Source organism: Biomphalaria glabrata, chromosome 12 (genome assembly GCF_947242115.1).
Source record: "Biomphalaria glabrata chromosome 12, xgBioGlab47.1, whole genome shotgun sequence".
NCBI classification, from domain to species: Eukaryota; Metazoa; Mollusca; class Gastropoda; family Planorbidae; genus Biomphalaria; species Biomphalaria glabrata.
The window spans coordinates 13,358-85,446 of record NC_074722.1 but is presented as its reverse complement, the minus strand read 5'-3'; the positions used below and the strand labels follow the sequence as shown (position 1 = coordinate 85,446).

The 72,089-nt window shown below is 35.4% G+C and overlaps 1 protein-coding gene, 1 long non-coding RNA gene and 1 pseudogene across 2 annotated transcripts; 1 reads left to right on the top strand and 2 right to left on the bottom strand.

The window, feature by feature from the left end:
* The first annotated feature begins 21,137 nt into the window (after positions 1-21,137).
* LOC129922097 (glutamate-rich protein 6B-like) lies at positions 21,138-31,646 on the top strand. Its single transcript, XM_056006670.1, has 7 exons — positions 21,138-21,185; positions 21,750-21,890; positions 24,414-24,499; positions 24,705-24,857; positions 26,905-27,133; positions 28,857-28,933; positions 30,357-31,646. The coding sequence occupies exons 1-7, from the start codon at positions 21,138-21,140 to the stop codon at positions 30,568-30,570; spliced, it is 948 nt and encodes a 315-aa protein (XP_055862645.1). The 3' UTR covers positions 30,571-31,646.
* A 952-nt stretch (positions 31,647-32,598) lies between these two features.
* Positions 32,599-52,345, bottom strand: LOC129922057 (protoporphyrinogen oxidase-like; annotated as a pseudogene).
* Positions 52,346-59,940: 7,595 nt separating this feature from the next.
* LOC106072813 (uncharacterized) lies at positions 59,941-61,021 on the bottom strand. The gene is made up of 2 exons (XR_008774078.1): positions 60,950-61,021; positions 59,941-60,004 (listed from the first exon to the last, which is right to left on the bottom strand). It is a non-coding gene; the product is annotated as an uncharacterized LOC106072813 (long non-coding RNA).
* Positions 61,022-72,089: the final 11,068 nt, after the last annotated feature.

Here is a 72,089-nt window from a genome sequence, read left to right as displayed (position 1 = left end):
TTTCCTTGCGTTATTATTAATTTAGAATGATGCTTTGTGTGTTTTCTTTGAAGAAAAAAAATAATAAAAAAAAAATAAAAAAATAAAAAGAAGCCCAATAAAGAGGCCAAGAGCCCAAAAAAAAGAGGCAACGCCCAAAAAAGAGGCATAGAAAAGAGGCAAAAGCCCAAGGATTCCTAGGATGTACTAAGCTAGACAACTGAAGTCAAAAGCTAAAAAGCTGAGGTTTCCTAAAAAAAAAAAAAAAAAAAAAAAAAAAAGTTCTAGATATCTGTTCACTTTAAGACATAACATTTTTTTAAAAATGTATATGAACAATAAAAAACAATACATTGGACTTTCTATTGTTTTTTTCTCAAAGAATATATATATATATTTAGACAAAATTATCATTATTTACTTACGATTTCATTGTACAGATTTTTTATTTTTTGTTTTCGACAAAAAAATTTTGTATATGTTTATGCTTACAGAGAGATTTGAACCTCGTACCTTTGGCTCCAAAAGCCACCATTTAACGGACAAAGCCACACGTCCTATATGAAAATTTAAAATTTGAGCCTAAATAAATTACTTTCAAATAAATTTTCTTTTTGAATGATAAATCTTAATCTTCTTTTTCGGCTATACTTCATAAACATTTTTTTTAAATCTGTAACTTTAAATAACTAAAACGTTATAGATTATTCTAAAAGAATAAGCAAAACAAAAAAAAAAAGGTTTTATGTGTCATATTTTCTTACGGTTGACCTTTAAATTTGTTAGTCTAGTTATACTTATACATATTAAAAATAGAAAAACCTTTTTTCCAACAGTTATCTACCTTTGAAGGTTGACCTTTCGTACATTATTTTCGTAACAGAGTGACATAGAGAACTCTATTGACATTTTCTAAAGAAAATTTTTGCATTTTTTATAATAAAAAAATATTTCTTTTAGTTTTAGAATTAAATAGGCATAATAATTAGATAAATATTTTACAATTGTATATTATAAAAAATCTAAAACATCCATTATCTTCTAATTATTTTTGAAACCTACAATTAAAAGTTATTAAAACTTGTACGTTTTTATAAACAACCAAATATACGTTTTATACGTTGTTTATATATCTTGAAGAACCTAATGTCCATTAAATTGCTACACAATACTACATAAAGAGTAACCAGTCAACCGTTTGGCTCCCGACACTGAAATCCTGGTTTGATATCTCGACAAAGATATTACAATTTCATAATTGTCCTTAGCTATTCTAAGTCCATCCAAAAGTTGAAGGGCCAATCATACTTGAAATATACAATTTTCAATACGTTCAAAATACAATATCTCAGATACACTTGTATTTATTACGATCTAACTTCTTGTTCCACAAAGAGATATATATAGTTCGTCCATCGTGGTTCGAGGATGACCACTTTGTCATCCAGGGGGCTGAGGGCTTTGCACTGGGGTTTTATGCCTCCTCATGTGGCTGGTGAGACCTATGTGAGCCCGGAATGTTCGGCCGCACACTTTGCAGGTTATTCCAGCTGGAGCTAGTGTCGTTTGATTTGCTTTTCTTCTCTGGCGTTTTTCTTCTGCCAGCGTTATTCTTTTTTCCTCAGCAACCTGTGAGCCAGTTTTCACAGCGCGACGCCATGATGCTCTGTCATGTGCCTCTGTCTCCCAGGTGGCTGGGTCTATGCTAAACGCCTTCAGAGAAGCTTTGAGGGTGTCCCTGAAGCGCTATCTTTGACAAACCTGAGAGCGCTTTCCTTCGCTTAGTTGGCCATACAAGAGTCGTTTAGGGATGCGGTGGTCTTCCATTCTGCAGAGATATTGAAGGACAAACATACTTACTCTTTCTCAAACACATAAAAAGAAAATTAAGAAAATAAGTTTACATCACGTGCAGACTTATCACATTCATAACCTCAAAGTACATAAAACATGGATATAACTCATACCAAAGTTAAAACAAATAAACAATGCATTTTATTATTCCATACAACGTTCAACGTTAGTTTAGACTATGAAGAAATTAAGTTTGAATGTATTGGTGTGTGTGTTTGTATAAGTAATAACTATTAAAAATGTGCATGTGTATGTATTTAATACATCATTTATTTGCTTTAAAATTATAATTACTAAAAATCACCTATAAATTATTTATTATTTTTCTTTTCAACAAGAGAGACAATTAGGACTGGAAGATGCAAGCTGGCAATTTCTTTTGGTTACATCCCTTTGACCAAATTAATACATTTTCAAGACAACCCAAACAGGACAGGATTTCATGAAAATGGACCAAATGGACTACTAAATTGTTAAAAAAAATAAAACAGAAACAGAAATTTAAAAAAAAAAACACTATTACAATAAATAATAATAAAAATAAATTTAATCTTAAAATGCCAAAATGAAATAATTTTTTAAACTCTTCATACACATTTTTACTTTGAGCTCTGTACTTTAATAGAAACCAAATTGCTTCATTATATGTACATTTTTATAAATCTAGCAGACCCCAGAAAACTCCGAAGGATATAGGATGGAGGTCGTTTGTCTTAGGTTTTAAAAAAAAAAATGTTGCAAAAATAATATAAATAAAAATGAATGCTAATAACTTATAAGTCTATAAAAAAAAATTAAAATATAGTTTGGCATCACTTTTTTTAAAGAACACTTTCAAAATATTTTGTGAATGTTTCTTTCACCAATTTCTGGACATTTGCTGTCATCGTTTTATGGACCTTTACTGTCACCTTTTTCTGGACCTTTGCTGTCATAATTTTTTTGAACCTCTTCTGTCATCATTTTCTGGACCCCTTGCTGTCACCATTTTATGGATCTTCGATGCAGCCTACTCCGCGATCATACTGTAAATCCTGGAAAATGACTTTGATAAAAATGTATTGTTTTTTTTTATGAAATTTTCCTTGCGTTATTATTAATTTAGAATGATGCTTTGTGTGTTTTCTTTGAAGAAAAAAAATAATAAAAAAAAAAATAAAAAAATAAAAAGAAGCCCAATAAAGAGGCCAAGAGCCCAAAAAAAAGAGGCAACGCCCAAAAAAGAGGCATAGAAAAGAGGCAAAAGCCCAAGGATTCCTAGGATGTACTAAGCTAGACAACTGAAGTCAAAAGCTAAAAAGCTGAGGTTTCCTAAAAAAAAAAAAAAAAAAAAAAAATTTCTAGATATCTGTTCAATTTAAGACATAAAATTTTTTTGAAAATGTATATGAACAATAAAAAACAATACATTGGACTTTCTATTGTTTTTTTTTCTCAAAGAATATATATATATATTTAGACAAAATTATCATTATTTACTTACGATTTCATTGTACAGATTTTTTATTTTTGTTTTCGACAAAAAAAATGTGTATATGTTTATGCTTACAGAGAGATTTGAACCTCGTACCTTTGGCTCCAAAAGCCACCATTTAACGGACAAAGCCACACGTCCTATATGAAAATTTAAAATTTGAGTCTAAATAAATTACTTTCAAATAAATTTTCTTTTTGAATGATAAATCTTAATCTTCTTTTTCGGCTATACTTCATAAACATTTTTTTTTAAATCTGTAACTTTAAATAACTAAAACGTTATAGATTATTCTAAAAGAATAAGCAAAACAAAAAAAAAGGTTTTATGTGTCATATTTTCTTACGGTTGACCTTTAAATTTGTTAGTCTAGTTATACTTATACATATTAAAAATAGATAAACCTTTTTTCCAACAGTTATCTACCTTTGAAGGTTGACCTTTCCGTACATTATTTTCGTAACAGAGTGACATAGAGAACTCTATTGACATTTTCTAAAGAAAATTTTTGCATTTTTTATAATAAAAAAATATTTCTTTTAGTTTTAGAATTAAATAGGCATAATAATTAGATAAATATTTTACAATTGTATATTATAAAAAATCTAAAACATCCATTATCTTTTAATTATTTTTGAAACCTCCATTTAAAAGTTATTAATTATTTTGATATCGAATCAGGGGGAAAACGTCTTTTTATTCAGAGATATAATTGTAAGTGTGGAGTTTTTCCCTTCAGAACAGGTCTGTTGTTGTTATTTTTTTTTTCTAAAGGATTTTTTTTTGTATTTTCCTTGTTTACAGCTTCATTTCTCACTTCTTGGTACAAAGTCATTGGTTATAAGGTTGTTTTTCGTTGAAAGATGTGAGTCCCATTGAAGTTTACCTGTTACGTGAACGGCAGTTTGGGTACGAGTATGTTGATGATAATCGAAGATACATACGGAATTATTGATTTCCCCCCTCTCTTTGTCCTCTTTCTTATGCCCCCTCTCTCTTTCTCTGTCTCTCTCTATATCTCTTTAATTCAGCTCTACGCATCAAGAGTTATGGTATAGGTCCCCTTTTCACAGCTAAGAAGACTTGTTGATAAAGTCAATACAGGGACGTAGCTAGTAATTTTTCCATCGTTTGCGGGCCCCGGGGGGGGGGGGGGGCTTGACCTCTTTGGGGACCTGCTTGATGCGTAATATTGTAATTTTTTATGTTAAAAAAAACCCACTCATTTTGCCCCCCCCCTTTTCAAGGGGGGATTTTCCAATTTTCCCCCTCCTCCCCCACCCTAGCTACGCCACTGGGTCAATCTACCCTAATCTATTGTGTATTAAAATGGTGTTTAACACTTTATAGTATGAATGAGCACGACATGTTATATACAATTACAGCAGCACTATGGTACCAAGATTATTGAGAAAAGAAGCTAAAGAAAATATGAGAAAAAAATAATAAGCCCCCCCCCCTTTTTTTCATTCGCATTTGGGGGCACCGTGAGTCAAAGTCTGGACAGAATGGTGCAGAGACGATATAAGATAGAAATATCTCTTTAATATGGAAAACAAATAGACGGCACAGCACGTAACGTGACAGTATACAGACTCATCAAACTGTATCCCACATGCATTTAGTTACGATTTGAATAACAGACAGATCGGTTAATGTGACGTCACTTCCTGGGGCTATAACTCTATGCAAAAACAGCATTCATGTTACTATTCAGGGCCGGCCTTATGTAATTGGAGGCCCTAGGCAAAGTGAATATGGTGGTCCCCAAATGAAATATAAAAACAAATGAATTATAAACCGCACTGTATCTATATCTACATTAAGAAATAAGCTAAATTCATATAGCACCCATTGCACGAATTTGCTTCATTGACGATTCATGATCACCAGACTAGAAATAACGTTTCGACATATCACCAAAAGGAAGAAACATTGGTCTTCTAACATCTGTAGTCTAACAAGTAGATCTAAACATTTGTGGATAAACCTTGAACCATAGTAGTGACTTAGATCTAGGCTTGTAGACGTAGACCTCTGCTATGTTTGAACTTTGATCCATGTTTCCCAATTTTTTCTGTAAAAAAAATATTTCTTTGAATCCTGTGCGAGGCCCCCACTAATCGGAGGCCCCAGGCAGCTGTCTAGTTTACCTATGCCTAAGGCCAGCCTACTATGGCAGCCAATGTTGTTATTGATACAGTACACATAATTCGAAACATACAAACAAATTATTGTGTTGACATTGAAAAAAAAAAAGTTTGGCACCACAAAACTTAATTAGACACAATTTAAAGTTGCAATTAAAAGTAAAATAATTAATAATACATGTACCACTAGGACATAGCAGGATACTATAGACTCTCCTTTCTAAACACATACAAAGAATTATTCAATTATCTATAACTACCACAGTCAAGAAATCAATAACATAAATGTACGCAGACTAGCTCGATAAAAGACAGGTCTTAACTCTTTCTCTCCGTAATTATTTACCACATTCTGGTGGAATCAACGTTGGTATCGTCAGTTAGGAGAGAAAGAGTTAAAATTGATTGCATACTACTGTGTCATCACACTATAAGTGTATAGAAGAAATTTCTATAAATCAAGTAAGAACATAAAACTAAAATGTTATTTAACCTTGGTTAGGCTGATAATAGAATGCATCCTCTGTTTGGGACCCCTCAACTCAAGAAAACAGAAACTGGAACAGACACAAAATAGAGCATTGAGATTCATAACAAACGAATATTCACATTTGACTAGAGTAACACCTTTTAGTAAAATCACTAAATTTAGAAAGCCTTCAGGAGAGAAGACTCAAAATTAAAGTAGCAATTATGCATAAAGCACTGAACCATAATCTTCAAATAGATAAACAAAATTTAATAAAATACTCTAAAAGACACAAAGATAGAGCCAAACTAATGGTTCCGTATGCTAAGACGCATTTTTACAAATGCTCCTTCTTCCCTAGTGCTATAAGAGCATAGAATGGGTTGCCTGAGCCAGCCAGAAGACTGTAAAAATGTCAATGGGGCGCGGTGACTGAGTGGTTAAGCCGAACATGGGGTGCTGGGTTCGAATCTCGGTGAAGACTGGGTTTTGAATTTCGGGATTTTAGGGCGGCCCTAAGTCCACCCAACTCTAATGGGTACCTTACTTTAGTTGGGAAGGTAAAGGCGGTTGGTCTTTGTGCTGGCCACATGACACCCTTCTCATTAACCGAATTGACATAGAAACAGATGAATACTAGTGTTACATTTTTTTTCTAAAACTCTGAAGACTCTCACATATTGGCCTGCTCCATTTTTTAGCATAAAGATTTTCCTTCAGTAAATATGATAGATTTGAGGTCACTAAGCTGCAGACTCTATACACTGAGCCTTCTCTCTCCCCCTTTCACACACACACACACGCACATCAGCTCATAGATGCGCTTATTATATCACACACAATAGCTGTCAAGAAATATGCTATTTTGAAATATTTTATATAATCTCCAATGTTGATGTGGCTTAGTTTCTTTAGCCCCAAGTGCATTAAATGCTTATCTTGAACATTGGTCAAGGTCAAGGTCAATATGACGACTAGGTTAATTGTTATTCTTAGTTTATTCCGAACACACATGACAAACTTGTTAAGGTTTTTGAGATAATTGTATATTGTTCATGATCATTTACACTGTTCATTGTAATATACACGCTGGAATTTATCTAAGAAGATAAGATAAGATAACTTTTATTGATCCAATCTAATGGAAATTCGGTTTGACTACAATTGACAACCGCGGTGTAACTACTGTACAATAACAATATAGATGCACGATATAGATGCACATACGAACAACATTCCCACACGAAAAACACATACACACTCATAACCAGCGCTTTATAAATAGACTTCTATGTACTTCTCGATGACGACAGAATGTTTATTTTTAATGTTGGTCATCCAGGGTCTATTATTACTGACTGTTTTAATTTTCTTCTTTGGTACAATCATGTTTTCACAGAACTGGATGTACGAATTAACAGTTGTGGTAAGTTCATCTGTCTGGGCAGTTGTTTACAGACATGTCTCAATCTGTTTGCTCCAGGCAACTTTATAGCGTCGTCAGACCATGACTGGATGGACTGTACTTCGGGTTTTGTTGTTTTTAAAACCGGTTTGTACGTGGGTGTAAGATGGATTTATTTTACACCATAGTCGCAGATATAGGAGCATAAGCGAGTGGTCAAAACAAGATCAGTTTTGATGTTCATTTCAAACAACTAAGATCCAAAATTGTTCGTAGTTAACCCTTAAAATGCGCGTGATATATTAGCCTCAAAACATCAGAATTATAATTCCATTTGGTATGCACTCATTGTAAAACAGCTCAGCACTTTAAGGGTTAATGATTCACAGGTGTACTTGTAATTATTGATTTTTTTTTTTTGTAACCGTAAACTCCATGTTCTCACAACAGTTAATTTAACATCGTTCTGAAAAGGTGCAAAACTTGACGACCATTAAGTTGTCTATTGTCCTCTGTTGTAGACACATTGTACGTACACGAACGAAGTCCTTGATACTGGGATTCTTTCGAAAGGAAACTGTCTTTAGTTTCTATGGAAGCTCAAAGGTGCCAACATTAATGTTTTTGTAGGTGCGTTTACCATCCGACACGCATGAATTCTTATTGTAGCAGATTTTATGTACAACAAAGTGTACTTAGAACCGAGCTAATCAACGCAGAAGATGTTCCTGTACATCACTCAGTCACTTTTTTTTACTATGACCGCTTTTTAGAAAAATCACTCAGTCACTTTTTTTTACTATGACCGCTTTTTAGAAAAATCACTCAGTCACTTTTTTTTACTATGACCGCTTTTTAGAAAAATCACTCAGTCACTTTTTTTTACTATGACCGCTTTTTAGAAAAATCACTCAGTCACTTTTTTTTACTATGACCGCTTTTTAGAAAAATCACTCAGTCACTTTTTTTTACTATGACCGCTTTTTAGAAAAATCACTCAGTCACTTTTTTTTACTATGACCGCTTTTTAGAAAAATCACTAGTAGAGAAACCTCCACAAGTTGACTTAGATGCATCAGTTTCCATTTTAACTTATCATCAAACCAAGATTGAGGCTAAAAAGCATAGCAGTGAGATCATGAGAAATAGTGAGGACTAGATATAATCTAAGTTAATTATGCTTTCTAATTTCTAGTATGTCTGATCTGATCAGTTGACACCGAGAGGTCCTGGAGTTCTGTCAGAATCACCACAGACTGAAAAGATACAATATAGATAAAATATAGTATCTGTGAGTAATTATTTTTGTTTAAATAGTGTCCAAGTGCGAATAAAACTCAAAGTGCCTCTCAGCCTTGACTATAAATCTCACACAAAGGAAAATTAAAAAAAAAAATAAATTCATCAACATGTAACGCCTCCATTGAATCAAATCCTTACTTGACAAATCATACAAATAATAATAAACGTTATAATTTACAAGCAAATAAATAATATTGACACCTTCAGAGTCAGAAATATGATACTAGGATTAGCATATCAACAACTAAAGGATAACTAACCGAGAATATAAGTAATCACACACAAATACTTACACACTAATACAGGCATGACCGTACACACATACTAAACATACATATATACACACAATTATCTTATGACCCAAAGGGCCACCAAGCAAGGTGACGAAGACTTCTGAGGGCAGTCTGTCAAAATAGGTAACTACCCAAGAACACTTAGAAATACATCCTAATAGAAGCACAACATTTACTATATTACACAAAGATAAAGGCACATTCCTCTTCCCATATGCTAGGACAAATTTGTGCAAATACTCCTTCTTCCCTAGTGCTATTAGAGCATGGAATGGGTTGCCTGAGCTAGCCAGGAAAACTAGTGACTTGGCAGAATTTAAGTCATTGGTTAATATGCATGACTAAATGCATGACGCGTAGGACGTAGTCATCTTCTTTTTTGAAGTAACGTCTGTATTATATAAGATAAGATAAAATGTAAATAAATCCATTAAGTCAAATACATTTTCAATTAGAAAACCACTACTGTAATACTAAAATATACATACATATATATCCCACAAATTATCATCCAGCATACATATATTTGCATAAATGTTTTTACATATTTCGGATGTTCCTTCAGAGTTGAAGATAGTTTACTTCCTAGTCCAAACCTCCCGCAGGACGACTGGGGATGGGAGCGGGCAGGGTTTGAACCCTCGACCGTCGATAAATCCGAACGACAGTCCAGCGCGCAAACGGCACGACCAGGCAGCCCTCCTACACACATATACATATACCCACAAGCACACATATATATTCACCAATATACAAACCCACAAAATTCCCCTTGACCAGTAGCTAATATATGAAGCAATAGCTTGTGCAGGGAGGTCTATCCACCTCACCACCACCCATGATAATGTGTGGTCAAAATAAATTCTCCTTTTCTTCACCCCCCTCCTTTTTTTTACAAGAAAAAAAACCCTCTAAGCTAATTTGTTTATCTAATCTTATCTTATATAATACAGACGTTTCTTCAAAAAGAAGATGATTACGTCCTACGCGTCATGCATTCAGTCATGCATATTAACCAATCACCTAAATTCTGTCAAGTCACTGGTTTTCCTGGCTGACTCAGGCAACCCATTCCATGCTCTAATAGCACTACAGATCTACATAGTAACGGAAAACAAAGGCTCTATGGCCATATTAAAAGGCCTTCTCGGCTTGCAAGGGCGTTCCTTCATGGAAAAGTACCATGAAAAAAAAAGAAAAGGCAGACAGAGAAAGCGATTAAAGACAACATAAAAAATGGACGGGCCTGCCATTGAAAGAGGTTCTATTCAAGGCAAAAGATAGAGAGGAATGGAGAGAGACGGTTGAAAAATCATGTGTGGTGCCCCAACGGTCCAACAGACTAAGGAATAGGTGAAGGTGAAGATGATATAGTATCCGAGATGATTCTATTGTCACGATGACAGTATTTAGTTTATAGATGTTCTACTTCTGCGTTGCAATGTCAAGGTTGTAGCACACCAATGGCGGATTATAATAATAATTTTATTTATAGAGCGCTGTTAACAAACAAAATGTAGGCTCAAGGCGCTGTAATAACATTACACACACAGTGGGTCAATGTGTGTTAAATAAGAATTAGTACATAGAGAAAGCTACGCAACTTGTGTAAACAAATTAGTTAGCTAAACGAATTATGCTACTCATTACAATTCCTCTTCTCAGCTGGCAACTTCTTCATTGAAACTGGAACCTGCATGGACACGGATCTCGAAAACGTCTCTAACGATTTTCATAGATTTGACAGTTGATGTTGGCCTGTATAAGAATAACTAGCTTATTAGTACCATTAGGAAAACTCTCGTCTATAATTTTCCAAAATATTGTCTTCTAAAATAAATTTGGTCTAGACAATCTTTTTCGTCAACGGACATATACGCCAGCGAGTCTCCCCCGCATGTAGGTAGTGAAGGAACTCAACTAAATTGAAAAAGTTAAACTAAAACTAACTTTCAACTAAAATACTGTAGTTAAACAAAACAAACCAAAAAATCAGTTCAACTTAAACAACTGTTCATAAATGTTTTGGAGATGGGGGTTGGATCTAGACCAGGGGTTATTGTCTATTCTTCGATTGCTGTCTGTGTTCGATGGGGTGGGGGGGGGGGGGGTCGCGGCTAAGTGGGGTATTGTAAAAAAGGGGTCACCGAGCATAAAAGGTTGAGAACCGCTGATCTAGACCTAGTTAATCTATCCCACACTATGTTAGGTACAAATCGATCTAATTCTTTTAACCTTGTAGAAATCTTTCTCCAGAATAAAATCAGTAATAAGGAAAATGTTTCTTATGTAAATGTTATTGCACAATAAATTTAAATTAAAAAAAAAAACACCTGATAAGTAAGTGTGTATTTTTGTCTTGAATTAAAACCTTTATATAAGAAGGGTAGTGCCTACTTTTAAAAAAAACATTATATTGATTTATTATATAATGGAAAACCTCACAGTAAAATTTAAAATCTCATAAAATAGCTAGATCGACTATTTCTTATTTAGATCTAGTAACCAAAGAAATTAAAACGAAATTGCTGTAGTTTTCAGAAACATTTGACATTTCTAATTACTTTAGTCTAAAGATAAATCTACATATATGCTTGACTACCCATGTCCATGTGTTATTTTGATGTCTGACCTTATCTTGTCGTATCTTATATAATACAGACGTTGCTTCAAAAAAGATGATTACGTCCTACGCGTCATGATTACTGGACATACAACAAACACTATTGCATAAAGTGCAAAGGAAATACGCAGAGTAGTCTTGTCAACATTGACTACACACTACAGTACACTAGGACCACATGTGTACGTTTATCTGACCAGGTTGTTAAAATCAGCCGGACACACAGTCTATTTACTTTGTGGACAGAGAAGGGTGTGGATTAATTTTTTTCTCCCTTGAGTTGGTTTTCTTAATGCTCTAAGATCTATATAGGCCCAACAGTAGATTATTTAGACCTAGATCTCATTAAAGATCTACAGACTAGAATCTTATCTTATCTTATATAATACAGACGTTACTTCAAAAAAGAAGATGATTACGTCCTACGCGTCATACATTTAGTCATGCATATTAACCAATGACTTAAATTCTGCCAAGTCACTGGATTTCCTGGCTAGCTCAGGCAACCCATTCCATGCTCTAATAGCACTAGGGAAGAAGGAGTATTTGTACAAATTTGTCCTAGCATATGGGACGAGGAATGTGCTTTTATCTTTGTGTCTTTCAGAGTATTTTATTAAATTTTGTTTTAGTATTTGAAGATTATGGTTCAGTATTTTATGTATAGTTGCTACTTTACTTTTGAGTCTTCTGTCCTGAAGGCTTTCTAAATTTAGTGATTTTACTAAAGGTGTTACTCTGGTTAAGTGTGAATATCCGTTTGTTATGAATCTCACTGTTCTATTTTGTGTCTGTTCCAGTTTCTTAATGTTATCTTGAGTTGAGGGGTCCCAAACGGAGGAAGCATATTCTATTATTGGCCTAACCAAGGTTAAATAACATTTTATCTATTATCTATTATAGGCTTCGGCATCATCTAAGGTTTAAGCTATACAGAAAGTTAATGTTCCTGCAGTTAATAAATTATCGCTGAAATGAATTGATTAAAACCAGTAAATATTGATCTAACACGATTATCATATTCCCAATATAAACCAACAGGTACTGAACACCACTAATTAGCTCTATAATAAGTCTTGTCTTAGATTCCGAAGATTAGTGAGGAGTGCAGTATTTCCTGTGGCTGCGCAGCCCCAGCTGTGACCTTCATATTTTGCCACATCCAAGGCAAGCATAACCATTGTCCGCAGGTGGTCGATTTAGATTTTCTTTTCGCCGTCTGCGAAATATAGAAAACCGCCATTTATTACATTGCATAGAAGCTTTTGGCAAAAAATAAAATGTTTTAACAAGATTTTATAATGCTGGTACGTTGAAGCGTATTGACTCCATAACGTCTGCCAGCATCTTAATTTACCGGTCCATCATTTTTTTTTTTTTGATAATCAAAGTTGTTGATATCACGTGACCAGAAAACAGTGATTTAGGTTTTAGAGGTACCGCTTGTGGAAACGTTTTTAAAATTTTAACTGAACTTTATAGTTTGTAACTTTAAAAACATTCCATAAAATAAGAATGTAACTAAACTTTTTTTTTCCAATTAAACTTCGGCCTTAATTTTTTTGTTTTTTTAGCTAAAAACTAAAAGCTTCTAAACTTTTTAGTTAACTCTTGCCCGTCACTACATGCGTCTAGGCCTTATATTTATTTTTTTTTTTAAATTGCTTTTTATATTTGCTGGGTTTAACGATTGCTTGTTCGTTTTGTTTTCCCTGATTGTTTAGTTGTTTGTTTCTAAGTTGGTGGCTGTTTTTGTTTGTCTGTTTTTGTTTGTCTGTTTTTGTTTGTCTGTTTTTGTTTGTCTGTTTTTGTTTGTCTGTTTTTGTTTGGCTGTATTTGTTTGTCTATTTTGTTTGTCTGTTTTTGTTTGTCTGTTTTTGTTTGGCTGTTTTTGTTTGTCTGTTTTTGTTTGTCTGTTTTTGTTTGTCTGTTTTTGTTTGTCTGTTTTTGTTTGGCTGTATTTGTTTGTCTATTTTGTTTGGCTGTTTTTGTTTGTCTGTTTTTGTTTGTCTGTTTTTGTTTGTCTGTTTTTGTTTGTCTGTTTTTGTTTGTCTGTTTTTGTTTGTCTGTTTTTGTTTGTCTGTTTTTGTTTGGCTGTATTTGTTTGTCTGTTTTTGTTTGGCTGTTTTTGTTTGTCTGTTTTTGTTTGTCTGTTTTTGTTTGTCTGTTTTTGTTTGTCTGTTTTTGTTTGTCTGTTTTTGTTTGTCTGTTTTTGTTTGTCTGTTTTTGTTTGGCTGTATTTGTTTGGCTGTATTTGTTTGTCTATTTTGTTTGTCTGTTTTTGTTTGTCTGTTTTTGTTTGTCTGTTTTTGTTTGGCTGTTTTTGTTTGGCTGTATTTGTTTGTCTATTTTGTTTGTCTGTTTTTGTTTGGCTGTATTTGTTTGTCTGTTTTTGTTTGGCTGTATTTGTTTGTCTATTTTGTTTGTCTGTTTTTGTTTGGCTGTATTTGTTTGTCTATTTTGTTTGTCTGTTTTTGTTTGGCTGTATTTGTTTGTCTGTTTGCCATTTAACGATCGAATGTTTACGTAGAGGAATTCTCGTTTTACCTCCCCCCCCCTCCCAGCCCCAAACTCTTTTCTTTTTGCATTCAAATGTTGCAGCAGGAGAAGATAACCCTTGATGCTCTTTGCAGACAACTGTGACACGTGTGTGTGCGTGTTTATGTAAGCTTGGATGTGTGTATGTCTTACGTGAGAATGAGAGAAAGAGAGAGAAAGAGAGTGGAGAGAGAGGAGAGGGTAAGAAAGAGATGGAGAGAGGCGAGAGAGAGGATTACAGATATACAGAGAAAAGAAATGTGGGAGTATGGAGAAATATAGAGGGAGAGAGAAAGACTTTGATGTTTGTAACAGTGTTATGGTTTTATTTTTGCTGCTCTAGAATTTTATTTGTATTTGTGTACATCTGAAAACTGGACGTCTGCATCTAAATGAAACAAGTAGCTTCCCCTGATTACTATAAATAGTTTTGAAAAAAAAAAAAAAAAAAAAAAGATAAACTGTTTTTACAAATAATTTTTACATGTAGATTGTTTCTTTCGTTAAAATATTATTTTTTTTATCTACTGCAATTTTTGTGACGTTTATAGATTTCAATGAAAGCCTGGCCAGCAAGTGGGAGCAGACGAGGAAAGGCACCATGGAGGATGAAAGAGATTGGAGGAAGTCTCGCATCTTACAGTCGGGTAGCGAATTGAAAAACCGGAAGCTATGCGGAGACGCGCGTTTACGGACCATGGGAACGTCATGACAACGAGACACTTGCCTCGCTTTGAGTGCTTGGAAGCCTCGATCTGGATGAGTCTTGAGTTTTAACGAGGCATGTCTGGCTTAAAGTGAAGGCTTTGAAACACGGGATGGGAGGGGAGAGAGAGAGAGAGAGAAGGACAGAAAGAGTAAGAGAAAGAAGGAAAGACAGAGAGAGAGAGAGAGAGAGAGAAACTGAATGGAATCAGCTCACGCTATTTCGTTGTATCATTTGTATTCCATATAGCTTTTTGTGTTTTATGCATTCCGCGTGTCAAGTGTAGTTGCTGTGTCCTATAGCCTGTATGTTATGTGTAGTTGTGTCCTATATTCTGTATGTCAAGTGTAGTTGCTGTGTCCTATAGCCTGTATGTTATGTGTAGTTGTGTCCTATATTCTGTATGTTATGTGTAGATGCTGTGTCCTATATTCTGTATGTTATGTGTAGCTGTGTCCTGTATCCCGTATGTTATGTGTAGATGCTGTGTCCTATATTCTGTATGTTATGTGTGGTTGCTGTGTCCTATATTCTGTATGTTATGTGTAGATGCTGTGTCCTATATTCTGTATGTTATGTGTAGTAGCTGTGTCCTATATTCTGTATGTTATGTGTAGATGCTGTGTCCTATATTCTGTATGTTATGTGTAGTAGCTGTGTCCTATATCCCGTATGTTATGTGTAGATGCTGTGTCCTATATCCCGTATGTTATGTGTAGTAGCTGTGTCCTATACTTCATATGTTCTTTGTAGATGTTGTGTCCTATATCCCATATGTTCTGTGTAGATGTTGTGTTATATACTCCATCACTCCATATGATCTGTTTAGATGGTGTGTCCTATACTCCATATGTTCTGTTTAGATGTTGTGTCCTATACTCCATATGTTCTGTTTAGATGTTGTGTCCTATACTTCATATGTTCTGTGTAGATGTTGTGTCATATATCCCATATGTTCTGTGTAGAAGCTGTGTCCTATATCCCATATATTCTGTGTAGTTGGTGTGTCCTATATCCTGTATGTTCTGTGTAGTTGATGTGTCCTATATCCCATATGTTCTGTGTAGTTGGTGTGTCCTATATCCCGCATGTTCCGTGTAGATGCTGTTCCAATACAACACATGTGTTCTGTGTTGAGGGTGCTTCCGATTCGTTTTGTTTTTCTTATGTATTAAGTTTGTCCATTCTATAGAAAATCTCTGTAATGAATCGTAATGTGATGACAAATAAGATAAGATAAGATAAGATAATTCCACAAACTTATCTACGTATGAAATATATCGTTGGCTGTCTAGGACTTAATAATCTGATCACCATTTTACCTACGTCTTAACTTTTCGCCTCCTTAAATATGAATAAGACTTTTGCCTCTTTACATGTGTGTGTATGTGTGTGTGTGTGTGTGTGAGAGAGAGAGAGAGAGGGAGAGAGAGAGAGAGAGAGAGAGAGAGAGAGAGAGGTAGGGTAAAAGATCTATATCATTTTTTTTTCAATTTTTTTGTTATTTAGTGTTGATATATGTGATATTTGTTTCGTAGTCCGCGCGGTGGCTTCAAGACATGGATTTTTTTAAAATTTTTATGTTTTGCTTTTTACTATCTTGAAACAAATAAGATAGAATGAGAGAGACATAGAGAGAGAGTGAGAGAGAGAGAGAGAGAGAGAAAGAAAAGTAAAGTAGAAATCAAATAGAGTCCTGCTATGAGCCTTTTTCTCGCTTCAGTCTGTGTTAAAGATACTATTTAAAAGATGTGCACTATTTGTCATGGTCACTAAGTGCTCGGCACATCTTCTGCTGGTCATCTGGCCCCAGTCAAGGAACCCACTCTCAGCAGATCACGTCCGACGAATCCTTCCAAATGCGTTGGGCGTTTCCCTTGTTCAATCTACTCAGCCAGTACACGTGCTCCGGGACGACTCGAAATCTCCATTTGAGGCACGTGCGGCGAAGTCATCAGACGCACGCGCAGCCGGAAAACCGACAGAGACGAGTCCTAGACCGGAAGTCGTTCCTGATGAGGCAATCTACTTATTGTGGCAGCAATTTCTTTCTGAAGAATATCCTCAAAAGTGTTAAGATTTAGTGTAGAAAATTGTGTCTGTCGTGTCTGTCTTGTGTGTCTCTTGTGTGTCTCTTGTGTGTCTCTTGTGTGTCTGTTTCTTGAGTGGCTAAGTGTTTAGCTTGTCTCTTGTATGTCTCTTGTGTGTCTGTTTCTTGAGTGGCTAAGTGTTTTGCGTGTCTCTTGTATGTCTCTTGTGTGTCTGTTTCTTTAGTGGCTGAGTGTCTTATGTGTCTCTAGTGTGTCTGTTTCTTTAGTGTCTAGTCTGTCTCTTGTGTGCCTATTGATTGAGAGGCTGAATGTCTTTGAGTCTCTGTGTCTCTCGTGTGCCTGATTATTGAGTGGCTCAATTTCTTGTGTGTCTCTTGTGTGTCTATTTATTGAGTAGCTCAATGTCTTGTGTGTCTCTTGTGTGCCTGTTTATTGAGTGGCTCAATGTCTTGTGTGTCTCTTGTGTGCCTGTTTATTGAGTGGCTCAATGTCTTGTGTGTCTCTTGTGTGTCTATTTATTGAGTAGCTCAATGTCTTGTGTGTCTATTTATTGAGTGGCTCAATGTCTTGTGTGTCTCTTGTGTGTCTATTTATTGAGTGTCTCAATGTCTTGTGTCTCTTGTGTGTCTATTTATTGAGTGTCTCAATGTCTTGTGTGTCTCTTGTGTGTCTATTTATTGAGTGGCTCAATGTCTTGTGTGTCTCTCGTGTGCCTGATTATTGAGTGTCTCAATGTCTTGTGTGTCTCTTGTGTGTCTATTTATTGAGTAGCTCAATGTCTTGTGTGTCTCTTGTGTGCCTGTTTATTGAGTGGCTCAATGTCTTGTGTGTCTCTTGTGTGTCTATTTATTGAGTGTCTCAATGTCTTGTGTGTCTCTTGTGTGCCTGTTTATTGAGTGGCTCAATGTCTTGTGTGTCTCTTGTGTGTTTATTTATTGAGTAGCTCAATGTCTTGTGTGTCTCTTGTGTGTCTATTTATTGAGTGGCTCAATGTCTTGTGTGTCTCTTGTGTGTCTATTTATTGAGTGTCTCAATGTCTTGTGTGTCTCTTGTGTGTCTATTTATTGAGTGTCTCAATGTCTTGTGTGTCTCTTGTGTGTCTATTTATTGAGTGTCTCAATGTCTTGTGTGTCTCTTGTGTGCCTGTTTATTGAGTGGCTCAATGTCTTGTGTGTCTCTTGTGTGCCTATTTATTGAGTGTCTCAATGTCTTGTGTGTCTCTTGTGTGCCTGTTTATTGAGTGTCTCAATGTCTTGTGTGTCTCTTGTGTGCCTGTTTATTGAGTGTCTGAATGTCTTGTGTGTCTCTTGTGTGCCTGTTTATTGAGTGGCTCAATGTCTTGTTTTTATCACTAAATTTTTTTTCCTTACCAATTCAAATAATGTTCCTCTAATATATTCTCTTATCTAGCCTCTTTCGTTTAGTATTTTCCCACTTCATTTCACTATCTAAAATTCTATACATGGGGCCCAGCAGTGAGAAGGGCCCTAAAAAATTTAATCAATTAACTTTCTCTTTATATCTACGCATCTTTATAATCTGCACCCTTGTCTGAGAAACACAGAAATTCGCCTATTTAGAGCTTTACTTTAAGTGCTACTGTTGAGAATTTATTGCAGAAACTGCGATCCAGTGCGCTAGAAAACTATCACCATAGTGCTTAGGCCTCCTGTAAAGATTGGTCTCGCTCTATCACACGGTTGGCCTATTTAGATACACACAAACACACTAACAAAACGAACTCACAATTTATAAACAAATAACAAATACATTATTTTTATATGTGCAAGTGAATTCCTTTTTTTTTTTGTACCTTTAATTCTCTCTTCGTTTTAATGTCTCCATAATTTGTACTGAAATGATACCAAATGAATACAAGTACTATTTCATTATCATCTGTCTTATATGACTTTGGTCGCAAGTGTGTTGTAAGAGTTCGCGTATTCAAATCCTTCCACTCTTCCAAGTCAGAAGCCGTTCTTATATCTTCTTCAACTGGGTGGCTGCCTGGTTGTGTGGTTTGCGCGCTGGACTGTCGTTCGGATTTATCGATGCTCTCGGGCTCAAACCCAGCCTTCCCACACAACCATTCGTCCTGCTGAAGGTTTGGACTAGGAAGTATTTTAAATGTACGTTTATTTGCGATGCTAATAAAGAAGATCAGTTCCGGGTCATCCACCGGAAAGCGTTGTAAACACTAAACATATTATTACAGTTCACGTAACCTTCCATATTCAAGAGCCAAGTCCCGACACCACAATTTTGTCATTAGTTAAATCTTGGGCTAATCATTTTAACAGAAGATGAACAGATTTTTTAAAAAGACAGATTAAATTTTAAAAAAATAATTTTTGCTTCCTTTATTATTATTTTGTTCCAAATATGTTTCCTAATGGACCTCATTCCCCAATCGTAAACAAACAACGTAAAGCCACGTACACAGGCTGTCACGTGATAGTTTTTTTTTCATTCTTTTATCAATATTATCACGTGGCTAAATGTTGTTCCCTTACGATTGGTGAATGAGGTCCATTCCCTCTCCTTTAATGTATTTCACACTTTAACGGTTAGAAAGATGTCTTTCTGTCTACGAACTTCTTACCTTGTCGATTAACTTGTACAAAGGAAAAAAAAAGGGAGGGGGGTGTATTTTGTTTTTGATAGAGGCTCAATACGCTGTGAGACTATGACACCGACTTAGCTGTACTGGTCATAGAGATATAGTAGGCATGTCCAGTCCAGTCAAGCCAAGAAATCGTGTCACTGTTTGACAATGCTTATAGAAACACAGACGGGAAACATGCTACCCAGAAAAAACATGTCACCCAAAGAAAACAATTTAAACATAAAATCAACATACAGTTCCCATAACTTCTGGTCTCAATGAGATGCGTAGATAAAGACAACAATTAAAAAAAAAAGATAATGGTGTCCTTACGTTCATTATCTATTGTACAAGTTTCGTTTTTTTTTTCCTTCGGAATTGAAGATAACTGCTTGCTCGGTACCTCTAGACGACAGCCCAGAGCGCGTAATACACGACCGCCATGTTCTCGCGCCCGCCTTACCCCTCACTCCCAGACCGTGACCTCCGTGACGAAGGTGCCGCCCAGACACACGCAGATAAAAGGGGATAAATAATTTACAGAGAAAAAAAAAGTTTACAAAGACAGTAAAAAATAAAAAGTACACAAATAAATTATGATCAGTATAGTAGTTTATAACAATGATAATGTTGATCATAGCCCACAGAGAAATTTAATCTAGATCCTAAACCCTAGAACTATGTTGTTGTTTTTTTTATAAATATATAATATTCTATTGTCGTGTGTGTATTGTTGAGAAACTAATGGATTTTATTCATCTGGTAGTGACCGTAGCCTGATTAAAGTCTACTAGCTAGAAACTTTCAGAAATAATCTCCTCATCTTGAACAATTACGACGGACACGCCGTTTGGGTTGATCACAGAACTAGACTTGAAAGTCTTTAGAAACTTGAAACCTTATTAATCAAACTCTAGATATAACGCACTCTGAATATAACAAACTCTGAATATTTTAATTTCTTATTTTCTGAGTATGACACTTAACTCTTTCTCTCCGCAATTATTTGTCCACGTTTTGAAGGAATTCTTCCTTTCGCTCATTACGATTTCACTTCCCTGTTATGATTGGGATTCAATAGCTTTGTTGTTTGTTATCAGAAAATGTTGTATTTTGTATATAATTAAAGGGGAATTGATGCTATTTTTATATAATTCAAAGTCAAGTTTAAAAAATTAAACATTAATTTAATTTAATGAGGTCAAAATCAATGATGGTATCGTCGATTAGGATTTTAAGATCTAACAAAATATGGATATAGCAAACTGGATATCGTATTAATTAGGGTCAGAATTTTTTTTTTTTTTTTTACATTTCAGTTTTCTATGCTCAATTGTTTATGTTTGAATTCATCTTGAAAATTAAATCATCCATATTTGTCCAATATTAATCTATGATGTCAGCAGGAGAAAGAAAAAATGTAAACCCATAAATACCTTTTGACAATCAAGAAAGTCTGGAATATAGCGTCGCAAGTTTTCCAAGTGATGTTATGCGCATAAAGAGAGAGAGAGAGCTTTCTAAATTCTTAACGGCTGAAATGCTGTGTTCAAGCTTTTGGAGAATGAATAATAGTGTCATAATAACAAAGTACAAGTGAAATAAAGAAGTGTGACGGGCAAATTGTTGCATAGAGGTGTCCCCAAGAGCCCACACTGAAGTGTGAGAAACAGAAACACGAAAAGCACATGTACGACCGGAAAGAAGAAGCTGTAGTACTTACAAAGGACACCCATGTTAGTGTTCGCAACAAGAAAGCTATTTGTATTTAGTAACTGTTCCGCAAGGTTGCCATGGTCCGAAGTGATAATGGATATAAGTACTCCACTATCTATACATTGCTTTATAACGGCATGCGTTTCAAGTAGCTTCTGACAACCAGTCCAACTCCTGGCCTTCATGAGTTGAGTCCGGCGGAACTGCTTTCACTAACAGAAGGGGCAAAAGCGAGTAACTGGCCTGTAAAACAGTAAGCCTCGGGCAGGAGGGGCTAGTTAGCCTTGGCTGGCTACACACCCTTTACCTTAACTTTACCTGCCCCTTAGTCTGTTGGACCGTTGGGGCACCAAGCAAGACTCGTCGACCGTCTATCTCCATTCCTCCCTGTCTTTTACATTAATAAGAAACTCTTTAAATGGCATGCTCGTCCATTCTTTAATGCTGTCCTCCCATCGCTTTATCTGTCTGCCTCTTCTTCTTTTTCTTGGTACTGTTCCCTGAAGGAAGGTCTTTGCGAGCCCCGAAGATCTTGTAATATGGCCATAGATTTTAAGCTTGCGTTGTTTGTTTTTTTGCTATAGTTAGCAGGTTATCATGGTGTCGGATCGTTGCTAGAGGAAGGCTGGACTCTGAGAGTTCCAAGTTCTCTCAATCTTGATGACCCAGATACAGAGATATTCGTTCCTGAACCCTTTCATCCTATGGCACTAGTTAGTGGACAAGTAAACATCTTTTTATGGTTTCTATGATTTTGTATAACGACTTGATTATTTTCAGTTTCTACCACATACTCATATACTATCTTGCTACCACTACTGTACTTGACTGACTTTTACTTTACTAACTCTTCTAACTAATTTAAGTCAACTTCTTCCACTAACTCTTCATCTCTCATACCTTACTTCCAGTCCTAACTAACTCATGTTCACTATTTACATTTTCCTGCTCTGTATACACTATATTCTCTAAAGTACCAGTATAGTGAGGTACTATAAGTTATCTATTTTGTGTTTGTAAAATGTTTTACATGTTTCGGATGTTCCTTCAGAGTTGAAGATAGTTTACTTCCTAGTCCAAACCTCCCGCAGGATGACGTGGGATGGGAGCGGGCAGGGTTTGAACCCTCGACCGTCGATAAATCTGAACGACAGTCCAGCGCGCAAACCGCACGACCAGGCAGCCATTTGTATGTGACAATACTCATGCAGTAAATTAAAACTCAATTATTGATATAAAAATTTGGTATCACAAAATTATCTTTCATTGTTTTCATTCTGGCCAGATTTTTCGGACTTTTGACATGCATTTTTTTTATTTTTATATTTAAAAACAAAAAGTTATCATTTTGGTTTGCCTATACAGGACCAGTTTTTTTTTGTTTTCATTAATTCAAGTGTAAGGTTTTATGTAAAATGTTCCACCATTAGAAAGTAATACTGTGTTTGTTTCACAACTAATGGCTGTCTAGTCATTTGGTATGTGTATCATTCAATGGGCTCAATGGTTCCAGGCTCAGTCCCTGCCCACCGCCATAACACCTTTAGTAAAATCATTAAATCTAAAGATCCTTCAGGATAGAAGACTAAAATATTTTTCAGCACATTATGATATTAACAGGCTTATAATAACATGGAGTGAAATGTATTTATTTGTTAATTACTCTACATTCCCAACAGTTTTTAATTTAATTTAGACACATTAGTAGAATCTAGTGTTGTCTTAGACATTCTTCATTTGAACCTATACCAGTGTACCATTTTGTTGAGCAGATATTAAGAAAGTATTTCATTAAATTGTGCCATAGTTAACTAGGTACCTTTTGCTTTGGCTTATGGACAGTTCTGTTAATGTTAAGTGTAGGACAATTCTGTTAATGTGAGTTTAGGATAATTCTGGAAATGTCAAGTTTAGAATAATTCTGTTAATATCAAGTTTAGGATAGTTCTGTTAATGTCAAGTTTAGGATAGTTCTGTTAATGTCAAGTTTAGGACAGTTCTGTTAATGTCAAGTTTAGTACAGTTCTGTTAATGTCAAGTTTAGGATAGTTCTGTTAATGTCAAGTTTAGGACAGTTCTGTTAATGTCAAGTTTAGTACAGTTCTGTAAATGTAAAGTTTAGGATAGTTCTGTTAATGTCAAGTTTAGAGCAGTTCTGTTATTGTCAAGTTTAGGGTAGTTCTGATGATGTCATTTTAGGGTAGTTCTGTTAATGTCAAGTTTAGGACAGTTCTGTTAGTGTCAAGTTTAGGACAGTTCTGTTAATGTCAAGTTTAGAGCAGTTCTGTTAATGTCAAGTTTAGGATAGCTCTGTTAATGTCAAGTTTAAAGCAGTTCTGTTATTGTCAAGTTTTGGGTAGTTCTGATGATGTCATTTTAGGGTAGTTCTGTTTATGTCAAGTTTAGGACAGTTCTGTTAGTGTCAAGTTTAGGACAGTTCTGTTAATGTCAAGTTTAGTACAGTTCTGTAAATGTCAAGTTTAGGATAGCTCTGTTAATGTCAAGTTTAGAGCAGTTCTGTTAATGTCAAGTTTAGGGCAGTTCTGTTAATGTCAAGTTTAGGGCAGTTCTGTTATTGTTAAGTTTAGGGTAGTTCTGATGATGTCATTTTAGGATAGTTCTGTTAATGTCAGGTTTAGGAAAGTTCTGTTAATGTCAAGTTTAGGATAGTTCTGTTAATGTCAAGTTTAGGGCAGTTCTGTTAATGTGAAGTTTAGGATAGATCTGTTAATGTCAAGTTTAGGGCAGTTCTGTTAATGTGAAGTGTAGGATAGTTATGTTAATGTCAAGTTTACAGCAGTTCTGTTATTGTCAAGTTTAGGGTAGTTCTGATGATGTCATTTTAGGATAGTTCTGTTAATGTCAGGTTTAGGATAGTTCTGTTAATGTCAAGTTTAGGACAGTTCTGTTAATGTCAAGTTTAGGATAGTTCTGTTAATGTCAAGTTTAGGGCAGTTCTGTTAATGTCAAGTTTAGGGCAGTTCTGTTATTGTTAAGTTTAGGGTAGTTCTGATGATGTCATTTTAGGGTAGTTCTGTTAATGTCAAGTTTAGGACAGTTCTGTTAATGTCAAGTTTAGGATAGTTCTGTTAATGTCAAGTTTAGGGCAGTTCTGTTAATGTCAAGTTTAGGGCAGTTCTGTTATTGTCAAATTTAGGGTAGTTCTGATGATGTCATTTTAGGGTAGTTCTGTTAATGTCAAGTTTTAGTTTTATTGACTCTAAAATATTTTATAATCTGCTTTTCAGGTTCAAGGTAGAGAAATCATTCAAAAGTTTTATCCAAATGGAACTCCATTTCTTATAATATTTCCTGATGGAACTGGAAATGTTTTGTATCCTTTGCTAAAATTAGAATTAAATAATTTGAACTGTTGGAGGTACCAGAATTTACTGTCAGAAACCTGTTTTGGTTTGAATGATCTGCCATAATTTTCTTGTGTTTGCAGTATGTTTTTAAAGATTGATGTTTTAAAACATATGCAAATGTGCACACGTGGTGAATTACAATTCTTTTCTATGTCCTTAACGTATTTAAAGTTATCCTTCTGGAAGAATTGCTATTTTAATCACCAGTGTGACACTAGGACAGAATACTTATGTTGTTCTTGATGATAGTACAGAATCACAGATACTCGCAGTCTTTGATGCAACTGGTTGTGGAACTTGCTATTTCATGGATGGAAAAATTAGGTATTAGTTTCTTTTTTAACTTGAGATGTGTTTCCCTGATTTTTGTGTGAAATTATTGTAAACTTTCAATAGGGAAGGAAGTTGAGCTTCGCCTTATGGATCATATAGTACTTATTTAATTGATATGTAGATACAGGCATTAAACTTAGGATTGTCAAGTTTATGAGTTGGTTGTTTGTGTTGAGCAGTGCTGGCAGAGCCTGAGAGGAACATAACAATATGATCCATAACATCCAAGGATTTAAATACACTTGAAGTTTATTTATTAAATATAATGTATTTAAATAGAAAGTTTAAATCTTTTGATAATAATCATGCAGAGTTAGAGTTAGGGTTAGTGCCTCCTAGTTATTGACTATATTTAAACTTAGGAATGTGTCAATGCACGTTTTGAGACGTGGCGTTGATATTGTGTGACATGTATTACTATCACACACATGAGGGACTGGTCACTACTACTGTGTCGCGAATGCGTAGAATGCTGGGTTTGTGCGTAGAATGCTGGGTTTGTGCTTCCTGGAGTACTCTTGACACGTGACAAACATAGATACTACAGATTGACTCAAGTCCGTTTCAGCAGACAAAATATAAAGTTTATTTGATAACAATAATAATAATACTGCACTCCTTGTTAGTTACACAAGTCTACAAGAAATAATCCTATCCACATGACAGTGGTATCAAATATATGCAATACGTTAAACTCTCTAGAGTATATTACAAATCACGTCCGCATCTCAGCGGGTAACACTGTACAGAATAATACAGAATAACTACTAGAAATACATGTCTCAAAAAGACCACTGGCATCAATTGCCCAAAAGTTACTACCTAACTGACATTACTACTCGACTTTCTAAGTCGCTACTGTCCGTCCCGGACCAAAAATACTACTTGACTGCCCGGTCCAACGTATACCACTTGACTGCTTGACTGAACTCAAAGTCAACTTTTTTATTCATTCTACTTCCTGTTTTCTACATCAGGAATTCTAAGTGTCTTTTAACCTCTTAACCCGAGGTGAACATTAAATCAGGCAATGTGTCAACTGAGACTGTGACTGAATGAAATAAGAAAACAAATAATTATATTTTTTAAATATTCACCTATCTAGCCTCATTGACAATTGGCATATACTCTTAAAACATGGATGATCTTTTCATTTGTATTTCTTTTTTACAGAAATAGTAGTAATGTTCCTTTTGAGTTTTACTTGTTATCTTTATTAAATAGTCTAAATGAATGCAATATTAACACCTGTAAATAGATAATAAACTAATGGAAATTAAAAAAAAGATATGAAAATAATGGCAATACAAATGTGAGATTTTATAGTAGTACCAATATTTTGTCTAAATAAGTGATATATTGTAGGAGAGCTATGCTACATTACTCATAGACACTTTTCAGAAAGCAATGTTCAAAATTCAGTGTTCAGAGTCAACTCAGGAAATTTGGGTTTAAGTCTTGTTCCTATTACTTTGTATCACATTAGTTTAGTGATCCAAACTGAAGTCAAAATAAAAGGATGATACAATTTACTTTCAAGCTTTAATGTATTCCTATCTATTTCTGTTTATTGCATTATTCATTTTTTTTAAAGTTGGCCTTAAGCTATTTCAATATGCTTGCATTATATTATATTTACCCAACTTTTTGGGTATCTGACTTTAGTTGGGTAAAGTAAAGGCGGTTGGTCATTGTGCTGGCCACATAACACACTTCTCATTAGGAGACAGATGACCTTAATATCATCTGCCCTATAGATCACACGGTCTGAAAGGGGAACTTTACTTTGACTAATTATATTTAGAGCAGTGTCATCATAATTTACTGATAAAAAACAAAACAAAATGTATCTTACATAACTGATAGAACAATAAATAAAACAATGTATTAGGCAATAAAATTGACAAGTGATCAACATAGGGTTTTATTCTATCATTTTTTGTTTCATTATAAGTTTTGGAAGTTGTAAAACAAATTATAAATATAGAACATGTTTGAAAATAACCTAAATATGAACAAAGTGATTTCTTTCTTTCAGGTTAAATTATGATCAACAGGGCGGAATTGAATTAGATTTGACTGGGTCAAGAAGAAGATCTTGGATCTGGAAGGATCATGAAACCCACGTCCATGCTCCGCCTTTCCAGCCCATAGTTTTTGGCATGAACTACTTTCTAAGTGTCCGAGTGATGTCACAGGAGAATATAGCCTTATCCCTAACTGGAAAAAAAAGAAGCTGTAGATTTAATGTAGGCACCAAATTAAAGGTAAAGGTCATTTCTTTCATTATAGGATGGAGGACAGTTCTAGATGGATATTAGACAATCCTCTATTTCATAGTACTTTCTTTTTTTTTTTGTTAACATAGACATATTTCCTTTTTTAGGGTGGCGGGTGTGGGGCATATTGTAACTTGACCTGCTTCTGTCTTTTTGTCCCTTCCACCTGGTAAAAGCAACATGAAGGAGCCAATTGAACAAAATTCTATCTCCTGAAATCATCATCATCAAACTTTATTTCAGTGAGGGCTTAAGAGGTTCAAATCCTCTCTTATAATAGCTTTGGACAGAAACCTTGATGTTTTGCGAAGTGCATGTATGTCACAATATAGGTCAAGAATTAGTGGTTTCCCCAGACCTGTCGAGACAGAGGTCAGCAAGTCTGGGGCAATCAACAAGATTATGAGACATGGTTTCCTCTTGTTCCCTACAGCAGTGAGTCAAAGATTCATGTGAGACATGCTAAATATAAACCAACAGGACAGTGACCCATCCTTCACTATGCTATAATAACTAGCTCAGGCCTTGGCAGCCTCCACCTCCAGACTTCACAGGCTTTTTGAGACTTGTCCCAGCACTCAACCATTTTTCCATTTCTATTTTTTTTTTATTGTTGCCAGAGCATGCTGGAAACTCACATCCAAGGAGTCTGCAATGATGTTGCCAGTCACTCCTATGTGACTCGGTACCCACTGCATTATTACCGGGGTGCCTTAGCATTGGTTTATATTGTGTGAAGCCATGATGACCGTGTTGATATAGGGGGGGCATAGTCCAGAGCTTTGCAAAGCCTGTAGCACAGGCTTCGAGCCAGTGACCATAACAGTCTGTGTTGCCCTCGTAATGACTTTTAAGGCTTTACAGATGACCATGGCCTCCATATTGAAACTGCAAACACTACCACAAGATCCAAAGATTTTAACTGAGTCAGAACCAAGAAACTTAATTTAGGCTCCAAAACCTGCTCTTCCAGAGTCTATTGATGCTGACCTATCAGTATATGTAAAAATAGCATTAGGCTTGAAGGCATTGATGGTGCTATTATTCAGTGGCAGTAGATGAATGCCTTAGATTAGTGGCATTGGAATCCACTAGTTTCAAGTGAATGTCTGGGTCTGTGGGGCAATACTAAGGGGGAAGGCAGTGAAAATGTTGAATATTTTGCCTGTTGATGGAGAGGCCATCTTTATCAGCTAATCTTGTGGCATGATGCATGAAAGACTATATCCGGATACATCTTCTGCATCTCTAACCATCTACTAGTTTTCTAGCTGGGGGGTATTCATCCAGTCTTTTGTATCAGTGGCTAATTGTCTGGTTGCAAAGAAAGTGCCCACAGATGTAGGTCAGGGGAGGACAGACACTTTGGTGTTGGAAAACAGGAAAAACAATATATGCTTCTAGTGCATCAAGACTTATAATCTTTCAGAACTGAGCTCCCAAAACAAAAATGTCTCTAAATTACAACAAATATATGTGTCAAAGGATTTTAATCTATATGCAAATGAAAAATGTAAGTAATGTATCGTAATTGATGTCAGGCTGAACATGAGTATGCATACTAACATACATTAGTGGTGTGTGTTAATTTATAATATTTTTAAAGACATATAAATCAAAACGAAAGTGCATATGAAATAATATAAACTGAGTAAATGAGAAATATGTACACACACATATAATCATTCACATACTTTGTCTCTATTTTAAGATGGTGATGCCTGAGAATTATCTTGACAAGTTCAATGAATATCAACTTTACATAGATGAGCATAAACTCCACATTCAGTAAGTTCTTTGATTATTTGTATTTATATGAATGGCTGCATGACCATGTGGTATGCGCTGTAGACTATCATCTCGTTGGTCACAGATTTTAGTGCTGTCCACTGCGTCATCCTGCAGGAGATTTTTCCGAGGATGTAATTAACTTCAATTTGGAAAAAAACATCTGAAAAATGTAAAAAAAAAAAATATTATTCTGGGTTATCCTTTCTAAATCAAAATATCATTGCAAATATTTCTGACTTTTGATTTTTTTTTTAAGATGTAAGACTTAATCTTTTTTTTTTTCTTATTAGCAAATTAATATGTTGAAAGTTTTTATTTTTTTCTACACAGGCATCTTTTTAAAACAGAAATTTAATATAATATGGATTGTTTTCTAGGGTTAGGCAATGGTTACCTTCTTAGGAATAACCTTAACCCCCAAAAAAGTACAGTACCCTTGTGATCTATAGAGTAGATGATTTAATTAGGATGTAATGATGAAGGAATGACCAACTGCTATTGCTTTCCCCAACTAATGTCAGGTACCCATTAGAGTTGCATGGAATCAGCGGCCTTCTAAAAATCCAGAAATTCAAAATCCCAGTCTTCTTGGAGATTTGAATCCAGGATCCCTAGGTTTAGAATCCAAGCACTTTACCACTCATCCACCACACCCCCAAAATAAATAGCAAAAAAAATTTAATTTGTGAAATAGGTTCAGATTTACTTTGGGTTCTACTACTCTCTTGTGCACACTCCATTGGCTTCCTGTGAAAGTAAGAATCGACTACAAGGTGGCCACACTATAATAAAGAAATGCCCCTGTACCTTAGCGAACTGATTACTTCATATGTCCCTCAGAGAGCCCTGCCCTCAATGGACTCAATGCTTGTAGTGGTGCCATGTTTCTCCCTCAAAATCTATGGTCTGTGGGCTTTTTCAGTGCATGGACAAAAGGTTTAGAACTCACTCTCTATTGATCTCAGACATACATTCAAGAAAAAAATCAAGACCTATCTGTTTAAATTTTTTTAGATTAGTTTGTCATTTTAGCTCTCGTGTTTGTGTTTGTAATGTTATCACAGCGCCTTGAGCCTACATTTTGTTTGTTAACAGCGCTTCTTAAATAAAATTATTATTATTATTATTATTATTATTATGGTCTTCCAAAAGTGTGCCCTTTGGTATTTGAACACTAAGCATGCATATCGCATGCATGTATAAAATAATTCGTACTAATCTGCAAAACCAATAAGCAATATTTGTATGTATATGTGTGACATTTAATCTGAGAAGTACTTTGTTTTTCTGTTTGATTGAAGTAAAGAAGTAAGGTCATCTAATTATGTTCCATGTTTCTAGAAAGGTAAATTGTGTTTTGACATTTTTAAATCACAGACTAACAAGTTCAATTTTTTTTTTCTTAAATTTTTTCTAACAGAAGTTTAATGATCAAAGTCAACAATTTATTGAAGTTTCCCAAGTCTCCCAAACTGGACTCAATGTTACCTCCTGTATCTCTAACATCTAAACAATTCAAAGTCAATCAGAAACGACAACAATTGAATTCCTTATCTCCAAGAAATAAAGAAAAGAGAATAACAAAACAGCACAGATTACCTCCCTTAGACCAGACCTCTGTCATTGTAAATTAACTAAGGACTGGATGCTCCAAAAATACAATGTAGAGAATCTTTTCTCTGTAGTCTGTGAGAACTCTATTAAACAGTCTAAGTTTTCAATAGCTGCTAAAGTTACATAAGTTGAAAATAGTCTCTTCTTGAAAATGCATCATTTGGTCACTATCTGACTAGTCTAAAACGAGACCAAACATGTTATTTTGTTACCAGTTTTAACTAATGCTTTTGTATTTATTTTGAAATATATTAACATTTTGTTTTTAGTAAATTATTTCATATAAAAAAATATATATATTTTTGAAGAGCTACATTGTATATATTTTAAACTCATGTTTTTCTTGTCTAATTTACATTAACATTTTTTATTTTAAAAATTCATTCCTGTTTGTTTTTGTTTTATTTATTCTTTAAAACCTGTAGATAAAGTGCTTTATTTTTACCCAGTGACATGGACACAAAAAAAAGATTTTTTTAAATAAATAAAATAACTACACACTAAGTTCCATCAGTCAAAGAGGATGTGATATTTTGTAAGCTTTATGGCATATATCAGTATACTTGTATTAGGAAAAGTAATTTTTTCTTTTTTTACTTCTAAGCAGCAAATGTTTTGCCATGTGGAATATCTTGAAATGTGACTATATAATAAATTTATTGTTCAATGTTTGATGTGTTTAAAAGAATGGGCTCTTCTTCGACATTATTATATAAGTTAGAAACATTCCTTCGGAAAAGATCATCCTGTGTGTGCCCGTGTCACTTAGACACATTTGTCGCATCAAAATGAAGACAGGAGAATAGAAGTTTAGTATTCTCTAGAATAACTATGCAAACAATTAACTTTATTTTACTTTGCCCTTCAGCTGGTATCAGCACTCTAATAGTTAACTGACCCATGCTAGACAGTCACATATGAAACTTGATCAGCAGTTTATTCCTCCAAACAAAAATATCTAGGGTCACCCGGTGTGTCAATACACACTATACCAATATTGGTAATTTAAAACGAGCACACCTACTGTCACTAATATCTTATTTTGTTTATATGTAAATATAACTAAACCCAGTTACAAATAAACTTTCAATATGCATTGTAAGACTTTACTTCTCTGCCTATGTTTGAATTCACTTTAGCGAGTCCTTTGCAATATGAATTGAACATGAAACTAAACAAAAAAATGCCACTTCATGTCACATTCATTTATATTTTGTAATGGAACTAGTGACGCGGGTCAGGGTAACCATGTGTGTGATCAGCTGACTCTTGCAAACACTTTCCATGTAAATTATCCATGATATGGTCATTGGATGATCTAAAAAGGACTGACAATCGTCAACATGTTATCAAGTAGATCTGGGAAAAGGTTTGATGGAACAAGCAATCTGTCACAGATAAAATAATAACCTTTTTGTACTTAATCATATTTCATAAGAATTTGTTGAACTAAGAGAGTGAAAGCATGAACAGGTGAACATTAGTTATGAGATGACCAGAAGGACTGGTGAAAGATATTAAAGTCATTTGAGTTAGCACTGAAGTAAAACTATGATTTATGTAAGAGAGCAGTCATGTAATTGTGAATATGAAGTAGTACTTAAAAACTGTATAATTCAAGACATGGGTTAACTTGTCTCATCTACGGTATTATGTTCATATTTGGATTGAATTGCATTATTGGTACTATTGGATGAAGTAGGTATTTTTAACGTGTGTGGTGTGTTGTCCATGTACTTGAGAGAACTTCAGTCACTGGAACTACTTGCATACTCTCTAACATGCCACACACTCCTTAGTTCTGAATACATAAAAGTCCACAGTCGAAGCAGAAGAAGGTCCACATCAATAGACTCCATCAGTACCATGGACAGACATATCTAAGAAGGGGGCATTGTTAAAATTGAACTAGTGATGCTGGTGTGATCATCTGACATGTTACACAGACCTGCATATGGGAAGCAGGTTTATGTAAACACTTTCCATGTAAATTACTTGTCATATGGTCATGTGATGATCTAATAAGGACAGCGACTTTTGAAAAAAGCCTTAGGGAACCTAAGAAAAAGAGAGTGTCAAGTCAGTCCAATACAATTGAGAACAGCTGAGCTTAAGACGACACAGAAATTTTAGTACAGGTTCAGTACAGCGAAGTCAGTCAGACGTTTCTGTTGCCTATTGTTAATTATTTGATTTTCTTATTTATTACACTTTTTGAGTTATTTGCCCAGTATTTTTATAAAATATATTTATAAATAATTTTGCTATATCATGAACAGGATTGCATCAGAACTATGATTTGAACACATCAAAACACACTAATAAACAAAATTGTTATAAAAAAAACAATAAGATGTATTTAAAGATCTCAAAAAATGTGGAAATATATTGATAATATCAACTTTTGTTTTTCAATTGTAACGATAACAAGTTAGGATAAACATTGTCAATTCAAATAAACAACTGTTTAGATAAATGATACAATACATTTTCTGAAATAATAAAAAGATGGATTCCCAAGTAGTAGCATAATATAAACGCAAAGATTTACCAATAAACAGACATGATATCTTCCATGACAACATAGCATTTAACAATTTTCTGTCAGATTATTGGTAGACAAGATCTTATACATTTCTTATTTTCTCTGTTCCAATGTATAAATTTAGTCATTTAGGAATCCATCTTAGTATTTTAAAGTTATTTAAAAAAAAAAAGAGCAATGCAAGGCTTAAGAATCAAAGTATATTGTGGCTTTTTAAAGGAAAAAAGGCAGAATGGAAAGGAAAATGATCATGCATAGTAACATTCAAATCAACATATGATGTTGGTAAAAACTTTAACATTTGAGATCAACTATTTCAGTAAAGACGCTTTCAGGCAAAAACAATGGTGCCCAACCGGCGGACCAAAAGTCTGCAGTTGAAATATGTAAAAAAGAAAAAAAGTTTTCTTCTATTTACTCTTTTTCCATAAACCAAAACTCTATTGACATGTTTCTATCATTAAGTTCACTGTAAAATGACATTGCCTGTCCCTACTGAAACATACATTTTGTTTTCATGACATCAAACATAGAGAACAGTGACAACAAAATGAAAAACATTTTACATCTTACAAAGTGTTTTTAAACAGATGGTTGTGGTTCCAGCCTTGTTGATGCAGTCCCTTATTTCATTTCATTCGCTATTTTCTTTTTATATGTGTGCTACGAGACGTTAAGGAGACTGATATATGCATCGAATACTTTTAACGCTCTTTAAAATCATTTCTATCATTAAATTCCAAACCTGGCAGAGAAAACTTAGAAGTATTGCTAAGTTTCTGAAACCTTAATTAGTAGTTGATAGAACATAAAAATACAAGAAAACTATTTGTCTTAGTAGTTTGATTCACAGACATACCATCAAGTCTAAGCTTGTACTTTATTGTGAAAAGAAAACAATGATTGTTTTCATTTTCCCAAGAGTATTAAACATTGAAAAGGTTGAGAACCATTGAACACATACAATGAATCACATCCATCTCATGGAAACACTATTCATCATGAAAACCCTAACCCTAAGAAACTTCCATTTCATGTAAACAAATAGAAAGAGTCAGATCTATCTTGAACTTTAATTTCAAGAAAAAATATCAACATGTTGGTCTGTACAAATCTTTCACATAAGTGAATGATGAAAATTATATAGTGTCATGTAATCCAATTAGATGTTTAAACATTATAGAGATTAAGTAGTACATGAGAAAAAAATAATTAACAATTAAATTATTCATTTAATTTATATGAGAACAATTAGCTGATAAATTATTTATTTTTTTATAACTGCTTTCATTGAAGTGTTCTGCAGTTGCTTATTTTTAGTTTTCTCCAGTTATTGATAATTTCACTTCTTGCTGACAAAATGTAAGACTAAAGAATAAAAAAACAAAATGAAAATACTAAAAAAATTTTGACATAGTTTAAAATTTAATTATTGACAAGCTTTCAATCCAGACACTTCAACTATCTCCTTGTTATATAATGCCTAAATATTGAAAGACAATTTTTGACATCTCAATATTAGTCAAGATAAATAAATAAATGTGTTAGTTCTGCATCATTTGATATACAACATTAAACAAAAATACTAATAGTTTTATCAGGCAATACAAAAGCACATCATAAAATCCTAAATTGAAAATCACAGCATGAAATTCAAACTCGAAACTCAAGTTAAGGAACCCATCATTTCACAACTCAGATACTGCCCTCCAGAGCGTATTTGATTCAATCAACTATGAATAACAGAAATGTAACAATATAAGAGGTTAGAACTAACTAGATTGCACATTACAAGCAAGGCCTTCATATAAGATATTGCCAAAATAAAAAGTGAAGCCTTGACCAGCTTAGAGAGATTATTTACAGAAAATTACAATGATGGTTAGAATTAAAAGAATTATCAAAATGTGAACTACTAAATCTGAATGAAGTCAATCTGTAGAGAATGAGTTGTGTTCTTATTTAGGTCTACAAAAAAACTGTTATACTATCAATCTCAGTCAAACATCACAGCCCAGTGGGTTTATCAGTCAGAAAACTCTATTTCACAGAATGACTTTAGCCTGATCAAGTTCAACACCAGCATGCTAGGACAAACACATGCGCATTATTGTAACTACTCCTTGAACATGCTGCGACAAAAACTCTACTCTCTAAGAACTGTACAAGTCTTTGTCATCTAATGGACTTTTAATGATTCCCAGATAAGAATGAGAGTAAAACTTTAAAATCTGATTAACAAACAAAATACCTCTTTCTTTCTGTCTCTCTCTCTCTCTCAAAAGTTTTTGAAAGAATACAAACTATACCTTGGGTAACGGATGGGACAAGAGGAAGGGTGAGGTAGGGCAGAAAAAAATATTACAAATATTTCATTGCAATCTTTAGAATGACAAAATTGTGAACAATGGCACTCAATCCTGGTATTATGATTAGAACCACATGTGTGTAATAGTGAACAATGGCACTCAATCCTGGTATTATGATTAGAACCACATGTGTGTAATAGTGAACAGTGGCACTCAATCCTGGTATTATGATTAGAACCACATGTGTAATGTTTTTTTCCATACCTTTTAAAACATTAATTACAAAATAGAAGTACTTCAACACACACAATGGATTCAGCAAGAACTTGACATACGCTCGTACATGTGAATGCTATCTATCAGTGTGCCTTTAAAGATTCAACCACCTTTTTAGCATTATAGATGCAGTCATTGATGGCTGGCCCTCTATAGGAAGAGCCCACTAGGTGCAATGGAAGGTTACTCTCCTTGATTTTCTGTTCCACTTTCTCCACCCAAGAAACATGTCCAACTTTATACTGAGGCAAGCACTCCTGTAAACAAAGTAATAAAATCTATTAAAGATAATAATTAGTGCATGAAACACCTTCAACTTCATCTATCCCTTAGTCTACTGGAGCACCAAACATGATCTGTTAATCGTCATGACACAAATACTTGACATTAAATATGCACACTGTAGTATGGTGCTACCTAGACAACACTTTAAAGAAATTAAGTTCTACAAGTCATGACACAAATACTTGACATTAAATATGCACACTGTAGTATGGTGCTACCCAGACAACACTTTAAAGAAATTAAGTTCTACACAAATACTTGACATTAAATATGCACACTGTAGTATGGTGCTACCCAGACAACACTTTAAAGAAATTAAGTTCTACACAAATACTTGACATTAAATATGCATACTGTAGTAACTGGTGTTACATTCATATGTTTATTTATGTTGAAGTTATGTTGTGTGTTTGTTTTGTTTGATTTCTTCTAGTCTCCCTTGGTCAAATGTTCAGTGTGTTCACAGGTTTTTCTCAAGTATGTGTGTATCACAAGTCTTTTATTAGTTTTTCATCTTCTAGTTCATGTCAGTAAAATGGAGGAGTTGTATCTTAAACATCAGTGCTGTAATTAAATCCTAATTGATACTATAACAACTGGTACTCAGAAAACATGTCTCTTTCCAAGGTGGTACTGAAAAAGAAGGCCAAACCAGATCATAACAACACAGCACACACACACAGACTCTAAGCCAGCATTGCACACCAGTACAAAAATACAACACTCAACGTAAAATACACAACACACACAATCCACAAGTTATAACACATTAGAGACAGCTAAACAGAAGGTTCAGCATTTAGAACGTGATAATGTTCAATGGTCTAAAAAGTCACAGAGTTTGCATTCAACTACTTATTTGTTTGGCACTTGGTTGGACACAAATACAGAAAAGAGTGCTATTTCAAAGTTACATGTTCAACATTGAGCGTTAACGGTAAATGTTTTTTTTTGCGTTATGTTTATTATTTTAACTCTTTCTCTCCTAATTGACAACAAAAACGTTGATTTGACCCCATTAAACTAAATCGATTTTGAGAGTTATAAACTTGAGCATTCCCCTATTCGATACCAAATATAACAAACAAAAAAAATATGGAAGTTTAATCCTAACAGGGTAGTGAAATACAAATGAGCAAAATGAATAATTCTATCGAAACAAGGAAAATAATTACGGAGAGAAAGAGTTTAAAAGTTTCAAATTGAAGCCCAGACTTGCTTTCCATCCTTTCCAAGCCACAAACATGTCTATTTTATGTTTATTTTATGTTTATATGACACATTCAGTTTCATTTTATCTTTCATGTTAATGTTTTTTGGCTATTATCTTTACAGCAAAGCCAAAACCTTTAGTGCTTAAACAGCATTGTCATATCTCCGAGAAATGGCAGAAAATAGAAATCAATAACAAGGACTACTTCTTACCTTCTGCAATGTTACATGGGATCTGATTGGATGAGATTTTATGCCCAATTGTTGAGCAGCTGCCTGAGAAGCCATCCATACAATGTCAGAACCAGAAGGCAGAGTTCCATCAGGAGACAGTAACTTATCATACCAAGATCCTCCGAGCATTACCTGCAGAAACCACCGGTAAGTAATTGAAACACACTTGAGTGTATAAAATCATGTTGGCATTAAGGAATTGTGAAAAGAGATGCTAAGAAAAATTTGAAACCACTACTCATACAACCCTTTAAAGAAATTAAGTTCTACAAGTTTTATTTAGATTATCTATGAAAGAAAACTTACAGTAATACGAGTGCTTTCTGGACAGCCTTTTCTATTATGTTCTGGGTAGGTGCATGAATCATAGACTACACCCAGAATGGGTCCACTTTCAAATGATGGCAGAAGGTGACCAAAACCCTACAAGGCAAAAATATAATTCAAAACTTATAGTCATTCATTATAGGCTTACAATAGAACTTAATGTGGTGTACATTAAATGAAGATGACGTATAAAAAAAGGTGTACATCAGCATTTTTCAAACTGTAAACTGCACACCCCAAGATGTCATCTTGGAAGGCCCAACAAAAGAGGGAGAAAGGGGGGGGGGGGCAAAACCTATTAATATATTTTTTTTAAGAATTACATTTTTTTTTCTAGTTATCAATCTGTGTTTGAATATAACAAACGAATATTCATATTTGACTAGAGTAACACCTTTAGAAGAATCACTCAATTTAGACAGCCTTCAGAACAGAAGACTTAAAAGTAAAGTAGCAGTTATACAGACCTGCCTACCAAAAAAAGTCCAAATGCGTAACGCTGATGGTCAAAATGCGTATTTTGGCACCAGAATGCGTAACACTTACGCGAACCACTATTTTGTCATATATATATATATATATATAATATTAGATCTAGATGTCATGATTAGATCTACAATCTAAATCAATACGACAATAGAGATGATATCTAGACTAGATTTGGATCTATGTCTATATAATGAATATAATCTACTCTAGATCTGGGCTCAAGAGTGTTACCGATGCCGTGGATCCGCTACAAACGTAGGTCTACTTCAAACTTTCGTAGGCATAACGATCTAGATTTAGTCAATCTAAATCATACTGCAACTAAATTGGATCTAGATTGTAGAGTAATGTAGAGACTCATGACATTAAGTAATCATCAATCGTAATGTCTAGCTAGATCTATTCCTGTATAACAAGTTATCTAGATTCTAGATCTATAATCCAGATCTAGACTAGATATCTACAATGTCACTCAATGTGTTTTGAATCGATAGCACTTCGATATTTCTTTTCTATACAAATGAATACGGGAATCAGGGATTCAACATAATTATTTTCTACTAATGAACTTACAAAAAAAAAAGTCACGTTGGTGTATCAGCTGACGGTACCAACCCGCCACTCCCTCACTCTCGCGTTCTTCATTTCTAGACTAAATCTAATTGCTTTTAAGAACCAATCAACGTATAGATCTGGACACAATGTGTTCCCCCACCTTTTCTGTCCCCCCCCCCGGCCAACAAAACGGCTTAGCGTGACCTCCGTGACCGCTCGTAAGCTAGTCAAGAGAGGGGGGAAAAAAGGATACGAAAAGCGTAACGCGACGGGTTCAATGCGTATTTGCGTACTGACGGTCATTTTTGGGAGATTTTGCGTAACGAATACGCATTTTGCGTAACGGTAGGCAGGTCTGGTTATACCTAAAACACAGAACCATTATCTTCAAATACAAAAACAAAATCTAATAAAATACCTAAACACAAAGATAAAGACACATTCATTATTCCATATGCTATAACAAATTTGTACAAATGCTCCTTCTTCCCTATGCTATTAGGGCATGGAATGGGTTGCCTGAGTCAGCTAGGTAAACCAATGACTAGGCAGAATTTAAGTCATTGGTTAACATTACCTAGGAACACACATAGGATGTAATCATCTTTTTTGAAGTAATGTCTGTATTTTATAAGATAAGATATTAATGAAGTATAATTTCCTTATTACTAATGTTTAAAAAATTACAATATTTTTAGTTAAAGACGTTATTTCATATTCCAACAAGAACCTTGTAAAATGAACGACCCTTTCATGAGAGGCATCTGTAACAATATTGTCTCAAAACTATTTGAAGACATTTAAAAATATCTACGCTAACATGTTTATTCACAACTTTCTTGTGTCAGAGTGGTTGATATTCTATTGTTGCACATTGTTATAATGACTTACTTAACAAAATATGATTTTATGACAATTACACCAACTACTGACATATTTCACTATATGTACCTCAAATGTCCATTGCGTAATAGTACTGGCCAGTGCTGTCTCTTTCTTTATTAGGTATACTTTGACCTATAACTTTATTTTACAATGATGAATAGTGCAGTCTGATTGCAAGAAAGTACTTCAATATAGGCCCATCCCTACACTTTTTACTGCAGACTTTTTTTTTACATTTGCTTTTCTTAAGATACAATAAGGTTTTGTAGATGCCAGGAAAAGAATTTCTGAAGCTCAGAACATGCTCCCTATTATCCTCTTGCTGAAGAGAAAAAGAACCTGCTGCCTTTCCAATACTATCCCCAAAAAGAACTTTTCTAGCTAACAAAGCACTTAAAAATTATCAAAAAGCACAAACGGTCTAACATTTAATATGTAAATTTGGATTCTAAACATATGATGCCAAATAAAACTGAAAAACAGTGTGGTAATTATTTCTATTCTAGTCTAATATATTCTTAGAACCTTCGCAGAATCCACTGGGGGAGCCTATGGGGTTGCCCCAATCCCTAGCTGGCTAAGGAGAGGCGTCAAAGAAGTTTTTTTTTTATTTAGGGTGGTGCGCTGGTAAAAGTTTGAGAAACACTGGTATACATGGAATGAAGCAAAAAATCATCAATGAAATAAATCAGATTGAACCAATACAACAGTTTGTGCATTATTAAAGCATTAGGTCAATATGGAGACACGTTTATCCATCAATTTCTATTTTACCTTGACTGGCAAAACATTTTCCTTGTTCTCTTAATTGACCACCACAACATTGACAGAAGGAAGGGCAGATAAATCTTCTTTTAAATCTGTCATGCTCTTGGGAAGTGCAGCTGCTAAATCTATTTGGATAAAAGAAAACAATTTTTTTTGAAAATTCTGCTTTCTTTTTACACTAATCAAAAGTGTTTCTTCTCAATATTTACATAGTAACTTTAACTTATCAAATTAACAAAAATACATGAAGAATGTTGTATATATAAACATCTCTTATATTTTTATTTTATCATGTCCTAAATAGAACAATCAATAATTGGAATAGATATATTCAAATCAAATGCACAAGTGCTCTTTACAGATTTCTTCATGGCTTTCAATAAAATACAGCCACAAACAGGGTAATTTAAATATCAGCCACTAACTACAATCATGGGTTCTAAATTTCCTAATTCTATGTTCCCAGTTTGTAAAAGTTAATTAACTCCAGTTCAATGTATATGGACCCCATGAGGTAGTGTACTTTCTTCGATTTTGTACTCTTAACATTAGTGACATAAGAAGCCTCTAAGACTCAGTTAAATTTACTAAACTGGCTGCTGCCATAGTCTGTCTAATTTTAGAAGATGAAATTCACTATCAAAGTTTGATACCAACTAAAGCACTGGCACCTTTTTTGAACTGAATCTCACAAAAACTAAATAAATCATATTCTTCAGAAGAAAAAAAAGATTGATACTTGAAAACAAGATAAACAATATACCAATACAACAAGTGAACTAATTCAGATATCTGGGTGTCATAGTAGACAACAGGCCAAAAAAAATTCAGTAGCTATTTTTCTCATACAAACAGCTTTAAACTACAGAAGAACCTATTGGTTAATTTTTACTGTGCAACAATACAAAATCTGCCAACATATGCAATAACTTTTAGTCAAGGCAAAATGTCATCCAAGCTGTGGCCCTGCTTGGCCAGTCTTATAAAAAGAGCATAAAAAGCACAATCCTACCATATTTAATTAAGCTTTTGCAACAAAAATCTTAGAAGACAACCACCAATATCACTATATCACATAGCTGCGAACTGAATGGTACAATTTGTTTGTTCCTTATTCTGTCAGACTGTATCAGCACTACTAATTGACTAGGGAACCTGGAAAAGAATCCTTGTAATCACTACAACTTTCCAAAAAGGATCAATAAAGCAGTCTTTGTCTTACCTTTACTGTAGACAGCAGATATAACAAGAGAAGCTTCAATAGAATCTGATGGGGTAGAGACCTAAGAATAAAACAGATAACTCAATGAGCCACAAAAATTAAAATAGAAGTAATAACATAACCATAAATAGAGAAAATACATTTTCCAGCTGATGATGTCATAAAAAGAATTAGAAAAGCCTCGGCAATCTCAAAATTCTCTCGGACTGGAAAAATGCTAAATTGACCACGAAAACAAAAATGCCAGTCTAAAAATCCTGTATAGGAAGCAATCTGTTTAATAGAAGTGAAACATATGTCTAGAGCATAGATTGACTGGTTTTCATATATGCTGTCTGCAATGCATTGTGAGCATCTTCTGGAAAGATCATGTTTGCATCCAACAAAAATTCAATAAAGCAGTGTCTATGTATGACACATAGAAGACAATGTTGGCTCAGACATGTCGCGACATGCTAGATGGCAGAGTTCTCAAAATCATCCTTTATGCTGTGCAGACCTGAAGGACATCCACGACTAAAACAAGACTAAGCAGGACCTAAGAACTATGACTATGTGGGTCGAAATAGCCCATAATCAGGCAGCATGTAGACATTTGTACAAGGTGGTATGATCCTTGCAGAGAGCAAAAGGGTTGAAATGACATTAGGCAGGAATAAAGCTGAAATAAGAAAGATTCATTCTCATTTACTAAAAGTGACAATCCAAAATTTTATTTAATCACAGTAGAGTCTGACAAACTTAACTAGAAGCAATCTTAACCAGTTATTTATTAGGGCACATCCACTGTCCAGCCAAAATGGGGCCATTATAAATCAAATTTTTTAAAAAATTCACTTACTATAATTTTACCATTTTGATTTCGCTTGAGAGAAGTGACCTTAGTGTCCAGCCTTATTTCACCTTCTTTTGTGTTCTGTATTGAGGCAGCCATAGCATCGGTCAATTGTTGAAGCCCTCTAGATAATGACCAGGAGGCCCACTTATCTTCAATAGCTCGCCTGACTAAGCCAGTAGCTTCAACTTTGGGATCTGAGGAAATAATAACTGAATTAGTAACTTCCACTTAAGTTGAGTGAAAATAAATACATAATGTTAATGAATTTAAATGTTATGTTAAAGTTTGGGACACCAAAGTGTTTTACTCTTCAATGTTGGATCTCAATACATCCTAACGTTGCCAAGTTCCAAATGATGAAATTAATAAACACTTTCCAAAATATTAATTTTTAGATGAAGACATTAGCATATCAGGCATCTATGAGAAAAGTCTTTACCAAAAAGTCACCGAGCATTTGTTCCTAAATTCAAAATCACTTTATTAGACTTTTAGCGATATTTTTTATTCATGCTCAAAGTGCTGGGTCCATGGATTGTTTAATTCTTATGTCAATTCTGAAGAATTCCGTCTTTTTTGGTACATAACTTTACTTGAAAGTTACGATTTATTTGGGGAGGCTTCCAATTCGGCATTGAAGTTCAGTGTGTTTGGTTCCAATATTTACTCTAAAGTTACAGAGACATTTATAAGTAAGATGTGGGGAAAGTTTGATCTGTTAAACATTCTATTAGATTTAGAAAAATCTCAAACTGAAATGAGCCTATTTAGATTTAGAATTCCAGTAAAAATATAGAAAAATAAAACAATTTGACAAAAGGGAGGTTGCTACAAATTTTTAGGTAGCTTAGCAAACTTACACATTATAAACAAACTAGCTCGTAGGGTTAGAGTTTATATGTAAGTGTAAACAATATGAAAACATAATTAATTTTTTTTACAGTTTACAGAGAGCTAGGCTACTTTCATTCATTGAATCAAAAGTATTTAGACAGGGTTAGTAGCACTTTTCCATGACAAAATTTTAGGAGGTTTTTAAGGATGAAATGTATATATGTATGTGTGCATTAGAATTGCACATATATATATATATATATTGTTATTCTTTACATGATAAGCCTTGAACTGATGTAACAGAAGCTATATATCAAAATCACAGAGCCAATACTTCCTATTTACCTTTGAAACCAAAAACAGCTCCAGCTATTAAGGAGCCATATTTTTTCTCCATTTCATAAAGAGGTGGGAAACATGCCTGAACACTAAGCTTTCTGCAAAAATACCTCTGCAAAGGGCATCTATAGCAATATCTGCCAACTAAAAAGATGTTTTCAAAAATATAGAAACAGAAAGTAGGATTCTTACTACTTCTTATATCAAGCAGATCATTTTTTGTATATTACAGATCTAGTATTATTCCGCTACATTACATCCTTCTATATAAAACCTCCCTGACTCAAAAAAAAACAACAAGAATATACCTCTGGACCCAATCTTCGCCTTACAAAACTGTAAATAGACTCATCCTGTTCATTACTCCTTCTATGAAAAGGTTCCTTCCAAAGTGAGGTTATTAGAGGCTTGGTGAAAGGAGGCAGTTTTTTGAACATGCTCCACACATCTAAGTGTAAAAATAAAATACGCTTTAAAATAGGCCAACAAAAATCAGTTCTCATTTCAAAAAGAATGTTGTAAAACATGGATAAATTTATAATGACATGAAAAAAAAAGTGCAAAACACTTATCAGTTTGAGTTCATGTTTCTTCTATTAAAGATAGATTTTTTTTTAATCAGTTTTAAAAATAAAAAGCTTCTTCAGTATATATATATATAAGTTTTTAATTTGCTAATGTCTTACTTTTTTGTAATGTCTAATGAAGCACAAGGCAAAAACTTACTGGTGGGTAAAGCGCATAGTTTCCCATCAACAAACAAATATCTATTTTTAGCTGCAGAATCAGAAGGAAATATTGGTAAAACATGCTTGGTTAGGCCAAGCTCTTCAGCCTATAGAGTATACAAAACATATTTCAATTACAAAAGAATGAGGAACATGGAATTATTCTTTATGTCTTCAAAGCTATTGTTTTAAAAAATTTGAACAATTATAATCAGCTAATAGCATAACATCGTTTTCATATATAAACAATTATTGAGCATCAGCTGCAAAAGGCGAAGGTGTGATATTTTAGTTTCATTAGCTGTATGTCTGATCAATGAAAACCAAAAGTAAAAATAACAAATATAGGTTACTGACTGATGTATTGTAACATGTCTGTTCAATCTGTGTCTTTAATTGCCAAAGATATAGTGTATTAGTAAGTCCATTGTGGACTTTTGACATTTTTTGAAGATGTAGGCCTATCTAACCATGTGTGAGATTTCAATCCTTTTTAAGTAGGTAAAATGAAAGTTAAATTGAGTAATTACACAAAACAATATTTTACTTTAAGATGCGATTATGGGAATTTTTTAATTGTTAAAAAGATATAATAAAAATTAATATTTAACTTTTTAAAAACTTATTCTTCTTTGATCCGTTATGTTTTTTTTTACACCTTTTGGAGGTTCCTTTATAGATTTAAAGATAATTACATCACAGCTTTAACCTCCAGCAGGATTGTAAGAGGCGGCAGTGCACAGGGTTCGAACCCGGGGCCATCAAGACCATCGAATGACTGTCAAGAGTGCATACAACATTAACAGGCAGCCATCCATTCTTCATAAAAAATTTTTTTTTAAAGTAATGTTAATACGAATACAGAGTTACATTTTGTAGGAATGTCTCAAGGAATTCTCTAAATTGAAAAATAAAGTCTAACCTTAGAAGCAATAAGGCGGTGAGATGGCTGAGTGTTAAAGTGGGAAGCGTGGTCGAGAGGCTAAGTGTGCTTGAACTTGGCTTGTCTCGGCTACCTAGAAGGGGGCTCGAGGTTCGACACCCGACTCGGGCAGAGTTGCGTTTACTGAGCGCCTAAAGGCAGCACGGAAAACCAACTCCTAGATACCCCCTCCCCCCCACCGGTCCACAAATGAGATTGGACCAAAGCGCTCTGAGCATGCTATAAGCATGAAAGTAGCGCTATATAAAAGCTATAATAATAATAATAAAGTAATTGGCTTTCGAACTTGTTGTGATCACCCAGCTCTAATGAGTGCCTAACATTAGACGGGGAAAAGTAAAGGCGGTCGATCCTTGTGTTGGCCACATAACACCCTCATTAACCATGGACCACAGAAATAGATGACCTTAACATCATCATTTGCCCTATAGACCGCATGGTCTGAAAGGGGAACTTTACTCTTTTGTTTTTCCCACAAGCCACTATCTTGATGCAACTATAGTTGAATAATGTCAGGGATGAATATGTGTATTTGTATGTAACCAAATTTTACTTATTTGTGTCGTAAATGTGTAAGTTTGCATGAGAACAGTTGCCAGTGTGTGATGAACTAGAGCAGTGTTTCTCAAACTTTTGACCTATATGTACCCCTTTTATAATTTTTGTAATGCTGAGTACCCCTTGCCCACCCCCTCCCCCAAGAATATGTGGAATTGTTTCAATAACCCATATAATACTGAACAATTATTTTGCATACTGCACAATCCACCAATCCATGTTCTAATTATAACTACAAATTGGTTATTGATATTTTCCACTCATATACCTACGCGCACACACACAAACACACTTTTAAAATATATTTTTCAATCAAATCAATTTTTTAAAGTACATATTTCAAAACTAAACTCCAGAGTTAATCAACAAGTATACTTTTCAATAACATTAGCTTTTTTTTTGGGGGGGGGGGGGGGGGGGGCTGTGATAAAAGTGTGAAGGCTTTTTGGAATGTTCCATTCTAAATTGCAACTGTTACACTTATTGATCAATAGAATTTTAAAAATGTTGAAGAAAATAATTGAAATTGAACAATGAAAAAAACAAACTTTTCCATTTTCTCAGAGTGGGGGCCCTTGGTTTTAAACTTGCACTATTACTGCAATCAATCCCTTTGACTCACTTCCACAATGTTCATATCTGACACATGGAAATGTTTACTCAAGTCAAATTATGGTATCATCAGATACAGTTACTCAAATAACACTAGCTTAACTACTACTCTGGTTCTGAAAAGCTTTACGTTTACATCATTATGTGAAAGAATTGTCATCAATTTACCAACAAAAGTGTGTTTCTGCCAGCCTCACCCACTGGACGTAAACTTCGAGGACCATGTTCGAAAATAGCTCCATCAGGATAGGTGCTGGTATTAACCCATCCTCCTACTCGACTGCTGCCTTCAAGTAGAATTACCTACAATAACATAAAAAAACAATGTAATTATGTCATCAAACTATTTAAATTTAATAAATATAACTTAATAAATATTACTGCTAATTTGTTGGTTTAATACAGAATCACCCTACATAATATTATTAGTAAATATATAAGATCGATTTTTCAAGACACCAATGATATACAATCATTTACTCAATGAAAAAAAAAATGTTTGTACAAATCTCTCCATAATTAAATTATCTAAGAAAAATTCACTTTTTTGTCAATCTATAAATCTTAGGATGTTTCTTTTAATTATTACCTTTTTTCTTTGAATTAAATCTTTTTAAATTGCTTTAAATTTAAAATCAATTCCTATAATATAAAGATTATCAATCTAAGCAACCTACATTGAATTCAAACATACTAAAGTTACTGTGGGGAAAATAAAACTAATTTAAAAAAAAAAAAAAAGAAAGTGAAATAAGAAAAAGAGTGTTACAAATAAAAACTAAATCAATATATTTGTACAAGTCAAAATTTAAGGCAATCTCTTTTTAGTTTCAAATTTAAGGTACTAGAAATAAATTTTATCCAATGAAAATAGTGTATGTTCAAAATTTGTTTAGATTTAAGGAAGATTATAGACATCTGGAGAAGCACACATTGCCACTCCCCAACATGTTACCATGTAATAAAATAAAGCTCCTAAACTGTCAACATATTGGTAAGAGAGATCAACACTTCAATGGTTTTTGTTTCCTAATCCTGTATTTGAAGTTAAATCTTTAAAAAAAAAATTTTTTTTTTTCAATAACTGGTTTGACCAAAACCCGCAATAGCAGCAAAGTCAGTATAAAAAGAGCTAAAAAAGCAGGAATTAATTTGCACGAAACAAAATATTTAGTTGTCAAAATGTTACTAAACCAACACATAGATAAACTTTTATAGCAGACATGACAATTTCTGATATGTAAAAAGAAGACAGACTCATGTAGAGTGTTATATGTAAAGTTGTAAACAACTTGTAAAGTATAAAAAGATGTAAAAAGTAATAACTAAACAAGGATTTTTTAAAATCACAAAACAAAACAATGTAAAAAGCATAGATGATATAAATACATCCCTTGATGAAGATCTCTTTCAAAACAATTAGCTCAGACAACTATACTGACCTTAGAAAATTGTGGCAAAGATCTCTGTATATACAATGAAGAGGCAAGACCACTAACACCTCCACCAATAACAACAGCTGTTGCCATGTTGCATTCAATATTATGCAATAATCATCTAGAAAAAATAATTACACCAATTGCTCTGATTAAAATAAAAAAAAACACCTATACAATTGATATTGAAAGATGTAAACAGGAAAGAGACAAATATTGAATATATTGGAACTAATTTTAATCTAAAAGTAGCTAGAGTTGTGCTGTTATCATTTAACTTGTGTATTTACAAAATTGTGTGAGAGCTTGCAATAAACTTAATGATCACAGTTATCTTATAAATTCCTTTTCTTTTCTTTTTATTCTTCATATTTATGTGCACTTCATCCCGATGTAGGCCTATCTTATTCTGCATTAACAAATAGTCTTCTTTATACTGACTATTCTTCTGCTTTTCAGTTATTTTGAAATATTAGATCAGGCTCTATTTATTATGATTCTTGGGCTAGTACTTTTTTTTACTTTTCACATCCTGCTCTGTCCTGTCCCCCCTTAACTCTTTCTCTCCATAATTATCTACCACATTCTGGTGGAATCAACGCTGGTATCGTCAGTTAGGAGAGAAAGCATTAAAACGAGAATTTTATAATCATCCAATTGCCAATAGCATAGTACAGGTGTTCTCAATTATGATTTTTGCAGGGGCCACCCAAGTTCTGTGGCATTTTACGTCTCGTGAGACGATCTTTTCCCTTTGCAACTTCTTGTGTGACTAAAGAGGCCAATCCTTGATACACAGCTGCGATCACAGGTTGGGCATATAAAATCACCAGGCGCCATTGCATTTTCACCCTTCTTTCTGCTTCTGTTGTGTATGACATCTGCAATCTGTGACCCTTCCTTTATGCTCTCTCTCCATGTGGATCTGTCCAGTGCCACCTCTTCCCAGTTGCCAGTGTCGATTTTGAAGAGCTTCATGTCGCGTTTGCATACATCCGTATAACGTAAAAGTGGGCGACCAGCGGCTCTCCTGCCTTCAATTAGATCGCCATACAGGATGTCCTGTGGAAGTCGACCTACTGGCATTCTACGAACGTGGCCAAGCCAGCCAAGGCGTCTGCTGCTGATAACAGAGCGGATGTCCTGGCATCCTGCTCTATGTAGCACTTCCTCATTTGTTATCTTATCTTGCCACCTTATTTTAAAGATCCGCCTTAGGCATCGGAGGTGGAAGACATTCAGCTTTTTTTCCTGCCATGAGTAGGTTGACCATGTTTCACTTCCGTACAGCAAGGTGCTCAACACACAGGTCCGGTAGACTAGGGCTTTAGTACTGCTAGTCAGCAATATGTTGTCCCAGACTCTTTTCTGCAACCGTGACATGGTGGCCATTGCCTTGGCTATCCTGTTGTTTATGTCTTTATCCAGTAGAGTGTTGTTGGATATGATGGAGCCAAGGTAACAAAAGTGATCAACAATTTCTAGTGGTTGGCCATTAATGCTTACTTGAGGTGCAGTGTTTGTGTTTTGGACAAGTATCTTAGTCTTGCTTTGACTGATGTTTAAGCCGAACTTCTGGCAAGCAGCAGATAGTTTGTCAACCATGGACTGTAGCTGAATATCAGAATCAGCCACAATAGCTGAATCATCAGCATACAGGAGTTCCCTGACGAGTAGCTTCCTAACCTTGGTTTTTGCCCGCAGCCTTGATACATTAAATAGTTTTCCAGAGGATCTTGTATGGAGAAACACACCTTCGTTTATGTCGCTGTACGCATAATGCAGAAGACAGGAGAAGAATATGCCAAACAGAGTAGGTGCGAGCACACATCCCTGCTTGACACCACTGCAAACCTCAAAAGGTGCTGATTGGGCTCCATTGAATTTGACAGTACATTTAGTTTCCTCGTGAAAACACTCAATTAACTTCAGTAGTTTGGGAGGGCAACCTATTTTCCTCAGGAGTTTGAAAAGGCCACTTCTGCTGACCATGTCAAAAGCTTTAGTCAGATCGACAAAAACAATGTAAAGGGGTCTGTCTCTCTCTCTGAATTTCTCCTGCAGTAGTCGTAAAGAAGATATCATGTCTATAGTGGACCTACCACTCCTGAATCCACACTGAGACTCTGGGTAGACTCTAGAAGCTATCACTTGCAGCCTGGCCACCCAAGACCAATAGAAATATGTAATATTATTAAAGTGTAAGACTTGAATTTTTTCCCATTGGTAGTTACTTTATTTTATTGTTTAAGGATAGATGATGCAGAATCAGAATGATTTCTAACATTTTTATTGTTATAGAATTAAATCTTTTTAAATCATAGATTTTATTTCTATAGTAAAATTTGCACTCGTTGTGAAATATATAAAAAGCATTTTCGTTTATATTTAATTGTTTCATTGTTTCACCATTGTTTAAAAGTCCATGTTATTAAAGTTAATATTTTTATTATGAAACATTCCAAAGAACGTTAAGAAAAGAAAATGACAATTTTTTAATGGTATGGTTTCACTTTGATAGTTATATTAAAATTGAAAAACCACAGTACGTTATTTGTAACTAAGTTCTATAAGCCAGATCTATGATAATGAAATATCAGTAACTTCATTTTGATAGAAGCTGCCGAACTTTAATGAAAATGATATACACTCTATTTTAGACAATTTAAACAAGGCGTTTCTTTTTAGGTACGAAACCTGTTGAAACAACTACTACAATATGTGATATGTGCAAATTTGATAAAACTGGTTTATTTTTTAAAACGTAAAAAATCTCTTGTGATTTCATTGTTATGACATTGATCTGGATTTCAATGTTTGGTACAATATGAGTCACCAAAACTTATCGGACATCATTTTATGATTCATAGACGAATGTTAGTGATGAATATACTGCCAAAAGAATTATAAGAAGCAAAGAAAAACATCACTGCAATGATCAAATGCAACATTCCTTGATTTGTCTTAAAATATCCGATACTTCCAAATGACACTTTAGTTTTGGCAGAAAAAATTTGACGAAAATTAATAGTTTTACATTTCCAATATTTTCTATAAAAATACAATGGTAATTTCTGTGAAAGAACATTTGCGCATGATCCTGGATGAAATTTCATGCTTTTCAAATCTGCTGGATTTATACAAATTGCTAGGTATAATAGTGATGCAGTGAGAAATGATTTCTCTTCAATATCAATTTCACAATTCTTGATCTATTTCAGTGATATCCCCTTTAGCTTGTGTTGCGTCTTTTTTTTTTCCATTTCCAATAACATATTTTTGAGAAACACATTTGTATGATTATAAGCAATGCTAATCAGATGTCTTCTATATGATCATTATTACTATGGTAGAGTTAGATTTAACCCAATAACTGTAAGTAAGGGTAAGAGTAAGACTAATAGAAAAATAGGTAATAGATCTAGAATCTAGACTAGAACTAATCTATTTTGGACTAAATTTGAAAATATAAATTAAAATTATAATAGATCTAGAATCTAGATCTAGCTTATTCTAGATTGACTAGCTATAATTATAAACTAGTATAGAATAAGTATAAGCTTATAATTATAATAATAAAGATTTATTATTAATTAATTAATTATTATAAAGAATTATAATAATAAATTTAAATTATAATTTATTTGCCAATTATCGAATAAGACGCATTGGTCATAAAACATAAAATTTAAAAAGATTTGGTTCTGATTGGGCAATCATTGTCATTCATTTCATTGAATCACAATAATCATTGATAAAAATTAAATGCCTAGGCAGGCTAATCATACCTAAAAAAAAAGGCTAATGGCTAATGAATGTCACACTAATCATTCACTAATTGTGACTAATGATAATCATGGCATGGCTAATGACAGTACTGAGTAATGACTAATGTCAGTAATGTCAACTCTAATGTCTCTATATGATGCCTAATCAAATCAGTCTTATGATATGCTAATGACAATGACTAATGACAAATGTCAACTCTATGATCATGATGCCTAATCAAATCAGTCTTATCATTTATGATATTGATTATCAGATCATGTCAGATGTCTAGACTCTAGTCACTAGAGTCTTAGTCCTTAGTGCCTTAGTGAAGTTAGTCTAGTCACTCTAGACCTTGTCACCTAGATTCTAGAGTCTAGAGTCCTAGACTAGACTGAGTAGACCGTGTAAAGGCGTGTAGACCTACTTGATTAATACTTATACTTATACTGTATACTTTAAACTGTAAGTAAAGGTAAGACTAATACGCGTACTTGTAGAAAGTCTTACGTAACACGCTGATAGTTAAGTTAGGTCTAATCAGTTGCTCAAAGAACTGGAAGTTGCTAAACAAACAAAAAAGCTTTCAACGTTTACAAAATTAAAACGGCTAGTTATCGTTTAGTATCTACTGTATGTGGGGATATACATGAAAACTAGATCTGGTTCACAGACCTATATATTATATAGAGTCTCTATAGGTCTGTGATCTTCTAGAGCTAGATTGAATAAAAATAGATTAATAGACAGTTTAGATTCTAGTTCTTTATCTATCTATGTATATATAAAGTAAAGTTAACTAAATATTCATTAAAACAATAGCTTTTAATATAGAATCTAGATATAACGATGTTATAGATCTAGATCTAAAGTTACCTAGTCCTAGAATATAACAAATTTACGAAAAAAAAAACTAGGCCAAAGTTAGTCGATATAGAATCTATATAATATAGTATATTCTAGATTCTCAACAATATTGTAAATAGGCCTACTTAGGGTTAGATTGTTTCAACTTCAGAGTTACATTTAAAGATATATCCATTGGATGACTAGATATGGAAGGTCATGATCTCATCTTGTGATCCCTGTCAAACTCTGGCTTTTATGGGGAGCTGTGTCAGTGTGTACTTGATAGCACTCACAACGGGGTCAACATGCGCACATAGGGCCTACGATAAAAAGACACTCAAAGAGTGTCAAAAGACTCAAAACCCTCCCATAGAAGGAAAATTATAGGAGAACTGTCTGATCTGGAAACCACTGCTCGGTTCATCTCATAAGATTACTAATATGAACCCTCCGACATTACAAAAAAAAGGAATGATCGAACCTCGTGGCTTGAAGCCGTGAATGTCGGTATTCTGAGAAACAAGACAAGGGGATCAATTTAATACAAATAACGCAGATCGAATCAAAACGGGCAACCGCAACAGGCCTAAATAAATTCCTATGTGTGCTGCCGGCTTTTTAAAGCGAATATAGAACTCCATAGCCACAGGAAATGGGATTGTGCTGATCATACATCACAAAGGAGGAGGAGTTACTATCATGTCTCCGTCTAGGTGAAGGTCACATAATGATCACTTCCGGACTTATATGACATAGATCTATAAGCCAACAATATCATGTCGTGATCTCAGCTTATCTCATCCAGATAATGTCTCGATCTATAGACCAACGTCAAGACCATATCGTGATCTATGACTTATGCCCGGCTAGGCCTATGCCATCATTAAGACCGTCAAGAAATGCACACACAAACATTTAGACCTGTATAGATATATCCAGGATATATCCTACATAGCTTGCACACAAATACACATATAGCCCATATATATAGGCCTATATGGAGGCGCGGTGGCTGGGTGGTATATACATGACACTTGGCTTCCGGAATAGATTGCAAGGTATTGATATGTAACGTGTACGGGTAATTTATGTATATATATATATAAATCTAAATCGACCACCTACGGACAATGGTTATGCTTGCCCTGGGTGTGGCAAAATATGAAGGTCACAGCTGGGGCTGCGCAGCCACGGGAAATACTGCATTCTTCACTAATCTTCGGACTCGAAGACAAGCCTTATTATATATATATATATATATATATATATATATATATATATATATATATATATATATATAGAGAGAGAGAGAGAGAGAGAGAGAGATATAGAGATAGATAGATAGATAGATAGATAGATAGATAGATAGATAGATTGTTATAACTCTAGTGGGGAGGCGATTTTATATTACAGTAGGCCCGACACATATATGTGACGTGATCTGTGGACAGTGGAGACCAATCGCTCATGGCCACGTCCTGTGTTCAGGATGAGAGAGAGAGACCTGTAGAGCTTCGTACAACAGTACCGTACTGTTATTTTAAGTGAAGCATTTTGAAGTCAATGTGGTGTGTAGTCCATTGTAGTTTCGGCTGTTGATTAAACTCTTGCGTGGAAATGCTGTGATTAGAATGAGACTCTGCTAACACCCGATTCACTATAAGCCTATATTTAAAGTTAGGTCGCAGCCGGGGCTGCGTAGCCACGGAAAATAGTATTCTCACAGATGTGTAGGTCTAAACAAACTCTCTAAACAAACTCACTCTGGGTAACAACTTTTATTTCTGACCAAGGAAAAAAACACAAATGTTTCAATGTTGACCAGCTCCACTAGCAATCTGTTAAACTCCACTAAAAAGAACAAAATCTATTAGCATTTTTAAAAATATAGCCTATATTTCTAACAAAATTGAAAACGCCAGAGTAGGCCTAAAGGAGCGAGATGAGATAAATCATAATGAATGGGGGGAAAAAAAACGTAATGTTTTCACCGTCTTTAGAACCAAGGCGCACATACATTCACCTTTTTTTTTTTTTTCGACACACCGCACTTCGCCAAGATTTTTCAGCCTTCAATTACTGTATAACAATTCTAAATCAAAATTCAAAGCCCTACTTTATATAAAAGAGTTTTGATGATTTGATTACAGAGAGAGTTCTATTAAAGCCTAGATACTAGATCTATAGACTATTCCAACCGATTAGAAATGTATGTCGTTAATCCTGACCTCTACTGCGCTAGGGAAACCATTTGTGAGATATTTTAATCCTTGACGTCTGCAGCGGTTAGTTTAAAAATATTTAATTGCCGCTGAAAGTTAATTGTGAAATTTATGACCCAATTTTTTTAAATTATTTGCCTATTGATAAATGTATTAAAGGCGACTAGTAACAATGCACTTTAAAACTAGATCTATATAAATGGGAGAACTTAGTGGTTGACTTAAGGACTTAGGCCTACTGATACTTGCAGTTGGTAAGACTGTGTCCAGAAAATGGTACGTGTGTTAAGCTAAAATGTGTTTACAGAACTCTTTAAGAAAAAAAAAAAGACTTGTCTTCGAGTCCGAAGATTAATTATATAAAATAACTATATATCTGTATCAATTTATATTAAATTTGTACATTAAATGTAAATTTTGTTCGTATAAAATAAACTTCAAATATTTTTGTTTATTTATTTTCTTGTCTCTACATGTTTAGATTTGTACATCTCTAATCACGTTCGCTGCAATTCTGGCCACATCGTATTCGAATCCTATCGGTGAGTTAAAAGAAAAGAGATCGTCTGTGTAGGCCTGTATGTGTGTGAGTGTGTGTGTGTGTGTAACAGACAGACAGTCGGCATATAAGAACAATAGAGTGGAAGAAAGACACTGTAATAATTCTATTGTTCTAAATAAATTGATTCATCTTTTTTTTTTAGATGTATATTTAAAAAAAAAATTCACATTAAAAAAATTCCAAAAGGATAAGTCAAAAGTAAAACCTGAAGATACAAAATGAAAGAGCCTGTTGTAGAAGTAGAATATAATTGCAATCCACCATTAGAAGCACAGTATCTTTTTAAAAGTTGTTCCCCTGGCAATCAAATCATTAAATAAGAACAATCTGGTATAAACTTTGTCACATGTAAATTATGAGTGAGTCTGGTGTGAATGTACACTTTGGTTTCTTCTTCTTATTATTATTAAATCAGGGGCGGACTGGCTATATTGAGTACTTTGGGCAAATGTCCTGTGGGCTGCCACCAATATGGACCGGTGTGGTCGCCATTGAGTGGGCCGGAAGGCATGGGTCTAAAATTAGTCTCTTCTTTACAGCATATTGACATATTAGCAGCAATCTTTTGAATTTTCTGGATTAAACAAACTCGATCATACATAATAATAATAATCTTTATTGTCCCTAAGGAAATTTGTCTTACAATTTGTGCATTACACCAAACAAAACATTGTAACTATTAAAAAAACAAAACATACATTCACACCAGAGGAGTAAATCACACTTTTTTTTTTATAATTGCCTTCATGTAGGCCTACAGTTTTTATATTCAAGGCTGCTTATAGTTAGACCTACTTATCATTTAATATAGGTATTGATCATAAAAATCTAGACAGCAAGGATCAAGAACAATCGTATTACTGTGTTATATATATATGATGATAGCTACGACATCGTTTTTCTTAGTGAGACATGGTTTAAAGAAGTTGGTGATGAGCCAAGAACCATTGAGCTAACTCCACCAGGCTTTCTTTTAAAGAGTCTACCTCGAAAAACAGGCAGCGGAGGGGGCTTAGCAATACTGTACAGAGATAGTCTAGCCAAGTATGTAACAATAAGACCTGAAAGCTCAACGTACACCACCTTTGAGATGTGCGAGTTTCGCCTTTCCCACCACAGTAGAACACTGACTTTTATTTTCCTGTACCGCCCACCACCAAGCAAGAGAAATAAATTGACAACAAAAGTTTTCATCGAAGAATTTCAAGACCTCCTTGACAGTCACATATCAACAAAAGATCTATTTGTCATAGGCGATGTGAACTTGCATTTTGACAGTGAAAATGAGACATACGCGATGTCGCTGAAAAATGCGCTAAAGGATCGCAACTTAGACCAACTGATAAATGTTCCGACACACGTCAAAGGCCATACTCTTGACTGGATTGTTACAAATGCAAGTGAGCTTATAGCCAAACTCAATGTCTCAGACCGCGGCTTGTCAGATCATTTTCTTGTACACTTTGAAATGCGCCTATCAAAAGCAAAAAAGACAAAGAAAAACGTGACTTCCCGTAAACTTAAAGCCATAGATATTGCCTCCTTCAAAATGGACGTGACCTCTTTGCTGTTGCAACAGAGCAACACAGACGTTCTCAGCAATTACAATTCTTGCTTGAAAAAGTTGCTGGACAGCCATGCACCTCTTGTCACTCGTACAGTCTCAGTTAGGCCATCTGCACCCTGGTTGACGGAAGACATAAAGACTGCCAAACTTATTCGCCGACGTGCCGAACGTACATTTCAAAAGACAGGTCTGACGATACATCGACAAATATACATACGAGAAAAAAACAAGGTTAACCGTATGATTAGAGACGCAAAAGCTAGTCATATTCGACAAAAAATCGAAAATTCTGATTCTTCAAAGGAGCTATTCAGGATCACCGCTGAAATGTTAGGGGGAGCAAATAACGAACGTTTGCCGTCATCTATCCCAGTATCTGAACTTCCTGATTCCTTCAATAGATTCTTCATTGGGAAGATTGAGCAGATTAGAAATGACATGCCATCCCTCTCATCACAGCTTGACCACTCTCCAATTTTTCAAAATACTCCTTTTTGCGAGTTTCAGCGTGTATCTGAAGATTATGTCAAAAGTACTATTTTGAAGATGCCAAATAAGTCATGTGACCTTGATCCCATTCCAACCTCCTTGCTCCTTGAATGTTTAGATGAGCTTGTACCTACAATTACCAACATTGTGAACTCTTCACTGACTTCAGGCATTGTACCACAGCAATTTAAGCATGCACTTGTCAGGCCCTTATTAAAGAAATCCAGTCTTGACCCGGAATGTCTAAAAAGCTATCGCCCGGTATCAAATCTTCCCTTCCTGTCAAAGCTTCTGGAGCGCATCGTGTTAGCGCAAATTCTTTCTCATCTTGAACAGTACTGTCTCTTGGAAGAATTTCAATCTGCATATAGGAAGTGCCGTAGCACAGAGACAGCAGTGGTCAGGGTACTAAACGACTTACTTCACAATTCCGACAAAGGCCACATATCAATTCTTTCCATGCTGGACTTGTCCGCAGCCTTTGATACGCTAGACCATGAAATTATGATGGCCAGATTCTCTGCCACTTTTGGTTTAGCAGGAGTCGTCCTAAAGTGGCTTGGATCCTACCTGACGGAACGCACCCAAAGTGTCGTTGTTAGCGGGACGGAATCAACAAGCTTACTTTTGAAGTACGGAGTACCCCAAGGATCAGTTCTAGGCCCAGTACTGTTCACTATGTACACATATCCACTCAGCGGTGTCATACGGCCAACCGGCATCTTATACCATTTCTTTGCCGATGACTCACAGTTATACGATTCATCAGTACCCTCAGAGGTGTCGCATCTGGCAGAGAAAATCAGTAGTACCGTTGCAAGGGTGAGCGATTGGATGGTTGAAAATAAACTCAAGATGAACGAAGACAAGACAGAAATAATTAAGATTGGCACTAGGAACAATGTCTCAAAAGTTGAAAGCACAGATTCTCTCTTAATCACGAACTGCCATGTTCCTTTTGTCCATGTAGTGCGGAATCTTGGAGTTTTCTTCGACTCAACACTATCTTTCGACCCACACATAAGTCAGCTCTGCAAAGGTCTTTATCTGCAGCTGCGCAGATTAGGCCAGATCCGACCATATTTAACAACGGAGTCAACAAAAACGCTAGCTGTGGCATTCATACTCTCCCGCCTTGACTACTGCAACGCCGTGCTAGCAGGTATACCTGATGACAAAATAGCCAAGCTGCAACGTATACAGAACAACGCAGCTCGAATAGTCCTTAAAAAAACTAGACAAGATTCTGCTACTACGCTCTTGCGCACGCTCCATTGGCTTCCCGTGAAAGCGAGAATCGATTACAAGGTCGCCACACTTTGTCATCAGTGTATATATAACAATGAGATGCCCTTGTACCTTAGCGAACTGATTACTCCATATGTCCCCCAGAGAGCCCTGCGCTCAATGGACTCAACGCTTTTAGTAGTGCCACGTTTCTCCCTCAAAAGCTACGGTCTGCGTGCTTTTTCAGTTCACGGACCAAAGGTTTGGAACTCACTCCCCATTGATCTCAGACAGACAACATGCTATACCACTTTTAAGAAGAACATTAAGACCTATCTGTTTAAAACTTTTTTAGATTAACTGTTATTCTAGCTCTCGTGTTTTTGTTTGTAATGTTGTTACAGCGCCTTGAGCCTACATTTTGTTTGTTAACAGCGCTTTATAAATAAAATTATTATTATTATTATTATTATATATATATATATATATATATATATATATATATATATATATATATATATATATATATGTATATATCGTTCTAGAATTGGCTTGATTAGCCACACCAGATTCTACCCGTCTCAAGATTAAGCCAAAACCAGTGAATCATTTGGGCGCATCCATTGCCTTTCGAGACAAAAGGAGCCATATATATATATATATATATATTTATAGAGTTCGTCCATCGTGGCTCGATAAATGACCACTTTTGTCATTCAGGAGGCTGTGGGCTTTGCACTGGAGTTTTGTGCCTCCTCATGTGGCTGGTGAGACCTATCTGAGCCCGCAATGTTCGGCTGCACACTGGGCAGGTTATTCCAGCTGGAGCTTGTATCATTGGCCTTGATTTTCTTCTCATGTGCTTTTCTTCTGCCAGCGCCTTTCTCTTTTCCTCAGCAACCTGTGCGCCAGTTTTCACAGCGCGACGCCATGATGCTCTGTCACTTGGTTACGTCTCCCGGATGGCTGGGTCAAGGCTGAAGGCTTTCAAGAAGCTTTTAGTGTGCTCCTGGAGTGTGGTCTTTCTTTTTACAACTTCAAAACATTCAATTGACTTTAAAGTATATGTTATATAACGGGTGAATGAGTTCTATTGTAATAGCAAGTTCATGTCAAGTTGTGTTCTACTTTTATGCCTTAGAGAGCTTGGCACTATAACTTCATCTTCTTTGTTGAGAAGAGAGACTATTTTCTCGTCGGATTAGGACTCGGCATTAAGAGACACTAAAAATGGTCATTTTTCTGAAAGGTTTTTTACCTTCTTTCGTCAAAACTGGCACGCCGTCGACACATTTGTATTGTAAACAACCATAAAATTCAGGAACACTGTAGGTGGCACCATTGTCAAATGTGTAGTTGTTCACTGTACACGATCCTGAAACAAGCGAAAAAGAACTTTATTTAAATACAAAGCTTATATATGAAAAAGAACAGCACATTTATTGCTATCTCTCTCAATACTGCAGTTTTTATTTCCCTTCATTTACCTTTTAATTACCATTAATTAAATGTAAAAAAAAAAGTTATTTATTTGAATTGATTCGTGGTGTCGACATTTAGTAATCCTATTTGTGCAAAGTTTCAACTTGATTCGAGTACTAGAAAACACAGACAGGCGAATTAAGTTAATAGAAAAGTTAAAGGAAAGTTCCCCCTTTCAGACCTTCTATGGGGCAGATGATGAAAATGTCATCTGTTTTTGAAGCCTACGGTAAACGAGGATGTCATGTGGCCAGCACAATGACCCATTTACATCACACTCCAAATTGAGCTAGCAGGTACTTCATGAAATGAAATATTTGAAAAAAAAAACACAAACAAGTGTTCACCAAATGAAAGTTGAGCTTCAGTGGATACATATAGAATGTGTAGGCCCCCTAATTGATCTCGCATCACGGTGGGCGTATTTTAAGAAGTCTGTCATGATAAGGTGTTCTACTCTTTCAAGTGTTTATTGTTATTATTAAACGATTTTACCATCACAAAAGAGATACAAGACACCGATAGCAAAGACAAACAGACACAAACACTCTTTTGTTCCCCTGGCAATCAAATCATTAAATAAGAACAATCTGGTATAAACTTTGTCACATGTAAATTATGAGTGAGTCTGGTGTGAATGTACACTTTGGTTTCTTATAGTTATAATGTTTTTTGTTTGGTGTAATGCACAAATTGTAAGACAAATTTCCTTACGGATAATAAAGATTATTATTATTATTATTATTATTATTATTATTATTATTTATCACAAATGAAAAACTTAACGTAATATTTATATTAATTTTATTTTACGACACTCACTAAATTACGACCTTACCTACTGGTGCTGAGTACGTCAACGACAGTAAACATGCCAAGGTGGTTAGATCAACCCAAATCTGTGGTGACAAAAAAAAAGATAAGGTACGAGTATTGTAGTGATTCATATATGTATGTACACACAATGCGCTTGACTTCTACATTAGAATGCATCTACTTATGCATTAATATAACTACCCTACACACAAGAGTGGTGTATGGTTTGCCAATTCCAATCAAGTTTGCAACAAGCTTTCGTCTATACTTAATTTTAAAAGACAAAAGAATAAAACTGAAACAAAGATCTAGAAATTGATGTTCATAATCATCTCTTATGGGTTTATAAACAGTGGCGTAGCTAGGCATTCGCCATCATTTGGAGGCCCGGGGGTTTGACCTCTTAGGGGGGCCCTACATTTTGCGTAATATTAATATTTAATGTAAAAAAGCACTCATTTGGGGGACCCCTCTCAAGTGGGGGCCCGGTGTATTTTTTTTTCAAATTCGCCCTCCCCCGCCACCCTAGCTACGCCTCTGTTTATAAATTAAATATGGGTTTATAAACAGTGGCGTAGCTAGGCATTCGCCATCATTTGGAGGCCCGGGGGTTTGACCTCTTTGGGGGCCCCTACATTTTGCGTAATATTAATATTTAATGTAAAAAAAAGCACTCATTTGGGGGCCCCCTCTCAAGTGGGGGCCCGGTGTATTTTTTTTTTCAAATTCGCCTTCCCCCGCCACCCTAGCTACGCCTCTGTTTATAAATTAAATATGGGTTTATAAACATTAGGATAGTCGTTTACAAAAATTACCGAACTGTTAAGCTTTTAAGATCCTGCTGTACTAGTAGTACATGTAGTTAGAGGTCTCTATTTGTAGTTTATATCACCAAGAAAAAATGATCTCGAGTTCTGATGTACGCTACACGCGTCCTAGCCACGCTCCAGTAATTAGGTTATTTCTCTCTCTTTCTCTCTCTCTCTCTCTATATATATATATAATAATGAATACTATTGTGATGGCGTTCTTCGACTGATCTTGCTTGTTCGTCAGTTACAGAAGCCACTATGGATCATTTCATGTTAATACTATAAAGACCTGGGCATCAGCTATGGTCAGAACACGCACAATAGTTCCCCCCTTTCCAGGCAGAATATGTGTTCGAAAGAATACTGTCGATACAGTTTGAGATCCCCGCGTCGCAGGTTCTGCCAGCGTGCGAAGCAAGCTGTCTATGGACGAATATCTTAAGAAGACTATTATTAATGGTTGAGACAACTTTCTCAATTATTTTTTTAATGTGTCTTTAAAACACAGATATAGACGAATTTAAAAAAAAACAACTTTATCCATATTAATGTATCATTATGTCCTGACAACAACTTTATACAGTTCTACAGACTCGTCAAATAAATGATTAGGAAGAGAAAAAATCAGTGAATCTGTATAACATTCATGCATTTGAAGATCATTCTGGATCAGGTGTGGGAAAATCACAACAAACGGGCCACATGCGGCCCGCAAGAGCATATTCTGAGTCCAGCGGACACGCACATAAATAAATTAGGTGTATTCACAGATTATATCCATAGATATTAAAAATAAATACATTCAAATATTTATATAGGCCTAATATGTGAAACTTCTGTCAACAGATTATATTGAAGTATTTATTTTATTTTATATTATCGATTGTGATGATGAAGAAGCTAAAGAAAAAATTCTCTGTAATTCTAAAACTTTGAAGAATCAAAATTATTCTAATTGCAAAATATGTCGAAACATTCAGGGGCAGATTTGAATTGCGTTTTTACTCAACCAGAAATAATCTTCTCTATGTTTTATTAATCAACGCCGATCGTTGATCATGGAAAAGGAAAAGGGCCAAGATGTATGTGTGTAGTCGCTGAATGAACTCTTTATGTTGTGTTCTATTTATGTGTATGTTTCTGTTGTGTTGTCTTTATATGCGAAAAAAGTCCTAGTAAACACAACAAAATTTCCACAAGGATCAATACAGCAGTCTTAGTCTTAGTCTTAAAGCTGTGTCCAAAAGAGTTATATTTGAATATTTATTTATTATTGGATTGGATTGAATTTCATGTTTCTAACTATGGCACTGGACGGCAAAGTATTTTTTTTACCAACCTTCGAGGTAAAGCAGTGTGCTTTCAGTACTGTGAACCGATCGCGTTTTTTATAGAGTAGGCCTACATTGTAAACCATCACCAAACAAAGAATTTTTTTTTTCGGATGAAATCTCAAAAATGAAGAAAGAAAAATAAGAAATCAGATTGTTAACTCTTTCTCTCCTAACTAACGATACCAACGAGGACTCCACCAGAATGTGGTAAATAATTACGGGGAGAAAGAGTTAATAAACTGACGAAGCAGAAAACGTTTTTTCACCAAAGAACAGAAGTCAGCTTGGGGTTGTTCCACAAGTTTGTCAAGCGAAATCAACCCTTTAAAAACATGCTTGTCAGACACAGGCTAATGTTGTGTCCTGGCAATTTAATGCACCTACAAGCAAGGATTTTTTTTTGGGTACTCGTTCACATTGTGGGGGCGCGGTGGCCGAATGGTTAAACGCTTGGCTTCCGAACCTGAGGTCCTGGGTTCGAATCCCGGTGAAGACTGGGATTTTGAATTTCTGGATTTTTAGAGCGCCCCTGAGTCAACCCAACTCTAATGGGTACCTGACTTTAGTTGGAGAAAGTAAAGGCGGTTGGTCGTTGTGCTGGCCACATAACACCCTGCTCGTTAACCGTTGGCCAAAGAAATAGATGACCTTAACATCATCTGCCCCATAGATCGCAAGGTCTGAAAAGGGAAACTTTTACTCGTTCACATTGGACGAAGGTACTGAAGTGCAGGACACAGCACACCTATTTATATCCAACCGGGGAGTAGATACTGGTTTCAGCTCACGGAAGAGTTACTCAGTGTTGAGTCACTCAAACATACAGCCTCAGGTCAGGATACCTTAATTGTTAGCAAAAACTGTGTTGAAAGAGTTGGGTTAACATGAAACAAGACAGCAAGTGTAACAACTGATGGTGCCCGTGATGAGTGATCAAATTATAGAGTAGGCCTACAATCCTGACGATAAACTTTTATCCCTTTAATGTGTTATTCTTCAGGGAAGCCATTGGACTCGAGACAAAAATATACCTTCTCAACACAATCGTCATTCCAACTGCTACATATGCATGTGAGACATGGAAGTCATCTGTCAAAATTGAGAAAAGACTAAATGTGGCTCAACAGAGATGGCTGAGACGGATTTTGGGAGTCAGTTACACAGATCGGGTCTCAAACAAGGAAATCCTATGCCGAACTGGGAGTCGAACACTTAGTGAGGTTGTGACTGAGCGTCGCATGATGTTTGCGGGACATGTTCTACGTCAAAATGAATTACTCACACCAAGAGTTGCAATAACATGGAAGCTAAAACGAGGAAAGCGCAAACAGGGACGTCCTCGTATTACTTGGCGACACACCTTCATGGAGGACCTCAGAACAGTGGACACCAGGTGGGAGGAGGCTTCAGACATAGCCAGTGACAGATCTTTATGGAGACAGCTTGCCGCCCAATGCGCCGAACGGCGCGGGAGGACCTAAGTCTAAGTAAGTCTTCAGGGAAGTTAGTACAAAGCTGTAGGCCTATAGAATATTAAGTATGTTATTGACCCATAGTGATCACCTTTACCAGGGCTAGGGGCTAGGGTTCGTTATCAAAAGGCAGTTCAGAGAACTATTTGAAGATTTGGAAACTGAACATTCATACACACACTCACGCACCTAGATAATGTTTATAATGTTCCACGTGAAAGTAGAAACAAAACTATCCAGAAATGCGATATCATAAAGCCCAACCCCGACCATTGAAGAAAAAAAATTCTAGGTCAAAGTAAAAATATAACTACTATTCCAGTCGTAGCGAAGCACGGGTATCAGCTAGTAAATGTATATAAAACCTATATATTACGCACCTTTAATTGCATCAACTAAATTTACCACATTAAGTTTTGATTGCATAAGTTCAACAAAAAGAGAGAATTACATCTAGATCTAGTCATGGTTGACGTTATTGAAAATCCCATTAAGAAAAGTCTAACAACGACAGAAACTCAAACATAAACAGATGAGTCCGGTAAATATTCAATTTAATTCTTGAATTGATCTATAAAGGGATAGGATAGCCTTAGATTCGGAAAAAAAAGTGCAGTGGCTAAGGAGACCAGGAATGGCAGAAATCTAGATACATTATAGATCTACTAGTTCCTTCTTGACATTTTTTCTTTTATATTACAGGCGTTACTTCAAGACTTAAACTCATGGTGTAATATATTTGACACATCTTAAGCAGATTGAGGCTTTAGCGATTTAAGTTCTCTTTTCGCTGTCTGCGCCCTTATTGGGAGAGTTTTGTCCTTTTGGTATTCAATGTAGATCTGTGTCCCGCGACCTTTGTAACAGTTTTGTAGTTATTTCTTTTGGACTTCGGTAGCTTCCGCTACTCTTCGCAGGTCACTGAAGACAAGCTGTGGACACCGTTGTTATACCCTGACTCTCCTATTTTAGAATAGTCTTTGTTAAACGGATGGTCCTTATCGACTTTCTTTAGATCTAGGTACCCACTCAGCGTAGCTTTTAGCAATAAGTGTCTACAGTAGTCTACACTATCCACCCCAGTGTGCTTCAAAACATATTTATTTAGTCTTGCTATCTCATCTTATCTTATATATTACAGACGTTACTTTAAAAAATTACGCCCTTCGCATTTCATGTGTCAATCTAATCAATGACTTAAACTCTGCTAAGTTGTTGGTTTTCATGGCTGATTCAGGCAACCCATTCCATCCTCTGATGACACTAGGAAAGAAGGAGCACTTGTATGATTTTGTTCGAGCATATGGAATAAGAAATGTGCCTCTATCTTTGTGTCTTTCTGAGTATTTCATCAGGTTTTGTTTTTCTGTTTGTAAGTTATGGTTTAGCGTTTTATGTATTATTGCTACTTTACTTATTATTCTTCTGTCTTGAAGTGTCTCTACGCTACGTAATTTAACTAATCTGTTGCTCAAATCCAATTGGAATGTTCGTTTGTTATAAATCTCACTCCTCTATTCTGCCTATAAGGAGCGGAAATAGCTGTGGCAAGAATTAAGAATAACTTTAGATGCTATCAATATAGCAGTGAATAGCACCAAAGTCTCTTTGCTTTGGAGTGACCACAATCAAAATGTGTTACTTATCGCAGCATCTAAAGGGAAATTACTGTTGGAATAAATAATTAAAGAGTCTGTTTGTTGTTTCAAAAATGTTTTAAAAGTTTCTGATGTTCCTTCAGAGTTGAAGATCATCTGCCTCCTAGTTCAAACTCCCTGCAAGACAACGGGGGATGGGGCGGGTAACTGAAGCTCACAGCACATTTAGACCGTCTTCAAACCAGAAGTTTGCGAAGTATTCTCTCCGTCAATCAATAAAAACCCAGATCTATGTTTAACAAGCTGTAGTGCGCCATCATGTAAGGCACCAACCTGCCTATAATGCCATTCTATGTAGCTCTACATCTGTGTGTACTGTGTAGCCTAAATAGTGAGTAGGCGACTTCTATTACGTCTCATGTTTATAATTGACCTGATGCCTGATCACATGACAGTCAATTGACCAACAACGTAATTTTGTAACCCTTCCCCTTCTTCACTTTTGACCTTAAGAATTTGCCTTTTAATTGTTGAAGACGTTTTGGGTTATTTATGTATGTGTATTTTGGATGTAACTGTGTCAGTGTGTGAAATGTATAGAAGGGAAATAACTCCAATATTATTTTATTTCTCGAAGGAGAACTTTGTTACACCTTTAGCTTCAACTGTCTTATCTTATCCCGGGCATGCTACCTTGCCTCATAGTGGCGCCCTGGTGGAAACAATCGTAGGAGGAAACGATTAGGCTAAAGGGTAGCAAAAGAAGACTCCAGTGGGGGTGCCTAAGGGGGTGCGAGAGCATCCTCATTGCACTGCGCGGAGTTGTAAAAAAGCTCCCACAACCTTGTCACAATCCAGGCGCTATTCCTCAAGGGGCCGTTCATAAATGGCGTGTCCCGCACGGTTAGCTTAGTATAGAAAAGGAAAATGGCGGGGGTCTTAGTGCGCGAGTCTGACCCACCCACTTTCAGGCCAGTGAGAGGGAGCTCTTGTTCACTTTTGCTGGCTTAGAGTTCCAAGAGCTGAAGGCTCAACTCTACCTGACAGCTTCAAGAAGAAGAATCTTATCTTATCTTATTGTAACGTATCCCCTACTATCCAGGCTCTCTTCAAACTGCACCACACAACCCAAGGAACTTAAAGAACCTCACAACTCAGGACTCCAAAGTAACAGTCAGTTGAATTTCAAATACATCGCAATTGGCAACAACATTAACACTGTCTTTACAAAAACCTAGTCTCTGCTCCGCACTGACTTCACACACCGTGCTGGTTCTCGCCTCGTACTGGTCACATTGCGAGGTAACGAAGTGTCTTGACACACTCGCTCTTATATAGTATCTCTACTGGCCTTCTAGAACCGTCGCTTGACCACTCCAGTTGATCACTTTCGCCGTGACTTGCGTGTGAAATATTTACACACAGGTTCTTGCCGAACCGGCGTGTACTGTCACTGGTCACGGTTGACCGCTCGTCTAGCGCTGGACTGGGGCGATTTGCGTAGGCTAAAAACACACACAGCCTACGACCATCTGTGTCACCACCAGGTTTATAACAGTATCTTATCTTATGAAATACAGACGTTACTGCATAAAAAGAAGACGTCTGCATACTACACGTGTTGGACCGTTGGTGCACCTCACATGATCTGTCGACTGTCTTTTTCAATGGACCTCATTCACCAGTAACCTGAATAGAGGCATTAAAAAACATACTTAAAATCTCATGCGCTAATCTACTCATCTCATCTACTCATTATTATACAGATTTTTCCTATTCTAAACCACGTACATACATACCACAGAACCAATATTTATCAAATTCATATTTTGCATAGAGATGTTAAAGGGAGTTTATCTTAGTGTCATTTTAAGTCAAGGGGAGACAATTGATACAGTTTAATTTATTAAATAAAACTAATTTCTTATTAAGAGTTCCACATTCTACTGTTAAGATGTCAAAATATTTAGAATCATGGGCGTAGCCAGGGAGGGTTCTTGGGGTTCAAACCCCCCCCCCCCCCGAAATGAAATCCCCCCCGCAGGGGGGGGGGAACGGAATTAAGTGACTGATTATTGCTTTCATTTTGTTTATTTTAGGTGAGATTTTAATACTAAATCATCACTTACCACAGCACAGCCGAGGCAGTTTTGAGTTAAAAACCCTCTACCAGGGGGTTTTGGCTTTAAATCCCCCTACCAGGGGGTTTTGAGATTTAAAAAACCCCTATCAAGGGGTTTTGAGATACAAATCCCTCTACCAGGGGTCTTTGAGTTTAAAACCCCCTATAGGGGGTTTTGAATTTTAAACCCCCTACCAGAGGTTTTTGCAGTTAAATCCCCCTCTTCTATAAAACAAAACAAAAAAAAATGCAAACAACAATCCCCAGATTCCAACAGCACAGTTGAGGCAGTTTTTGATTTTAAAACCCCCTCCAAAATTTACGATAAACCCCATCTTCAATATAAAAAAAAAGCAAATTACACACTACACACTCAAAATTCTATGAGCGTAGCCAAAGGGGTTTTGAGTTTAACCCCCCCCCTCCAGTTGGGGTTTGAAGCTAAAAAGTACCTCTTCAATATAAAAAAAAAAGCAAATTACAGACTATAAAATCTATGAGCGTAGCCAAAGGGGTTTTGAGTTTAAATCCCCCTCCTCCAGATGGCTTTTTCTTTAAAGTTTAAAACCCCTCCAGATGGTTTTGAGTTTAAAATTCCCCTGCAGAGCGTTTAGAGATGAAAACCTCTCTCTTCAATATTATTTTAAAGCAAACTACAGTCACCAAATTCTATCATCGTAGCTAAATGGGGTTTTGAATTAAAAACAAAACAAAAAAACTCCAGAGATTTCTTAGTTTAAAACCCCTCAACAGATTATTTGACGAAAAAACTTTCCTTTTCGATATAAAATCTAAAGCGAAATACAGGCATGTAATTCCAAGAGAGTAGTCAAGAAATTGAAAATCATTAAATGTATCTCAACAAAGATGGCTAAGACAGATTTAATGAGTCAGTCATAGAGATGGGGTCTAAATCAAAGAAATCATATGCCGAACTGGGAGTCGAATCCTTAGTAAGGTTGTGACAGAGCGTCGCATGAGGTTTTGCCGGACATGTTCTCACACAAAATGAATTACGCAAAATAAGAGTTGCGGAAACAGCTTGCCGGAAAATGCGCTGAACGGCGCGCGAGGGTCTAAGTCAGTAAGAATAGCACATTAGGTTTTTGAAATAAAACTTTTTAATAGCAAGATAATGCACTGTAGATACCTCAGAATATGCATTTTGTTGGCTTTCAATACCAGAAATAGTGCTCGGCGGCGGGGCTTCGCCCCGCGATTAGGGAGCGCTGCGAACTCCCCCAGACCCCCTTGCTAGCAAGGGCGGGGAGTCCACAATAAACAATAAACGTCTTCCGAAAGGGTCAGAATGTAATAAAGATTAATCATGTACACACACACATATATAGATATATATATAATTTTTTTCCGCGGGGGGGGGGGGGGTCGGGGGGGGGGGGGAATCCCCCCCCCCCCAAAACCCTCCCCGAAAAAAAATCCTGGCTACGCCCATGTTTAGAATAGAAGGGAAAATCTTTTTTTTTTAATTCAAAATCTTTAGAGTGAATTAGATGTGATGTATGAAATCAATATATACATATTGTAACGATCCTCTCTCTCCTAATCAGTCTTCTGTAAACACTGCTAAACACACACAGCACATCAACACATCAAGAGCTTGACAACAAGGCTCCAAATAATCTGGTACTTTAATAATGGTCAAATAAAACAGCCAATACGACACAATTGGCAACACAATCAACGGCTACAACGTTAGACTGTATATCACTGTACTAAACTCATAACTCTACTGTCTCTTCCTGGACTCGTACGTTTCACTGGAGGACTGCACCAGGACCGACTTCATGACTAACAGTCCCGGTCTCAACGCTCTCCGGTCTTGAACTGCCGCTTTCTTACACACTGTGTCTCTGGTCTGCGCAGGCTTATGATCAGATGACCATAACACGGGCGCGATTCGCGTGCAAAGTTCATGCCAGTACTGTCCCATGCCTTTCAATATAGCATGTATGTATGTCCATATATTACTCCATCTTATACCAAATTACAAACCTACTCTTAAAACTACAAAGAGAGTTATAAAAACGGTCAAGATGTGGTCTGAAGAGGCTGTAGAAAAACTACGAGGATGCATTAAGAAAACTAACTGGGAAATCTTTATTGAGAACTGCCCAGACATAAACGAACTAACAGAAACTGTTACCTTATATCTATCATTCTGCGAGGAGTTAACAATTCCAACAAAAACAATACAAGTCTATGGAAACAATAAGCCCTGGATGACCAAAAAAATCAAACACCTTATTACTGAAAAGAAAACAAAGTATAAGGCTAGCAACGAAGAGTTTATAAATGCTAAAAATAAACTGAGAAAAGCAATAATTGAAGGGAAAAAACATACAAAGAAAAAATTGAGAATTTCTTTGCCAATAACAACTCAAAACAATGCTGGGAGGGATTAAAGAAAATAACAGGCTGCGCCTCAAAACGAGAACAAATTTCAGTGGCTGATGATGAGAAATTCGCCAACGAACTAAATTATTTTTATTCTCGTTTTGACAAAGAAGATTTTGTTGATCTACACAAAGAACTTTTCAACACTCTTTCCAAAGGAAAACAAGAGCCCTACGTCAATTTTGTAACGGAGGATGAAGTGACCTTGTTATTTAAAAGAGTAGACGTAACAAAAGCTTGTGGACCAGACAAAATTAGTGGCAAGCTGATCAAGCTATGTGCGGAGCAAATTTCTTCTATCTTCTGTCATATCTTTAACCAGTCATTGCAAACGTGCGTAATCCCAAACATCTGGAAAACTTCAGAAATCATACCAGTGCCTAAGAAACCAAAAATAGATTGCTTAAATGATTTCCACCCAGTAGCACTAACACCTATTGTTATGAAATGTTTTGAAAAATATATCCTTAAACAACTTGTAGCAAAAGTCAATAACAGCCTAGACCCTCACCAATTTGCATACAAAGCAGCTAGAGGAACTGAGGATGCCATTCTATTGCTTTTGGACCAGCTTTATAAGCATCTCGATAAACCCAAAACATTTGCACGAGTCCTCTTCGTAGATTTCTCCTCGGCTTTCAATACCATACAGCCACATCTAATGATAAACAAACTGAGTAACTTAAATGTAAGCCCTTACTTGCAAGCATGGGTTCTAAACTTTTTAACCCAACGGCCCCAGTATGTTAAAGTCAACAACACCAAATCGTCAACTCGAGTACTATGTACGGGTGCTCCACAAGGTTGTGTACTTTCTCCTGTACTATACACTCTTTACACTAATGACATAAGAAGCATCTATGACTCAGTTAAACTCATTAAATTCGCTGATGATACTGCCATAGTCGGTCTTATTTCAGGAGACGAAACTCAGTATCGAAGCTCGATAGAAGAGTTTACAAACTGGTGCACCGACAACTTTCTAGAACTGAATGTAACAAAAACTAAAGAACTTATAATAGATTTTAGAAAGAAAAAACAAACTATACGTGAACTGCAAATAAACACTACATCTATAGAACAAGTAAAGGCATATAAATATCTAGGCGTTATCATCAACAACAAGCTTTCATGGGAAGACCACCTTGGAACTCTGACAAAGAAAACAGCCCAGCGACTCTTTTTTCTATACAAACTCAACAGTTTTAAATTAAACAAGAAGATCCTTGAGACATTTTACGGCGCGACTGTACAAAATCTGCTAACATACGGAATACGTTGTTGGCAAGGCAACGCCTCATCTAAACTGTTGCAACGTCTAGAAAACATCATTAAAAAAGCATAAAAAATTACACTCACAACATTACCACATTTAAAGGAACTTTTTGAACAAACGTGCCTAAGAAAAA

Excerpts from the sequence above, each read along its gene's own strand:
- LOC129922097 (XM_056006670.1), top strand. The coding sequence starts at position 21,138 with ATGTACGACCGGAAAGAAGAAGCTGTAGTACTTACAAAGGACACCCAT. Across the intron at positions 21,891-24,413 it reads TGGCACTAGTTAGTGGACAA|GTTCAAGGTAGAGAAATCAT; the intron begins GTAAACATCTTT and ends TCTGCTTTTCAG. Across the intron at positions 28,934-30,356 it reads GAGCATAAACTCCACATTCA|AAGTTTAATGATCAAAGTCA; the intron begins GTAAGTTCTTTG and ends TTTTTCTAACAG.